This window comes from Magnolia sinica, chromosome 19, assembly GCF_029962835.1.
Source record: "Magnolia sinica isolate HGM2019 chromosome 19, MsV1, whole genome shotgun sequence".
Taxonomy (NCBI): domain Eukaryota; kingdom Viridiplantae; phylum Streptophyta; class Magnoliopsida; order Magnoliales; family Magnoliaceae; genus Magnolia; species Magnolia sinica.
This window is the reverse complement of record NC_080591.1, coordinates 36,976,447-37,048,535: the sequence shown is the minus strand read 5'-3', so window position 1 is coordinate 37,048,535 and position 72,089 is coordinate 36,976,447. Positions and strand designations below refer to the sequence as shown.

The window sequence follows — 72,089 nt, the reverse complement described above, 5'->3', positions numbered from 1 at the left end:
TGTTGAGAAGGCAATCAATGAGAAGACATGCAATGCCCTTCTGCTCAAGGTAGCCTCTTCACTTTCTGCGAGAAATTGTCTTCTCTTATACAAGTTACAACTCTTTTTCTTATCAAGTTCAGGTAGCATTTGGATGTACTTCCAAATCATGGTTTGCAGCACATGCCAAGTGTAGTTAACACATTTCTGGTGTTTTTGCAGCACATGCCAAGTGTAGTTAACACACTTCTGGTGTTTGGGGTGGCACAGAAATTGGAACCTGCATAATGGGGGCTACTGTTTTCCACCCCAAACGATAAGTGAGATAAAAGAGGAAAGCTTGCATTCTCATCTCAACAATGATTTAGCAGTAATAAAATGTGCTCGCCCTTGGAACTGGGTGCATCCAGATTCTTTTTTTCTTTAAGGAAGCAAGAAACAAACAGGAATGGGAATATCAAGGGCCCAAAACACTTATTATAGATCTGTCAAAATATGGCCCAGATCCATCGTTCGGCGCTCTTAAGTTCAACTGTTTTCCCAATCAAATTGCAAAAAAGAAAAAAGAAAAAGTGCATCAGTCTTGTTCTTGTTTGGACAGGTTAATCAAATTGGATCTGTGACTGAGAGCATTGAAGCTGTGAAAATGTCCAAACGTGCCGGATGGGGAGTTATGGCCAGCCATCGCAGGTTTGCATATCTTAAACTGTACTATGCGATAAATGTATGATAAAAATCAAATCAGTTGATTGGTTTTGTCTCTGTTGGTTGCAGTGGTGAGACTGAGGACACTTTCATCGCTGATCTTTCTGTTGGTTTGGCCACGGTAATTTCCATGTGAAAAAAACTTCGGTTAACATTCTTATATAAATATCTAATTATAGAGATTTGCTCACATTTCTCACCCTTGTTCCACTCCCATCTCAGTTTTTCTGCATTGCCCGCCCCCTGTGCCTACTGGCCATGTGTTGATGTAGATCATTCTTCTTGCATGTCCCACCATGCATAGGCTACACATGGCAAAAATTGCTGAGGGCCAGAGATCTTCACCTTCAATTCGAAGATGGAAGCCAGTCCACCTATCAACACCACTGTCTGGACATTAATGATCTCTGACGAACTGGGTTTTCTCCATGTGGTGCACCCATGGTGGGGTGTACTATACGAACGGTTTGAGTTAGTCAAACGCATGCTGAGGCACATGACGTGAGAAGCATTGTGAGCAAAAAATGGGTGCTAGCAAGATCGTCTAGCATACAATATGGTTGTGAACTAATTCTCTTGTATTATTGCATGTAATCAGGGCCAGATTAAGACTGGAGCTCCATGCAGGTCAGAGCGGCTTGCGAAGTATAATCAGGTACTCATTAAATCCCTTTCATTTGCAGCTTGGTACTGCTAATGTTAGTATGATTTCAAATCTTTCCCCTTAGCAGTTTGTGTGAAAGATCTCAGTCGTTCATTTAATCACAAGGCCCACCATTTGTCTGCAATGGTGACGAAGTAGGCTGCTCTAGTCATCCAGTGGTTTATACATGTGCAGAAAATGGACAGTTAAAACAAATCCCCAACAGTCCACACTCAACATGAAATACAGGCTACCTGATAGCTGGACCGACATGATTTTCTATTTTTTGATGCATGGTGGGTCCACCTGACAAGCAACCCATCTCTCATACATGGGGAAAGTACGGTTTAGAATCCTTCTCCATTAATTGGAGATTCTGGAAGCCTATGGAGGACTTGCAGACCACATATACCCACTTTGTTTTGCAGTCCTGGTGGGCCACATGCAAAACACTGAATCCAAAATGCCTTGTGTGATATGTGCACAGCAATATAATCCTTGAATTACATGTTGGACATTGTCTTGTATTTGCAGCTTCTGCGAATCGAAGAGGAGCTGGGCTCTGAAGCAGTTTACGCTGGGGCAAACTTCCGCAAGCCCGTTGAACCATATTAGCCCTTGCGAGATTGGATTGGAGCGAAATGCTTGTGCGTCTTTCTGCATCGATTTCTCGCATGTGAAATTTTGCTTGAGTGTTTTACCATGGATTTTGTCACTTCTTTCAAACAAATCTTCAATTGAGAATAAAAGCTTTGGGTCAAGTTCAAATGCATGTACGCCCCCACCTGAGCACGAGTGGCCCATCATCAAGCAGCTTAGGCTGCATTTTGAGAACCGCTTAATAGGCATTGTCTTTTTATAAAAAGTGTTGTTTGGAAAATGCAGAAAGCGTGTTAATTCTTCATTAGGCAACAATCTTTTTATAAAAAGTGTTGTTTGGAAAATGCAGAAAGCGTGTTAATTCTTCATTAGGCAACAACGGACTGTTCTTCGTTGAACGACAGCCTATAATGGCAGGTGAGCTTATTTCTCCTCCCACAGGAAATTAGTAGAATTGCCATTTATCTCATCAGGAGCTTTGTATTTCCTACAAGTGAATTTATGCTGCGGTTGGCTCAGCCCATGAGCAAAAAAGTTTGCAGTTCGTGGGATTTCTAGCTTTCGTGGAATCCCCAACAATTTCCAAACGATGGTTAGGTTGTCTGAACATGAAACACCTCTTTCTTTCGAGGTTTTGAAATTTCTAATTAGAGTGGAAATTCCAAAATCTAATAACTATCCATTCTCTCAAAAGAATGTCAGTTCAGCTTGCAATTTAGGGTACATCCAAATGTACCATTACTCTTATCAGTTCAAATACTATATTTTTCTTTCCTGCTAATGTGTTACTTGTTTATAACATCTGAGCCGTGGAAATGGTCTGATGCATCATAAAGATCAAACCTATGATGGTCCATTCATCAGGCGGTCTACACTATTGAAATTAATGGACAGTCGACTGGTCCAACTCAATGTACAGTTGTTGCCCACCTAGTAAATGGATTGTTCTTTAAAAAAAATTCTTCAGGTTGGCTCAGACATTCCACCAAGCTAACCCATTAACAGAAAAATGAAAACATTGTATGTTGAAGTTCCTATTAAATGTTTTATGTGAATGTTTCTCGTTATCTTCCCTTTTAATAAATGGGCTGAAAATAAAATGGAGAGCTCGATATATGACTGGGGTCGAAATCACCAGTCCCCACCATGGTTAAAAGAAAAGGCGTCTCCGACTGACTTGTCGAGTCACCACTCGCCTGAGTCAGAAGTATTGAACTGGATTGCATATAACCAAGTCCAAGTTAGATTTGGTTGAATTACATGCCGCTCATCCCCTGTCTAAAAAACCATGGGCCCTACAATTTAGCATGTTGTATTTGAAATTCGGCATGATGGGCCCATGGACATTGACTATGAGTATAAGCTTGGCGGAGCTAAGGAATGAAGGCTATGTCTTAGAGGGTGATTAGGATCAAATAAATTTTTTATCTTTTAAACAAATCGCTTATTTAAACTAATCTCCAATTAAAGATAAGACAATTAATTCTAAGTCTTCCAAACTAACAAAGGGTCCAATCACATTGACCACGCATCATATTCCTAAGAAATAACTAGTTTATAAACATGATAGTGTACATGTGGGATGTGCTACCTATAAACTCCTAGCATTCATCTCATCATGTATACTTATAATTAAACATCCAATCACATAAGCATAATTAAACAAGTGCTCAAAGACAATCTTAAATAGAAGCACATATAATAGTTCAGTTTTCCTACTCTACTTCCGGCAGACACATTCAACCCATGAGTATACTGGATTTCACTATAGGAGGTTTTAAATCAGGTTCACCTCTAATCTTTATAATCCTACACAAGGACTGGCTCCCACAAGAGACATGATTTTCTATAGGCTCACTACAAACTTCGATACTACACAAGAACCTACAAAGCGTACACTCCCATCGGAGACTCCCATAAGAGACTTTAGTCAGTTTTCTATTGGCTAACCAACAACATAGGTCATATTCAAAGGATCTATGTTTACTTCCACCGGAGGCTCCCTTGGAGACTAACACATACACACTGTGTTCGGTAGTCTACACAAGGACTTGGATTTAGGTCATACACAAGAACCTAGTTGAGTTTGGTAATTCAAACTCTTACACTCAATCCTACATAAGGAATGAGTGTTCATGGACTCACTCAATGACACTTATTAAACTGACCCCCGTTCATACGTCATTCTCAAGTTGCTTGATCGATGCTCTCCCATGCTTCAATCATCTCCCCTTGCTTCCCTGATTGTGATGCCAATGCATTACCAATGCTCCAGCTCCAGGATTAAACACTTTGCGTGTGATGCTCCAATACAGTGACTAAGGTGATGGGAGGTTAGGTGAATCTCTTATAATTAATGAGAAGTTGTAATGCCTATGGGATTCACTTAGATGGGTGTCATAGAGGGTTTAGACAAGGATTTAACTATTGGTTCAAGTTTAATATATATAACAAGGTGGAGAATAAGTTCATCTTCATCATTGATGATGAAATTATCTTTTAAGTGATAAATCACAAGGAAGATAACTTAGATCTCATGGATTAAAAAGCTTGGGATGAGGGATATGATTATGGAATCACTTAAGCTTTTATTGCACAAAAAACCTATGTAAATGCCTAAGAATCAAATACGCTTTACAAGGAGTTCGATCTCCAACGATAAAAAAAATGGATAGATAACAGCTCTGTTGACGACATTGAGAAAATCAAGTTTCTAGATGAATTGTTGCTGTACGGTTTACACACTGCTACCTGATACCATCGGGTGGTCGTCGAGGGCATCGAGGTGTCCCTTCAATGTCATTGAAGGTTCCTCGATTCTATGAGAAACTTAGATATAAAAAAATCATATCTTGTTGGACATATCTGAGTTACTTTCTTGATTCCATCAAGTGGTCTTCAATGCCATTGAAGACCCCTCGAGGACTGCTCGATGAGATCGAGCACCATTCGAAAGTCTGCTGTTTGGGCATACGATTTTATAGCAACTTTACACCTCTTATAGCGTTACTTATTATGTTTCAATTCTTCTAAGGTTAAGCGATGATCAACAAGGTTTACCTATAAGTCTAAGGATTATCTAGATGTTAAAGGGGTTGTTTTAGGTCGAGGGTTAGGGTTACCTAAAATTGCGGTAGAATCGCTATTACTGAAGTATGAAGTATGTCTAAATGTCCTAGAGGGGGGTGAATAGGACTTTTCAAAATTATTTTCTACTAAGAACAAATAACTTTAATCGAAAGAGAAAGGCAAAGTAATTCTATGACTTCCAAGCCAATAGAGGGTCCAACTCACATAGGCTTATACAAGATTTTCATATAAAGAACAAGCTTATTAGGGATAGTGTATATGATAGTGTGTGTGATGTGATCATTATCAGTACTTATAAATTAACTAAATCATGCAACATAAAAGACATTAGAATAATGCACAAAAAGTAATCCTAAACACAATCATATATAGTGGTTCGGTTACTTGCCTGCTCCACTCCCGGCGGATATGCTCTCTCCTAAAGTGTACCGGATTTCACTATCCAATGGTTTTAAATCAGGTTAATCATGATCCTTCACAACCTACACAAGGTTAACTAAGGGACCTACACAAGGTTCCCTCAAGTGCTAACACTTAGGCGACGAGTCCTACACAAGGACACAACTGGGAGCCTACCCAAGGCAGCCCATGCCTACATAAGGCAACGCGTCTTACGTAAGGACAACGCATCCTACACAAGGACAACACATCCTATACAAGGATTACATATTCTCCCGTCGGAGGCCTAAAATGAGGTCTTGGCGAGTTTGTCGCTTAAACTCTGAATCCCAGTCCTACACAAGGAAAGGGCTTCAGACTTGATGGATTTTGTATACTTACAAATAAGTGAGTGAGCCCCTTTCTCGCACGATGTGAAGATCTTCAATGATGACGAAGAGCGTTCAGCTCTCTTGAATCGCAACCGCTTCTAATGCGTTGATTAATGCTCCGAGGTTGTGAGGTTTAGGGTTTTATTCTTCTCTATTTATATGATATGATCTTAAACACACATAGAGAATGTTCCCATGAGCTATGCATTCAAGAGTTCCAATACTAGGATTTACCTACGAAGAGGTCAGTTGGAAACTCAATGAATGCTAGAGTTCATAATTCAATCTAAGCACTTAAGATGATGAGTTAATGCTTATGACAAGATTGAATGATGAAATCTAATGGGAAAGAGTGAATGAGGAAGAGGGTATAATCTCTTGAAGCAACTCTCTCAAACTCTCTCAAATTCTAGTTCATCTTGAAAAGAAGCAACTTATGGTTTTCAGAAAAGAAGAATCCTAACAGTAAAAAAAACGGGTTGAAATCTGTCATTGTCGATGCTATCGAGTAGTCATCGATTCCATTGAAATTTGAATTTCGATGTAATCGAGACTATTTCGATTGGATCGATTTTCTACACACATATAATCATTTTTGTGTAAAACAGATTCTGCTCGATTTAATCGATTACCCTTCGATGCTATTGACGTGCACTTCGATGTAATTAAGAGGTAAATCGATCCCTTCGGATTTTCTTTCAAAAAATTACATTTGGTTGCTGAAAGATTTTTTCACGATCTTCGATTCTATCGATCATAATTCGATGCTATCGAATTTTGAAGTTCGATAACATCGAATGGTGTTCGATAACATCGAATGGTATTCGATGTAATCGAAGAGATGTCTTTTCTTAGATTGTTTGCTTGACAAAATGTTCCTCCAGTTCGATGTAATTGAGTATCGTTCGATTCTATCGAGAACTTACTCTTAATGTGATTGAAGGTGGATCAATTATATCGATGAACACTTAGAGAATGTTTTCTGTGTAGAGGGAGTGCCCTGAGTCTATGCCATTGAATAATGTTCGATTCTATCAAAGTTTGAATTTTGATATCATCAAACACTATCGATATAATGGACAATTCTCAGCATTTGGTCATTTTGTTGTTGGACAGAATGAGCATTATCTTCGACGTAATCGAACCATGTTCAATAGAATCGAAAATGTTTTCGATTGCAAATCGATGCAATTGATTTTTTCTGTATAGTTCATGTTTTACTCTAACATTCTAAGTGGTCAATACTTAAGCTTACCAAAGATGATTTTCAATGAATTGTAGGTAAGACTAAGTTAAATGGGAGTCATTTACCTCAAGGGTTTGGTTAGGGAAGTGAGGTTTCATTTACCTGTTTGGAGCACTCGAGCTTCTTCCTGGTTGAGGTCTTGATCTTGTAATCTTCATCTTGAGGCTTACTTGAAGATTGACTCAACACTCACGTAATTTTGACAAACAGGATACTTTCATTACCAAGGCGCCTCATTTACCTATTCTTTGCTCATTGATGTTTATGTCCTCTAACGTCTTTGGTCTTCAGCTTCCAAGGGCTCAACCAACTATATGATACATGGGCTCACGTGATTGACAAACAAGATGCACAAATCAATGCACCAGTAGTATTGACAAGGCTCTTGTCCAAGACATCTAGTGAGTTTGACTGGTCTAAATGCAACCCAAGCAACTTGTTTACTTAAGAGTGGTGTGGCACACTGAGAGCCACATGGGTGGAACTTTCATGAGCCCAAATACACACACACACACACACACACACACACAAAACATCACCATCCAAAACTCGGGTAGGCCACACCCTTGGCAAAAGTTGGTACGGGACACCCACCATTATGTTTGTGTAGGGCCCACCGTGGTGTTTATATCCCATCAAATCCATTCACGTTAAGTTGTTTCCCCCTCAAATGGCCTTCTTCTCTGACCCTAAACCCAATAAATTTAATCCTATCGAGCTTTTAAACAGGTCAGGTTGGTTAGCTCGCATGCAGATCTGACCCATTACCAACCTTATAATCAAGTTGGGTCTTGGTGGACGTCCAATAGCATGAATTACAAGGTATTCATGTGTTTACACAATTCAATCAAACACAAGGATACATGTGTGATCAAGGGCCGCTATTCAATTTACGTGTGTGATTAGAAAGTAAGGGCGTTCAAGAGTCGTACTTGACTCCATGTTTGATTAAACGTTGTGACTCCTACGTTGGAATGACTAAGGCTGAATTCAGAAATTCAACTATCGAATCAGCCACTGATTATGATCAGCGATCATGCGATTTGTGAAAGGGTAGAGGTGAGTTTCTCGATGGATTCTTTTTACCTTATGTCTAAGGACTTGTACTTTCACCAATAATTGCAGCCATAGTATTTCTTAAAGGAATATAGACGAACAAATAAATTAAAGGAAACTAAAATAACGTGGATTTTATTAATATGTGAATGAAGCTTATTACAATCAACAGTATTAAATAAACAAAAAGATAGATAAATACTTGATTCGTCGGTAAGAATAGATGATTGAGGCAGGTGGTGGCGCTAGACAGTAGTGATTTATGCTAGGACTAGGTTGTGCTAAGATAAATGTAAAAGAAGATAGATTGTGTTTGGCGTACACCTCAAGCTCTTTATCGTGCACTCCATTTATAGGTTTTCAAGGTGGCAAAACCTTCGATGGGTTTCTTTGATGGTCTAGGACCCTTCGCATCAACGACTTGCATTCTGAATAGGTAGATCTCCATAAATATGAAACTGTTGGTTTTTGGATCTCCACTTTTACGTAGATAGTATCCTGTTGAACACTATTGCATCAAGATTTTGGTTCAATTAGACCCATCTCCACCCTTGGTCCTAGATCTTAAATTGATCATGTCATTTTGCATCTAAATGACCCGATCAAAGCTATCTCCACCCTTCTACTATCTCGTTCCCTTCTGATCGTGGACTTTGTTAGATCGGATCCACCAAATCCAGATCTTCCATACTCTTGATTCTGATCAATGTATGGATATGGGCTCGATCTATTGGTGTTGATCCTCTCCTGATTTAGGTCCATGTTGCAACCAATCGGCTCGGATACTAGTCCACTCTTCGGATATTCAGAATCTTCGTGATCATGCAAAGCCTCCTAACATCTCTAGGAAGATCTGCAATTTTAGAAGGATTGCGAGAGATGGCCTTACCGAGTGTATTATAGTTAGATCTATGATAGGTTCTTTCCTTCAATATGTCTTTTGTAGACATGTTGGGTACATTGTCTCGTTAAAATGACACGCTAATCACAACCACGTGCTATTCATCATTTCGATCTCCTAAAGGCATGTGTACGGTTCTTTGTCACCTCACTAATAACTAAGGCCCCGTTTGTTAAATCTAAAGTCTAAAGCCTGAATCTGAAATCTGAAGCATGAATATAAAATCTGAACATGAAATCTAAATTTGAAGTTGAAAAACTTGTTTGATAACTATTGTTGAAGTTTGAAAATTAAGTATAGAATTTGAAAAAACCTGTTTGTTAACAAACATCTGAAATGTCTAAAATCTGTTAATTTGACAAATTTGCCCTATCTCCTATTTGGAAATTTTTTACATTATGAAGAAATTATTTTTTATTAAATAAAAATAAAATCATTCCATTTAATTCAAATCAACTGAAGTACTTAATAAAAAAATTAAAATATCATTATCCATACAAAAACGGAGGAAAAAAAAATCTTCTACAAAGAAGCTAACGAAACAACCAATGATGCAAGAGAGAAGTGAATGAAAGGTCATCCAAACCATCCCATGAAACAGTGGGGAAATGAATGCCTCCTGTTAAAACCTTCCTAGGCTCCACCTTGATGTTTATATGCCATCCAAACCATGTATAAGGTCATTTTCATTGAGATGAAGCGAAAACACCAAAAACTAACCGATACAAAATTTTTGTGGCCATATAAATGTTTCTACGGTGGTCACTAAATCCCCACTATTTCCTCTCGTGTGGCCCATTTAAGTTTTGGATACACTTTATTTTTGGTCAAATGTCCTAAAATGAGCTCGAAAAACAAATGGGTGGAGTGGCTTTCTCAAAAACATCGCGCCCCACACAAAATTCTTGCACATGAATTTCCTATGAGAGGCTTTCGTAGGAAATGCTCATCCAGTCACTGGGCAATTTGCATGTTGCATAGGATGTGGATTTAACGCAGAAGCCTTTCGCCGAAAGTTTTTGCACAAGGATTTAATGGGTGGGGCCACTGCGATATTTGTGAGAAATCTAACCTATCCATCCATTTTTCAAGATTATTTTAAGACATGCAACTAAAAATAAGGTGGATCCAAAATTCAAATGGGCCACACGAGAGGAAATAGTGGGGATTTAGTGGCCACCGTTGAAATATTTATATGGCCACAAAAGTTTTGTATCGGTTAAGTTTTTGGTGTTTTTGCTTCATCTCAATGAAAATAACCTTATAAATGGTTTGGATGGCATATAAACATCAAGGTGGAGCCTAGGAAGGTTTCAACGGGAGGCATTCATTTTCCCACTGTTTCATCTCGTATAGCCCACTTGAGTTTTGGATCCTCCTCATTATTTGTTGCATGTCCTAAAATAAGCTGGAAAAATGGATGAACAGGTTGGATTTCTCATAAACATCATGGTGGACCCCACCTTACATCCTAGCGTAGGAACTTCCTGGGAAAGGCTTTAGCATGAAATTCGTGGGCCGATACTGGTGGAAGGAGGCGGCCTGTTAGTGGCTTTGTGCGGCCTACCATAATGTATATGTTTTATCCACATCATCCATCCACTTTTTCATATCATTTGGGGGTATAAGATTAAAAAAAGAGGTAGATATAAGGCTCAAGTGGGCCACACTGTAGGAAATAGTGGAAATTAGGCGCCTACCGTTGAAAACCTCTTAGGGCCAAAGAAGGCCCTGATCAAGCAGATATTTGTGTTTTTCCATTCTCATTCAGGTACTTGTGACCTTATGAAGAGGTTATATATGAAATAAACGTCACATTGGATCTTAGGAAAGTTTCAATAATACTAATTCAATATCTGCTGGTTTCTATGGTGTGATCCACTTGAGTTTTACATGTGCCTCATTTTTGACATCATCCTCTAGAATGATTTGAAAAACTTGATGGATGGTGTGGATCTAACACATAAATCATGGTGGGGCTTAAAGAAGTTCTATATGTTAAAAGTTTGATTTTCTATTACGCAAACTATTCATGAGAGAAAAAAAATCTCTATGAGGATAATTTTGGAAGCAAAAAATTGTTTAATAGAAGAAATCATGGAGCACATTCTGTATTCACCATTACACCATACCTCTATTGCTGAAAAAAATCAATAAAAAATCATGTGGGGCTTTCTGAATTCAACGTTAACAAACAACACTTAACATCGAGCATTTTCTTAATTCCGTGTTAAGTGATATTTTTCAGAGTTAATAAATAGGTCCTAAATTCATATATATTAGTGCATTAATTTGTGCACTTTGTTTGTCAATCATGTGAGCCCGTGTGTCGTGTATTTAGTTGAACCCTTAGAAGCTAAAGATCAAAGACACAATAGGACGTGGAGCATCATGGAGCAAAGAATAGGTACATGAGGTGCCTTAGTGACCCAAACCTTGACACAAAACAATTCTTGAACCTCTAGATAATCCTAACATTAATAAGTAAACCTTGTTTATCATCCCTTATCCTTAGAAGCTTAATTGAAATATGATAAGTAAGGCTAGAAGAAGTGCAAAGCTGTTATGAAATCATATGTCCAAAATAACTGTTTTTGAGTAGTTGTCGATGGGACTTGATGGAATCGAAGGACCACTCGATCCGATCGAAGAATTAGTCCAGCAACCCAACAGATAATTCTTGATGGGATTGACAGACTATTCGATCCAATCGAATGACCTTCGATTCCATTGAAGGGCCTTTCGATCAGATTGACAAAACTGTTAACTAATTGTTTTATAACTATTGCAAATTGGTTCCTTATAAAATGGTATTCAGTTCTTGATAAACTGAGGGTGTTTTGGTGCAATAGAAGGATAATTGATTTCATACTGATATCCTACATCCTAGACCTCTAATCCCATGAGTTTCAAGTCATATTCATGAGTTTTAACACTAATGAGGATTCTAACATCCAATGAAAAGATGAACGTGAGCTTCATCATTTTCTAGAGCTTAGACTTAATTGAATTGGCATATTCTTTGTCTTATTTGTCTAAAAGACCCTTCTAGATAAATCTGAAAATTCACACGTGGTGTAATGGGCTTACCACGACTGCGTTATGGAAGCTATGCAGGGCTACAGAATGAAGGCTATGTCCTGGGAGGGGGGATTACCATGACTGCGTTATGGAAGCTATGCGGGGCTACAGAATGAAGGTTATGTCCGGGGATTAGGACCAATAAAAATTTATGTATTTTAAATCCACTTGCCTACTTAAGATAATATGCAAGTTAAGCTAAGTAAGACAATTAACTCTAAGGCTTCCAAGCTAATAGATTGTCTAATCACATAGATTACAAATGATATGCCAATTAATCAACTAGTCTATAAGCATGATGGTGTACATGTGTGTGTAGGATGTGATAACTATCAACTCCTAGTATTCATCTAATCATTGCATACATATAATTAAACATTTACCATATAAGTATAATTAAATAAGTGCCCAATTATAATCGCAAACACAAGCATGTATATTGATTTCGTTTCCCTACTCCACTCCCGGCGGACGCACTCAACCCATAAGTGTATCAGATTTCACTATTGGAGGTTTTAAATCAGTTTCACCTCTAACCTTTATAATCTTATACAAGGGCTGGCTCGCGCAAGAGATTACGTGGTTTTCCATAGGCTCGCTATGAACCTCGGTCCTACATAAGAACCTACTAATGTACACTCTCGTCAAAGGCTCCCGTACGAGACTTTAGTTAATTTTCTATCGGCTAACCAATAACCTTGGTCTTAATCTAAGGATCTACGTTAACTTCCGCTGGAGTCTCTCGCGGAAACTAACATGTACACATCCATATTCAGTGGATTCAACCTTACACAAGAGCCTAGGATTTAGGTCCTACACAAGAACCTAATTGAGTTTGGTAATTCAAACTCTAAACTCAACTATACACAAGGAATGAGTGTACTCGGACTCTTACAATTGACAACTTCCTTGTCGGATTGAGCTCCTTTTGTAGTACCGTATCAGGATGCTTGATCGATTCTCTCCCATGCTTCAATTAACTCCCCTTTGCTCTCCCGATTGTAAGGCCGATGCCTTTCCAAGGCTTCAACTCCAAGATCAAAACACCTTGTATATAGTACTCCTTTGAGGTGACTAAGGTGATGAGAGGTTGATAAAATCTCTTACAACTAATGAAAAATTGTACTTCCTACGGGATTTACCTAGATTGGTCTTCTAAAGGATTTAGACAATGGTATGTATATAAAGGTTAAGTCTAATCTCTAAAAACTGGTAGATTTCAAGATCATCTTCAAGGTAGAGGTTAGAATCCTCGTGTTAATCTTAAGGAAGATAACTTAGAAATAATTGGTTTAGAGGCTTGGGATGAAGGATATAATCATGGAATCACCTAAGCTTCAATTACACCAAAAACTCATCCTCATAGCCAAGAATCGAATGCCCTTTATAAGGAGTTCGAGCTCCAATGGTAAAAAAATAGGCAGATAAAAGCTCTTTTGATGGTATCAAGCATGGCTTCGATGACATCGAAGAAATCAGATTTCCAGCTGAATTATTGCTAGACAATTACACACTACTATTCGATGCCATCGAGTAATATTCGATGGTATCGAGGATATCCTTTAATGTCATCGAAGGTTTCTCGATTCCATTGAGAAACTCAGATAACTTGTTAGATGTATCTGAGTTACCTAATCGATTCTATCGAGTGGTCTTCGATGCATCGTAGATCCTACGAGGTCTGCTCAATATGATCGAACAACACTCGAAAGTCTATTATTTTGGGTGTATGATTTCACAGTAGCTTTGTACATCTTCCAACATTATTTATTATGTTCGAATTAAGTTTTTAAGGATAAGGGATAATCAACAAGGTTTACCTATTAAGCCGAGATCATTTAGAATTTCAAGGGGTGTTTTGGGTCAAAGGATAAGGACACCAAAGCAACTCATGTACTTGTTCTTACTCCTTGATGCTCTTATCCTCTTATGTCTTTGGTCTTAAGCTTTTAGATGCTCAACTGACTATATGACACAAGAATTCATGTGATTGACAAACAAGATGCATAAATCAGTGCATTAACATAATCTTTTACGATTTCAACTATTCCATTAGTTGTATGAGATTCTACCACCCTCCCACCACCTTGGTCACATCAATAGAGCATTGCATGTATGTTATTTGATCTTAGAGATGAAGCATTGACAAAACATTGACATCAATGATTGGGGGAGCATTTGATGAGCGGATTCAAGCATGGGAGAACTTTGAAGAAGGGACTCAAGAACGATGCATCAATAGAACTCAATTCAAAAAGTGCCGTATATGAGTCCTTACTCTATTTCCTTGTGTAGGATTAAGGGTAAGAGTTTGTAACCCAAACTCAATAGTTTCTTGTGTTGGAACTAGGCTCTTGAATATGGCCATATTCATCGAACACGGGTGTGTATGTGTTAATTTTTGTGAGAGCCTCCAGTAAGGGTAAATATAGGTCCTTGGACTATGACTGAGGTTGTTAGTTAGCTGATAGAATACCAACTAGAGTCTCTTGTGAGAGCCTTTGGTAGGAGTGTACGATAGGTTCTTGTATAGGATCACAGTCCTTGTGTAGGGCTGTAAAGGTTAGAGGTAAACTTGATTTAAAATCTCCAATAGTAAATACCAGTACACTCAGGGAGAGTGTGTCTACCAGGAGTGGAGTAGAAAAATCGAACCATTATACATGCTTGTGTTTGAGATTGTCATTTGAGCACTTTTCTAATTATGCTTATATGATTGATTAGTAAATTATATGTATGCATAATTAGATGAATGTTAGAATTGGAATAGTTAACGCATCTCACAAGCACATGTACATTATCAAATATAGATTAGTCACTTCATGGGCATATCATTTGTAGTCTATGTGATTGGACCCATTATTGGCTTGGAAGAATTAGTGTTAATTTGTCTTACTCAATTTAATTGGTAGATTAGTTTAAGTTATGTAAATGTATTTTGATTGACATATTTTTTATTTGGTCCTAATCACTCCTTTTAGGACATAGTCATTCATTCCATAGCCTCTATAGCGCATAACCATGGTATCTTATCACATAATTTCAATTAATATTAGAGAGGATAGCTCTTCAAGGGCTTAACTGCCTTGAGTTAATCCAAGGAGCTTAAGAATGATGTCTACCCAAGAAGGGTGTGCCATCATACAGCCGCCTTATTTTGACGGGTCTAACTACACCTATTGAAATGCTAGGATGATGGACTTTCTAAGATTCATTGACCCTATGATTTGGACAATTGTTGAACTAGGATGGAATATGCCCATAAAACAAGTCGTGGATGATGGTAGAACTATTAACACTCTTAAAGTTATCCAAATAGAATACAAATGAGAGATTATGGTATACCTATGATGCCAAAGCTCTCAATACTATTTACAATGCGATTTTTCTTGATGAATTTAAATGTATTTGCACATGTGAAATGGGTAAGGAAGCGTGAGACATATTGGAAGTCACCTACGAGGGAACTAGCACAGTAAAGAGATCGAAGATTTAACTCTTAATGACCTAATTCGAAAACATAAGGATAGAAAAGTTTGAAATTTTAATGGAGTTTTATTTTAAACTTAATTATATTTACAACTCTATGTGGGGTGGAGAGAGGATCCTTGATTGTTATATATGTATAAAAATACTTAGATCCTTTCTGGATAAGTTCACTCCTAAGATAACCTCGATAAAAGAGTGTAGGAATATAAACGAGATGAATGTATAAGAACTCTTAAGTTCTCTACAAACCTATGAACTACACTTTAAGGCACCCTTTTATATAAAAAAACTAGCCATCCTTAAAACATCTCATAGGCATTCACATATGCTTAAGATTGTTGAATTTGATATTGACAGTAATGATGTGAATGTGAATGATGATTTCGAAAGAAAATTCAAGAAATTTCTCAAATAAAATAGAGGAAGAATTGTGGCAAGAGAAATATGATGGTTAAGAATCGTAAAGGCAAATCTGTTAAACAACCTAAGCAAGTCTAATGTTATAACTGTGAGGGTTATGTAAATATTAACACCGATTGCCCTACCGAAGTAAGATCTAAAGGCAAGGCAACAAAAGTAACATGTGATGATACAGAGGAGTCTGAATTCGATTCAGGAGACTCTTTTAGTGATGAAGACCTTAGCCACTTACATGTCTTAAGAGCCTCCACCACCGTTTCCCCCCTAGAGAATTGAGAGACCATAACACCTTAGGTAAGTGACCTTAGAAGGTCCATATGAGCTTTAATGGTAAATCAAATGATTCTAGCCTCATTTGTGTGAGCTTAGAGTAAAAACAGATGATTTAGCCTCATCTTGTGCTTAATAGGTATATTCGATGATTTTTAGCTTCATTTCTTTGTGATGGTTTAGCTCTAAAGTTGCTTGAATTTAAAATCATATATTTATTGCTAGACTATCATTAGTCATTCTTAATTTAATTGGTATATCTTTTGAATGATCATAATAAGCACGCTTCATGTTTTAATGTTTATATGCACAATTTATTTCCTTGTTAATATGTGCCTTATGATTGGTAAATCTATGACTTAGGTGTTTCATGTTATATTTTTATTGGTATATATATTGAAATTAACTCTTTTAAAAATATTGACAAAAAGGGAGAAGGAGATCAAGTCCCACCAAAATAATAAATTCTGTTTTGCAGGTTTTATTTATTTTAGGGATTGATGAAGATAGGGGTAACAATTATGAGGGAGCATTGCAAGTTTACATGTCTTAGTGTAAACTTGCATGCTTTAGTGTATTCGAGTTGTAAATCACTTATACTTAACATGTAATAGTTTGAGTTGTTTTGGTATGTCATTAGTATAGACAATGACATTATCTAGGTTAGGTTTTTGTCATGTAATTCATAAAGTGATAGATTGTTAGTGTACCAATTTGTGCACCTTGTTTGTCAATCATGTAAATCCATATGTCATGTAGTTGGTTGAGCTCTTAGAAGCTAAAGACCGAATACAAAAGAGGACCTGAATCATCAATGAGCAAATAACAGGTATATGAGATGCCTTGATGACCATAACCTTGACCCAAATAACCTTTGAACCTCTAGATGATTCTAACCTTAATAAGTAAACATGGTTGATCATCCCTTAGCCTCAGAAGCTTAATTGGAATATGATAAGTAATGCTAAAAGATATGCGAACCTGCTATAAAATCATATGCCTAAAACAACAGTTTTTTTAGTGGTCACCGATTCCATCGATAAGTTGTTGATGGGACTCAATGGAATCGAAAGAATCAGTCCAGCAACCCAATAGATAATTCTTGGATTTTCTCGATCCTATAAAGGACCTTCGATCTCACCAAAGGGCCTTTCGATTGGATCAATAGAGCCGTTAACCAACCATTTTATAGCTGTTGCAAATCGGTTTCTTATAAAAGGGCATTCAGTTCTTTGCAAACTGAGGGGGTTTTGGTACAATAGAAGGCTAGATGATTCCATATTGATATCCTGCATCCCAAACCTCTAATCCCATGAGTTTTTAATAATCTTCCTGAGCTTTAACACTCTAATGAGGATTCCAATCTCCAATGAGAAGATGAACTTAAACTCCATCATTTTTTAGGGCATAGACCTAATTGAATTGGTATATTCTTAGTCTAAATTCTCTAGAAGACCCTTCTAGGTGAATCCTCTAGGATTTCAATTATCCCATTAGTTGTAGGAGATTCTATCACCTTCCCATCACCTTGGTCACCTCAATGAAGCATTGCATGCAAGGTGTTTGATCTTAGAGGTAAAACATTGGCAAAGCATCGGCATCAACGATCGAGGCAATATTTGAGTAGCATATTCAAGCACGGGAGAGCTTTGAAGAAGAGACTTAAGAATGACGCATCAATGAGATTCAATTTGATAAGTATTGTATATGAGTCCATACTATCTTTCCTTATGTAGGATTGAGGGTAAGAATTTTTTATCCAAAGTCAATAGGTTCTTATGTAGGACCTATGATCTTATGTAGGGTTGAATTCACTGAACACAGGTGTGTGTGTGTTAGTATCTGTGTAAGTCCATATGTTATGTAGTTGGTTGAGCTCTTAGAAGCTAAAGACTGAATACATAAGAGGACCTGAATCATCAATGAACAAATAACAGGTATATGAGATGCCTTGATGACCATAACCTTGACCCAAAACAACCTTTGAACCTCTAGATGATTCTAACCTTAATAAGTAAACATAGTTGATCATCCCTTAGCCTCGGAAGCTTAATTGGAACATGATAAGTAATGCTAAAAGATGTGCGAACCTGCTATAAAATCATATGCCCAAAACAATAGTTTTTTTAGTGGTCATCGATCCCATCAACAAGTTGTCGATGAGACTTAATGGAATTGAAAGAATTAGTCCAACAACCCAATAGATAATTCTTGAATTTTCTCGATCCTATGAAGGACCTTCGATCCCACCAAAGGGCCTTTCGATTGGATCAATAGAGTCGTTAACCGACCATTTTATAGCTGTTGCAAATTGGTTTCTTATAAAAGGGCATTCGGTTCTTTGCAAACGAAGGGGGTTTTGGTACAATAGAAGGCTAGATGATTCCATATTGATATCCCGCATCCCAGACCTCTAATCTCATGAGTTTCTAATCATCTTCCTGAGCTTTAACACTCTAATGAGGATTCTAATCTCCAAGGAGAGGATAAACTTAAACTCCATCATTTTTTAAGGCATAGACCTAATCGAATTGGCATATTCTTTGTCTAAATTCCCTAGAAGACCCTTCTAGGTGAATCCTCTAGGATTTCAATTATCCCATTAGTTGTAGGAGATTCTATTACCTTCCCATAACCTTGGTCACCTTAATGAAGTATTGCATGCAAGGTGTTTGTTCTTAGAGGTAAAACATTGGCAAAGCATCGACATCAACGATCGAGGCAATATTTGAGTAGCATATTCAAGCACAGGAGAGCTTTGAAGAAGAGACTTAAGAATGACGCATCAACGAGATTCAATTTGATAGGTATCGTATATGAGTCCATACTATCTTTCCTTGTGTAGGATTGAGGGTAAGAGTTTTTAATCCAAAGTCAATCGGTTCTTATGTAGGACCTGTGATCTTATGTAGGGTTAAATTCATTGAACACAGGTGTGTATGTGTTAGTATCTGTGGGAGCCTCTAACAGGAGTAAACACAGGTCTTTGGATAAGGACTAAGGTCATTGGCTGATAGAAAACCAACTAAATTCTCTTGTGGGATTCTTCGGTAGTATTGTTGGTTAGGTTCCTATGTAGGACCACAGTCCTTGTGTAGGGTTGTATATATTAGTGGTGAACTTGATTTAAAACATCTGATAGTGAATATCGGTACACTCAGGGAGATTGTGTCCGCTGGGAGTGAAGTGGGGAAACCAAACCATCACATATGCTTGTGTTTGGGATTATCATTTGAGCACTTTTCTAATTATGCTTATGTAATTAATTAATGAATTATATATATGCATAATTAAATGAATGCTAGGATTAGAATAGTTAGAACATCCCACAAACACATGTACACTATCAATTATAAAGTAGTTACTTCATTGACATATCATTTGCAGTACATGTGATTGGACTCGCTATTGGCTTAGAAGCCTTAATATTAATTTTTCTTAGTTTAATTGGTAAATTAGTTAAGTTAGTGTAAGTGCTATAATGTTTAAAGCACACTTTAGTTGTCAAATTTCGTTTAGTCAAAACAACTTGTTAAGTGATCTTTAAGTATGGTTTAAGATCAAGGTTCAAGCCTAGTTCAAGATCTAGTAAAAGATCAAGCTCAAAATGAAGTTAAGATCAACTGATGTTCTAGTAGAAGATCAAGCTCTAAATCAAGCTCAAGATCCACTAATGTTCTAATAGAAGATCAAGCTCCAAAGAAAAGTTGAAGTCTCTAATCTACTTTAAGATAAAGAAGTTCAGTCATTTCAGGTATTATAAACCCTAGAAAGACCTAAGGTTTACGTTCTTTCAAAACTTATTTAAATTGGGTTTTTATACTTGTATTTGCTTGAAATTCGACCAGCCTAAAGTTTGGTTCCACTAGCCTAAAGTTTCTCGGCCAGTCCTATTTTCAAATCAAAGTAAACTTGAATTTCTGTTGTAAATTCGACCAGTCGAATGGTCTGTTCGACTAGTTGAAAGAGGATCTTCGACCAGCCCAAGGATTTTAGGCTCGAAGTCCAGCATCTAAATCGGTTTAGATTTTGGCATCTTCGACTAGTCGAAGACCCCATTCGGCTAGTCGAACAGAGCTCTTCGACTAGTCAAACAGGGCCACCGACCAGTCAAAGATTGGATAAATCTTATCCCGCTCAAATTTGAAAATCTGTTGAACAGAATCTGGTGCTCAGGCTAGTCGAAGATTGTTTTAGCTAGTCGAAGATTCAACTTCTTTGCTTATAAATTGAGGTTCTCTCTCAATCCGAAATATCAATTATTATCATCAAAATTCTTCTGCAAAAGATAGAGAAGCTCCAGTTTTTCACATGCTATTGAACGGTATTTATACATTATTTTTATAGCTTTTGTTTAATTCCCTTAATCTCAGACTCTGTCATGCTGATTCTAAAGAGAGTGAATACTCTTCTTTCTTTGAGATTTAAGAGAATTAAGTAGCAATTAGTTTAAACTTAATTAAAATCAATAGAACCCTAGACCTTTTCTATATGACTGAACATTGAACATTGAACATTCGACATTCAATAAAAGCGGTTCTTTGGCTACAGCTTCTTCTACGGTGAAGATAAGTATACATTTAATTCTTATTTTGGTTTTTCTGAGATAGCCAGAAAATCTCAGTGTAGGTTTTGTCTAAGATAGCCTGAAAATCTTAGTAAGGGTTTTTGTTTGTAATAGCCTGGTAAAATCACAACTGTATCAGGTTTTAAGGTGACCCTGAGAAAACCTTATTCATAGTGAAAGCCAAGATTACGTGGAGAGTAATTTTGGGAGTGGAGTAGGTGTGGCTGTTTTAAAACAGTTGTTGATACACCAAACCACTATAATTCTCTGTGTTTGTGGTGAATGCTTTTATCTTTTATGTGGTGAATGATTGTATTTTCATTTCAGTTGAAGTGGTGAATGATTGTAATATTTTATTTTATTTTACTCTTGCAAAGTTTGAAATTTTGATTTTAAAAGTATTTGTGAAATAAGGTTGTCCTGCCTAAACTTTTTAGGTGAAGGTTGTCCTACGAATCAATTGAAATCAATGTTTCAATACTTAGGTAATTGAGATCTCTGATTTATTTATTATTCAACACTTTATTCGATTATTTGGTATAATCCTATTCAACCCCCCCTCTAAGACTTCTTTAGCTTTCCTTTTCAGTTAGGCAATTGTATTTTAATTAGTATAAATTTTATTTAGTCCTAATTACCCCCCTCTAAGACATAACCATTCATTCTATAGCCCTAACAAGTTTCCGCGCATAGCCATGGTATCCCACCATGCAATTTCAGTATCGTTGAAGGAAGATCAATAAGAATATCTTCAAATGTAAGTACGCTTTTATCAACATCGAACCCGTAGTGTTGACATGTTGTAGCTTCTTATTGGTCCACGTCGTTGTGCTGAAAATGGGTGTAAACAATGTCCCATATGTCCCTTCGCATCGGGAGATGTGATGAGGCATTTTACGTTTAAGTTTCAATGACCGTTCTAACGTTTGACACATGGTGGCATGGGGTTCATGCTCGACCGGCGCGCATTAATGTGAGCATAAAAAATCCCCTACCATGATTGCCAACATTTAAGGTGGTTGTGAAACCCGATGGTTCATTTCCCTTTTATATGATTGTGTTTCCGTTTCTGTTGTATTCTCCTTTCACAATCTTTGCCAATTTCCTTCTTACTTCTTTTCTTTAATCACCCATGAATTCTTTATCCTCCAATAACTCTAGCTTTGCTTCTAAGCCAGCTACCATGGAAATCCTAGCTTTGGATATGTTTGAACCTGTCCTTCCTTATCTTGGGGACTTCATTCTTCCTGACACTCTTAACTTCTTTCAACTTGGGGTCTATCACCGATCTCATTCTTGGCCCCTCATTCAATCCGGCCATGACTAAAAGTGTAGAAGTTCTTTCCCCTTTCTTTCCTCTATACCTCGGAGAATAACTCCTTCACAGTCCTTCCCAGTGGTGGTCTTCATGGTCATCTGCTCCAAACCTAGACTATGGCCTCACCCTTCTCCCGAATGGATTCTCTGGTTGAATCGGGTCTAATATGCCTTTGGTCATCACTAGAGGGTAATAGGGATTTTTTTATTGTATCTAACTCTCTCTCTTTGACATAGTCATGCATTCTCATTTGCTAGTTGCAAGCATCTATTTTCTGAGTCAGTTAATTCCCCTTGTGGGTTCATGAGTCCCATTATTTTTTTATGTTTCTGTCCTCACTAGTCTTCGTGCTATGGGAGAGTATGTTCTACCATCGAATTCATGGTCGTTGACCACCTTCAAAAATCAAAGTGCTCATGGTGCTACATATGGTGCCTATATTTATGAGGAAATGGGTGAAAGACTTGTCGCCCACCAAGAGCATTGCACTTTCCTTCTATTTTGGTTCTGTCGCTTTGTCTACTGTGTCAAGGCTGGCCAGATGACTAAGGAGTATAACGCTCTGACTGAGGCATTACCTTCTAGCCGACCACTGGATCTTGCTCCTTTTGTTCTATCTCATTTGTACCGAAGTCTTTTCAGCCTCTCTAATGAAAACCTTCACAATTGTGGTGGTCTGCTTTGGCTTCTCCAATTGTGGCTTTCCAAGTATTTTTACTTCTTCTTGTCAAAGGTTTATACTCTTTGTCACGCTTCAAACCCGGAAATCAGACTCACAGGAATCCCGATTGCTGAATCCGGTGCCGATAGCCTCTGTAGTACCCCATTCTTGACTCCCAGCGCCCATATGCCAGGTTTCGATCCTGGGATCTTACAAGGATGATTTTTCAACGTACATTTATCTCGTAAGAAGCATAACCACAAGTTTACCCAAATCACAAAAGCTACATCATCATCACATATCCACTAATATAAACTTTGAATACAATGCTGAAAGGGAAATACATATGTCAAAATAAAATTAAAGCTCCAGAAGACAGCTGCACGCTCCAAGCTTAACGCCGCTGTGACCAACGCCACCTGCATGCATCTATCGTGTATAAGCTTATAGAAAGCTTAGAGGGTGGTGAAAGTGTGTGCGCAAGATAAGTGTCAAGCACACAAATACAACGTCATAATCATGTAATGTCGAAAATACTGGCGAGATCATGAATCATATGATATCAGAATAAGTGGAAATAATGACAAGTCCATAACTCATACAATATCAGAGTATGCAATACAAATCAACTATGCAAACGAGTAGTCATAAAGAGTCAAGTATCAGATACCAAGGATGCAGTGAAATATGGGGTGTGAATGACCATGTAGGAATGTGAAGTTGGGATGATGATACGTAGTATCGCAAGCTATGGGGTCCATCACAAGGGACTTCTTTCCAAGCCAATCTCATACCTAAATTTGGATAGTCAGATTCAATGTGGTAAACTCCTGATCTCAGGTTGTCGCGCACCCCAACCGAAATCCTGGCCATTGTGAAGGTACACGTAATAAATAGTTGCGCACCACTAGCCTGAGTGGATAGTGAATGAATGAATGAATGAGTATGCAACTCCTACTTCACAAATCAGTACTATACATCTCTGGGATCATCACCATGGTCTAGTATACTCTACGTCACCTGTCGCCCCATCAGGCGCACAACTGGGTAAGTGGAAGAGACCTCACTATCCGCCTGCCAATATCGGGCCTGGCTCATCGATAACGGACCTCTTCCTCAAACTGGTCAGACTCAGCTTAGCATTGCCTATTCCTTCAGGTGGGTAAGGCCACACCCCTCCCAACTGACCATGACACAGTGGGAGATGTGACCTACTGGTATACGGCCCTCATGCGCTCATATATATCCACTCGGTCTCGACGTTGGGGCTTCCTCTGGTACCAAGAGGGTTTAAAAATTTTCACTCAGGGCCATCTATGACAACCTAATGCTAATAACATATTTTCAGTGTCCCATCTAGCCATCCATGATATGCCTGTAGAGGCTACGACCCTGATGTCGTAGGGCGTACAGTAATCACAACACACAATGCAAGATGCATGAGTCATATAATCCAGTCATGCATCAATCCTGCGTATATTGTGCGCTCATGTGGGACAACTTTGCCTATCAGGAAGTCCCATAAACAACCTGCGCTATGACATATGCAATAGTCAATCACATCTCATAATAAACATGCAATGATGCGTATGGGCATGTATCATGATGCTATGCTGTCACGTACTCATAATCAGTATCAATAATTGTCCTTGATAATCGGCATTGACAATCGGCCTCGATAATGTGGACATTTAATCAACATTGCCCCAAGGAGTGGCCCACATAGAGCTTTATATATAGTGGACCCGTGGCCTTATAAAGGGCCTAATATACAACACCATGGGCCTCACTCAAGGGCTTAATACACATCACGATGGGCCTCTCCCATGGGCCTAATATACATCACAATGGACTCCATCGCCTGGCCCTCAAATGCATCGCAATGAGCCTCATCACATAGGCCTAATATACATCACAATGGACTCCATCGCCTAGCCCTCAAATGCATCGCAATGGGCCTCATCACATAGGCCTAATATACATTACAATGAGCCTTCAATACGGGTTTGAATACACATCACAATGGGCCTTAAATACGGGCCACATATACATCACATTGGGTCTCGTCAATCGACCTCGACAATTAGAATCGGCCTCGGTGGTCAGCCTTGACAGTTGGAATCGGTCTCAACAATCGAAATTGACCTTGACAATCAGAATTGGCTTAGATGATCGGCCTCAACAATCGAAATGGGGCTCGACAATCGGATTCGGCCTCGATGATCGGCCTCAACAATCGAAATCGGCCTCGACAATCAGAATTGGCCTTGACAATCGGAATCGGCCTCGATAATCAAAATCAGCCTCGACAATCGAAATAAGCCTGGACAATCGGAATCGACCTCGATAATCAGAATTAGCCTCGATGATCGGCCTCAACAATAGGAATCGGCCTCGACAATCAGAATTGGCCTCGACAATCAGAATCGACTTTGATAATCGAAATCGGCCTCGATGATCGGCCTTGACAATCGGAATCGGCCTCGACAATCGGAATCGACCTTGACAATCGGAATCGGCTTCGATAATCGAAATCGGCCTCGATGATCGGCGTCAACAATCGGAATTGGTTTCGATAATCGAAATCAGCCCCGACAATCAGAATCAGCTTCGACAATTGGAATCGGCCTCGATAATCGAAATCGGCCTCAAAATCAGAATCGACCTCAATAATCAGAATCGGCCTCGATAATTAGAATCGGCCTCGATAATCAGAATCAGCCTTTATAATCAGAATCCACCTCGATGATAGGCCTCAACAATCGGAATCGGCCTCGACAGTCAGAATCGGCCTCAATAATCGGCCTCTACGCAAGGCGGGATCCATGGATGGACAGCCGATGATGGACCAAGCAATATTAATGCGGCCCAATCATTTGCGGTAACCCACTAGAGAATGATGAGAATGGTCTTAACCAGGCCTAAGGAAGGTCACAGTGTGGACATTTATCCATCCTTGCCCATTAATGTGGACCTTTAACTAACATTGCTCCCAAGGAGTGGCCCACATAGGGCCGAATATATAGTGGGCCTATGGCCTCACACAAGGGCCTAACACACATTGCGATGGGTCACATCCATGGGCCTCTCATACATCAGGTGGGTCGCATCATATGGGCCACATATACATCACAATGGGCCTCTAGCACGGGCCTACTATACATCACAAAAGGCCACATCCCATGGTCTCAAATATATCACAATGGGTCTCTACCCATGGGCTCCAAATACATCACAATGGGCCTTAACCCATGGGCCCCAAATACATCACATCGGGCCTTACCAAATGGGTCCCAAATACCTCACATCGGGCCTCACCAAATGGGCCCCAAATACATTACATAGGCCATATCAAATGGGCTACTCCAGCTACACTATTCATCCATCTATAGAGATCATTTTAGAGCATTATCCAGACAAATAAATCATATCAAAAGATCATCTGGACCATACCACAAATAACGGTGGAGATAATGATTTTCACCGATAAAATACAAAGGGCCTGCCACAGAAAACCGTGGGAGCAGCCACACCCACTGTTAAAACATTTATAGGACCCGTTGTGATGTATTTTGAGATCCAACCTATTCATCAGTTAAAATTGATGAAGTGAAAACAAAAATATCAGCTTGCTTAGAACTGCCATGGCCCTTAAGAATGTTTTGAACGGTGGATGTCATTGTCCCCACTATTTCAATTGGTGGGGTCTGCTAGAATTCCAGATCTTACTCATTCTTTTACTTATGCCATAAAACTCTCTCAAATGGTTGGATGGTATAGATATAACACATGCATCATGGTGGGTCCCACCGTCCAAGGTCTGGACGGTGTGGATAAGACCCATACATCACAGTGTGCTCCGCAGATGGATGGACGGGAGGTAAACATCATCAAGGTGGGCCACTGCACGGATGGTGCTAGTGGGGTCGAACATGGCACCGTCCAGATGGACGATGCAGATGAAACACATAGGCTGGAGGGCCTCACTTCCAATTCCTACATGGCACCATCCAGATGGATTGTGCTAGTGTAAGATATCAGGATTAAAGGTGGGTCCCACGTGGGGCCCACCAGATTTTATATTAATATATATATAATATTATATATATATATATATAATACATATGAAAGGTGGGTCCCACGCAGGGCCTACCAGATATTTTATATATATATATATATATATATATATATATATATATATATATATTAGATTATATATATTACCTTACCTAAGCCTTGAGTAGGCCAGCGTCCAGGTGGTATTCCCACCGTGCCAACAGTGGATGGTGCAGATCACCACATGCGTACGGTGGGCCACACCGTCAGATGGATAGAGTAGATATATCACATATTTGGTGGGGTTCACTTCATCATAATAAAGAGAGAGAAAGAGAGAGAGAGGGAGAGAGAAACGTGAAGGGGAGGGACCCCGCCACTATTGGGCCCTCCCTTATACAATGCATACATAAAGTGGGTCCCACAACAAGTGGGCCCTTAAAATAGAAATCGACGGTAGATCACCCACATTTGGCCTCCTTCTTTAGCTTCTTGGACTCCTAGGCTCCATGGCTTTGATCTTGATGGAGGTTGATGAAGAATGGGGGGTTAAGATGGGAGATGAGAGGGGGTAGGAAAGTGGACCACACTTGGCTTTGGGAGAGCTTGGACATTTGGTGCTTGCTCTTAGGAGTTTGGAGAAAGAAGATAGAAATGAGAGAGAGAGAGAGAGCAGTGATGGATAAAAAGAGATGGGGGGATTGGGTGTTGTAAGAAATGGGGATGGGAAGTATGGGCTTGGTTGAAATTTGTGTAAAGGTAGAATGAGTGGGGAGAGAGGAGTTGACTTGGGGAAAAGAGAGAATGGGCGCTTGTACTTGGGATAGGGTGAGGTGGCATTAGGGTATGGAGGATGTACTTGACTTGATTGATGTGATGGATAGTAGAGATTCTCTCAAAATTCACAACGTGCAGCATTTCTTTGGAATGAACGTGGGCCCACATATCCTGGTCTGGGCATTGCATCTGTGTGCAAGACATGGAGTTGGAACCGTGGCGACGGCGCAGTGGCTAGGGTACAAGTTTCGAGTCGAGCTAACTTAGATCTACGGGATGCGACTTAAGGTCGCGCGTAAATACTGATGATAGGTCATGGGTTGCCGAAATTCGACAAGGAGGATCACGGGAGTGTATGGAATGGTATGGACTAGGATACGGGCCTTACACTCCTCTTCCTCCTTCCTCACCTACTTATGGCTTTCGCCGTTTACATCACTATAACCTCTAGGATAGATTGTTTCATGACTATCTGGATTTCTTTCTCTTTGGCTTGAGGAATTTTTCTAACACCAAAATTTTCCCTTTCCACGAGATGGCTCATGGTTCAAGCATATGAGGTTTGACCCTTTTAAATATTAGATTCCTTCATGGGTTGTGGGCCCAATACCTGATTGTCCGTGACCTCCCTAATAGTAGGGCCTTCCCGATCCACAATCTTAACGCCAAGACTGGGATAAAATTCTATCCTTCTTTTCTCTATGCCCAACATTTTGAGTTGATTCAGGGACTTTTGCTTACTCCCTATCATTTCTTGAATAATATTCAACCACTCTCCAGGAGAGTGTTTCTTAGCCCTTAGGATATTGATTCCATCCATTATAATTTTGAAAATTTATTCACCGCCTCATTTTTCCAACCATTTTATCCTTTTGCACTTACTTTGTTCCCAAATTTTGTGAATGGTGGGATGCATATTAGAGGTCATACTCCTTCACGAGTGTGGACGACTACATGCATTTATTTCTGCCTTTGCCTCGAGATCCTTGTGCTCAGGGATCGACCACTCAGCCTTGTCAAGGCCAGACTCCCTGAGCACCTGCTCTCTCACATGGTCCTGCGATAACCATAGCTTACCCTTCTGCTAATACTTCTCCACTTCTGCCTTCAGTTCGACTAACCGCTGTAGACCCAACATTGTTTATCCTTCTAGGGTTTAGAGCTCTACTGGTAGTAATGTCTAGGTCGCTAGATCCTCGGCCAGCCAGGTTGCATGGATCACAGGAGAGAGGATCTATAAAGGTAAACGACCAGTAGAACATTAATGTTGCGTCCAGAAGAGGGCACTAGAATGGATTGTCATTCAACTAGGGAGTTTGCTGGAGGGATGTTTGGTGGCCCCATGATTGGTGCTGGTTACTGAAAAGGCCGAGCGGAATACAAAGATAGATAACACAATCAAATAATAAAATAACACAAGTAAATAGCAACCTCAAATGCACTAGTCTTGAGAGGTTGATACAAACTTAGTTCTAAGGACAACCTAACACCAAAAACCAAAGGCTTATGGCAGGACAATCTTACTAAAACATTTGTAAGTATCAAAAACCCAAACCAATAAAGAGGCAAAGGAAATAAACTAAAGTATTATAACATTCACCACAAGTGTATAAAGCAAATTACACCATTAACTACAAATGCATAAAGTAAATTACAACATTCACTCACAAGTAAATTCAATCATCCACCACAACTCCAGGAATTATAGTGGTTTGTTTGTGTGTACACCAACTGTTTGAAAAACAGCCACACAACTACTTCACTCTTAGTATCCACACCCAAGGGATATTTGCTTTCACTATGAAAAAGTTTTCCAAGGTTCACCTTAAAATCTTCACAATTGTGTCTTTAGATGGGCTTACACAATTGCAAAAACCCCACACTCTGAGATTTTCTAGATTACCTCAGACAAAACTAAAAATGAGATTTTCTGGCACAACCTCACAAACCACAAAAGATACACAAAGATTAAATGGTACTTATTTGAAAAATTCTCCTTCTGAAGAAGCTCGGTAGAACCAATTTGATGTAGATGAAGATATTCAATGTCCAGTCTCACAAATGAAAGGTTCTAGATCTAAATGATTTTTAGATTAATTCAGCCCGGGCTAGCTTGATTTGCTTTTGATCTCAAAGATGGTAAAATCACAATTACCTTCTTTAATGAAATTGAGTTGAATGGAGATCACAAAATCAAATGCAAAAAGCTATTTAAGAGAATTTAAAATGAACACAATATAACTTAAGAAGTGTAGGAACTTATCTCTCAGAGTGATGGTTTGATATAGCTTGGAATGAATGAAAAGCTCTGAGATTCGTCCACTATTTATAGGTGAAAATACTATTCTCTTGACTGGTCTAAGGGTTGGTTCGACTAGTCGAAGGACCAACCAAATTTCAAAATTTCTGGCGCGATAAGATAAGGTCGTTACTTGACTGGTCGAGTGGCCTGCTCGACTGGTTGAGTGGGACCAAAAAACCTTGCTAGACTTTGAGTCGCGCCTGCACGACCGGTCAAGTACTGTTCACTAGACTAGTCGAGCAGTCTCCACGATTGGTCGAGGGTCCAACAGAAAATTTTAAAAATTTACAACAAATCTTGGACTGGTCGAAAAACTCTTGAACTGGTCGAGCCAGAGCTTGGACTAGTTGAACAATGACTAGGACTACTCGAGGAAATGACTTATAAACTTATGAAATGACTCACATATCATATGCAATGAATATGACCTAACCTATGGTCAATCTAGGGTCAACCATACCTTGTTTGTGAGTTTGAATAATTAAAATATCATTCGCTCTGCTAACTCATACACTTGAAATACATGAAGCTTGTCTTCAAATCTTGAACTTGAGCTTGAGTAAAGACTTGAGTTCTTGAGTCTTTAAAGTACTAAACTTGAATATTAAACTTGTACTTGAGCCTTGAACTTGTACTTGTACTTGAGCTTGAAATCTTGAACTTCAACAATGCTTCTTCAACTTGAATATATAGAGAAGTTCGACGAAGACTTAAACAACTTTAAAATGCATGAAGTTGATTTATACATCTCATCAATACATGATACATATTTTAAATGATTTGACAAAACAAAATTTGACAACACTGGGTGTTAGATTTAATATATAGCTTCTACTATCTCCCCCTTTGTCAAATTTGTGACAAAACCAAATAAAGAATCATGTACTAGATATCAAATATAGAATCATGCACAATAAAGAATCATGCACCAAATGTGCAACAATTACTCTCCCCCTTAATCCAATACTCCCCCTTAATCTAGGCGAGGTGATATGTAGAACCTATATAAATCAAATACATGTCCAATCCAAAAAAATACACCATATCTACAATCACACATCCCCAATCATCATAAAGCATTAAAATCATGCCACAATTTCCCCCCCTTTTTGTCACAATATGACAAAGGAAAGAAATACAAACAAATGATATAGCAAAGAGATATGAGAAGTATAAGAAATAAGAGAGTAAATAATAGAAACATGTTCAGTAAAATATATTCAGGAAATATAAAGTCATGTTCACATGCCCAAATACTATCTAAGCGCAAAAAAGATAATAGTTAATACATGTCCAAAATAAACAGAGTCTAATTAAAACTAAAAGAAGGAGCAGGGATAGAAGGATCAATCTGATGTAATTCCTTGTTAATGCACCTAAGGTATTTGCATATATATTTGAATTGAGTCTCTTGGGATACATGTAAACCTTCCACCTTTTCCTCTAGGGTTCTCAATTACTCATCAAAATCAGAAGGCTGAAATTCAAGATCAGCCTCAAAATCAGATTCTAATTCATTAAATAAATCATCCATGTTTACATCATCAGGAGGTAAAACATCTTCCTCTCGAGCTTCTTCAACAGCTCCTACATCATCCCTATCAACTTGGCCGGGTACCAACATCAGATTCATCTTGTTAATGTTGGAATTGTTGAAGGGTAGATGGGAAATAGGAGCTTCTCTAACAGGCATAACCATAAGACTATGAATAGCTAGCGTGGTCATCAGATATGCAAAGGGAATATCACTATGGCAAGGATGGAGATGAAACTGAATAATGATATAACAAATAAGAGACGGAAGACATATTTGAACACCAGAAACAACTAAGTGAAGTATGCGAGCCATGAAAGAAGTTAACTTAGTTTGGTTACCAGATCGAGGATACACATTAGAAATGAAAATACGATGAAGAATCATGTATCTGGGTAATATATTTTTGGAACTGAGCGCAATACTAGAGTTCCATTCCGCATTCGTGTTGCATAACACTCTAGTTAGCATATGTTTTTCAGATTTAGATGGTCTCGTGACTAACGTAGTGATAGGTATTCCTTCATCATTCATAGGAATGTCCATCAAACCAGATATCAAGTGATGGTCTACATCAACTAGACCTTCTCTAGTTGTCACAGTAAAAGTTAAATTTTCAACAGAGAAGTCACTTATACAAGCAAACATGGCCTGTGCAATGGACCAGTATGCAAGATCACACTAATTCAATATTTTAGCCCATCCTACAGTTTCAAGGAAACACATTATTGGAACAAAATGGATTTTCAAAAATAAGTCTGATGAACTTGGCAATATTATAAGAAACAAGGCTAGGCTAGTTATACAAGGGTACACTCAAATTGAAGGCATCGATTATGATGAGGCCTTTGCCCCAGTAGCTCATTTTGAATCAATCAGACTATTTATATCCATTGCGTGCTTTAAAAAATTTAAAATATACCAAATGGATGTAAAGAGTGCATTCTTAAACGGCGATTTGCATGAAGAAGTGTATGTTGAACAAGGGAATAATATTGAAAGGACTCAAATGATTGGAGTTAACTGTCTGCTCAACAGTTACATTGCGAAGATGAATATCCCGCACATATTCGGGGTCCTCTTCGGGTGGTCAAAGAGTATGCACCATAATCGGTGCGGAACGGGAAGAAGAGGGACCACAAGAGGATATCTTCTTGTATCTACTTTCCATTACAGAATGTACAAAAGGATTACAAGAAAGGAATGGAGGGTTTCTCCCAAATCAGATTTTAAGCTAGAAAACTAAAGAAACCTCAAGAAAACTTGAAATAAACTTCAAAATCAAGGAAATAGAAGTGAAAAGATCCTAAATCCAAAAGGAAAATGAAAAAGATGCACTAACCAAGTAGCAATCGAATGTGAGTTCGACCGGTCGTGGAAGGGTTTGTTGGAGAAGATGAGAGAAATGAAGAAAAAGTACTTTTTGCACATTTAAAACCCCTAAACCCGAGCTACTCGACTGGTCGAGTACATACTTGACCAGTCGTGCCACGATTGGTCGAGTGTGTACTCGACTGGTTGTGCAACCTTAAAATTTTTTATTTTTTAGTAATTTTTTGATTTAGTTTTTTTTTTAAATAAAAACATGCAATATAGTACAAGTAAACATAATTAACTTAGATCACATTACACATACCAATATCTAATTTCAATTTAGCAAACCTGTTTCTGTCAAGTGGTTTTGTGAAAATTTCTATAAGTTGATTTTCAGTTTGAATATAATCCAACGAAATAATCTTATCTTCCACTAATTTATGAATATAATGATATCTAATGTCAATATGCTTAGTTCATGAATGCCGGATTGGATTTTTAGAAATGTTAATTGTACTAGAATTATCGCAATACAGAACCATAGAATCTTGCGCAAATCCATAATCATTTAACATCCTCTTCATCCACACAAGCTGAGTGCATGCATTACCGGCTGCAATAAACTTAGCCTCAGCTGTGAAAAGCAATACAAAACTCTGTTTCTTACTATGCCATGAAACTAGACAGTTCCCGACATAAAAACATCTACTGCTGGTAGACTTGCAGTCATCAATATTACTAGCCCAATCAACATCTGTATAACCAGCTAATTGAACATTAGTATCATGGGGATACCAAAGACCAAGATTGGCCATACTTGCGATATATCTCAAAATGCGCTTAACAGTAATTAGGTGGGATTCTTTATGGTCAGATTGATATCTAGTACAGATTCCTACGCTGAATGCAATATCAGGTCAGCTCGCAGTTAAATATAATAAACTACATATCATACTGTGATACAACTTAGGATTATACTTTTACCTGTTGAATCCTTAGAGAGCTTAAGTGTCGTACTCATAGGAGTATCGAAATTTTTACCACTCTCGAATCTAAACTTTTTCACCAAGTTTAGAGCATACTTGGTTTGAAAAATAAAGATCCCGTCTTCAAGTTATTTCACTTGCAGACCTAAGAAATAATTGAGTTCTCTAACCATGCTCATTTCAAGCTTGGATGTCATCAAATCTGCAAACTCAACAAACATGTTAGAACAAGTAGATCCATAGATAATGTCATGAATATATATCTATATTATCAGTATGTGATCATTGTGTTTCTTTACAAACAATGTCTTATCAACACTCCCCATTACAAAGTTATGACTCAGTAGAAACTTAGTCAATTTCTCGTACCATGCCCTGGGAGCTTGTTTTAATCCATAGATTGTCATTTTCAAGTGATAAACATGATTAGTATGTTTAGGGTCTTCAAAACCAGCAGGTTGTTCTACATATACTTCCTCATGTAGATCACCATTCAAGAAAGTACTCTTGACATCCATTTGATAGATTTTGAAAATTTTGTAACAAGCAATGGATATGAACAGTTTGATAGATTCAAGATGAGCTACTGGGGTAAAGGTTTCATCATAATCGATGCCTTCTATCTGAGTGTACCCTTGTACAACCAGTCTAGTCTTGTTTCTTATAATGTTACCTAATTCATCAGACTTATTTTTAAAGATCTATTTAGTTCCAATAATATGTTTATCATTAGGTCTAGGAACTAAGTACTATACATCATTCCTTATGAATTAATTAAGTTCATCTTGCATAGCCACTATCCAGTTTTTATCAACAAGCGCTTCTTTTACGTTGGCCGGCTCAATCTGGGATGTAAAGCACACATAATTACAAATATTTTCTAATTGTCTACATGTACGCACACCAGTGAGAGGGTTCCCAAGAATTTGATTAGTTGGATGGTCTTTAACTGACTGTAGTTCAGTGTCATTTTGACTAGATGAAGAGTCTGGTTTATCAAATAAAGAGACTTCATCATATTCTGAACTTGAGACAGGTGTATTCAGGTGATCATCTATAACCACATTAATGGACTCCTGATTTACACCAGTCCTTGAAAACATGATACACTCTACTATTTAACACATATCTTAGGAAAATACCCTCGTCACTTTTAGTGTTGAATTTTTTCAGATTTTTCCAGTCACGTAGAATATAGCATTTGCTTGTAAAAACTCGAAAGTATTTGACTGTTGGCTTCTTATCGAACCACAGTTCATATGCAATCTTATTATTTGACTTTCTAGTATAAACACGATTAATAATATAACAAGCCGTGTTCACTACTTCAGCCTAAAGATTTTTAGTAAGTGATTTTTTCTTTCAACAACCCCATTTTGTTGAGGTGTCTTAGGAGCAGAAAATTCATGCGATATACCATGATCGCTACAAAACTTCTCAAAACTGCTATTGTCAAATTCAGAACCATGATCACTACAGATTTTAGAGACGTGTGATTCCTTCTCTGTTTAGATACGCTTGAGTACCCTTTTCACTTCATCGAGAGTTTTGGATTTCTTTATCATGAAAACTACCCATGTATACCTGGTAAAATCATCTACTATTACTAGAATATATTTCTTACCACCTCGACTCTCCATTCTAGTAGGTCCAACGAGATCCATGTGGAGGAGTTCAAGGGGTTTGGATGTGGCACTGGAGTTCACTTTCTTGTGAGCACTCTTAGTTTATTTTCCAATCTGACATTCGCCACAAATTTTATCTATTTTCTTAATCTTAGGTAGACCTCTTATTACATTACCTATGCTCAGTCTATAAATATTACGGTAGTGTACATGTCCTAGGCGTTTATGCCATCGATCGGTCTCATTGGTTTAGACCATGTAACACAATAACTTAGACGAGCTTAAATCACTAACTATATAACAGTTCTCAGATGTTCTGCGACTAGTTAATATCCCAAAATCATTCTCATTAGAAATCTTACACCATTGGTTGGTAAATTTGACGCTATGTTTGTTATTAAAAATTTGAGAAATGCTTAAGAGATTATGTTTAAGGCCCTCTACAAACAAAACATTCTCAAATGGAGGAAGATTTAAAGAGTTGAATCGTACCTTGGCCAACAATTCTGCAGTTGCTACCATCACCGAATGTGACTGAGCCATCAGTCATATCTTTAAGATTGGTGAACAAATCTTTGTCACCCGTCATGTGCCTAGAACAACCACTGTCTAGGTACCACTTTGATTGACTCAAAGCCTTGAAAGCGGTGTGGGTAACCAGGCAAGTAACCTTAGGGACTCATTTCATTACTGTTTTGGGTTTTGGAGCATAGTTGGTTTTTCTACGCTTGTAGTTGTTATATATTCTACTATTCAAGTTAGATTTTAGAAGCTCCTTGAGTAAATCTACAATTTTCTCAGCTAAGGGATTATGATTTTGATTTCTATAATTGATATAGTTGCTTTTAGGTTTCATAGCCTGAAAGGTTTTAGGATTTTCGAAACTATTTTGATTCAGACTTTTCCCTTTTGAGTTAGAGGACTCCCCTTTAACAAACTTAGGTGGAGTGGACTTACTTTTATGACTTATCGTAGCCCAGACCAGATCTATCACCACATTTCCTTGATCCGATTAGCGGTCTTTCTAGTTTAGGATCACCCTGGGCATACCTCCAAGTTTCCTTCAAACTCAAGAGAAGGGATTTCTAGTTTTAGTCTTTCATTTTCTGATTTAAGGTTTTCAACTTGGGATGTTTTGAAATCTAAATCACACTTAGCTTTTTCAAAATAATCAGAAAAATGCGATTTTCCTAAAACTAAGTTGTCAAAATCTTCTTTTTTACTTTAAAAATTTTTCTTTTTAAAGCTTTAGTTTTACGACTATCTTGCAACTTTCCCTGTATAGGGCATTATAGGCATCTTATAAATCATCATCATTTTCAGGGTCTCTTCTGATATTTTCATCATAAGTTGAATTACAACAATCTGAGGAAGTGACTCTGGCTAGAGTCATTAAGGCCTTGACCTCATTAGTAGATTCGGGTTTAGAATCATTAGACTCAGAAGAAGCTTCAGAGCAAGATGACTCATCTCATGTGGCCAACATACCTTTCTTCATAGGTTTATCCCTTTTTGGACATTTGTTTGCCAGATGCTCGTATTCATAGTAGTTGAAACATTGGCTATATTTAATAGATTTCCAATTTTTAGATCTAGTCATTTTCTTTTCAGAAGGTTTTTGAAAATCTACTCTCTTTTTGCTTTTGAAAATTTTATAAAATGTCTTGGCTAATAGTACCATATCATCTTCAGAATTTTCACAATCAGAATTACTAGCTTTATCATGAAAAATATTTTTAGAAGACTTAAGGGCTATTGACTTACCTTTAGGAGCCTTAAAATTTAACTAGTAGGTTTGTAAAGAACCAATAAGCTCTTCAACCCTTATATTATCCGTATCACGAAGTTCCTGAATGACAGTGACTTTAGAATTGAACCTATCAGGCAATGAACGCAATATTTTTGCACAAACTTTACTTTCTGGGATACTATCACCAAGACCCCACATAGAGTTGACTATGTGTAATATCCCGAAAAATTTTATTCAAGGACTCGAGCACCACCTCAATCAGGTTTCTCTTGGGACTTAAGCCTTTAGAAGTTAAATGTGAATTAACTAGCTCTAAACTTGATTGCCTGTGAAATTAGCACCAATCACTTTAAATTTGATCTGTAAGACCTAAAACCTGTAGAATCATTAGCGCTATGTTTCCCTGAAATCTAGGATTCAACGCTAAATCTATTTGCTCTCGGGAGTACTTGGAAACTTTGTATCGGACCTGGACCGCGTGTCGAAAGTCTGATAGCGATGATCTTAGACAATTATGATCATCTTGTTGGGCTTGACCATCGCCTCAAAAATCAAGTCCAGATGATGTCCTGAGACGATTTGCTTGAGTCTGGAGTAAAGAGTGTGAGAAATGTGAAATTATTTAGAAATTAAATATGAATTTAAGAAATCTGAGTCGTGTCGCTTGCGCGCCAATTTTAAGCATTCTGACCGTCAAAATCTGACCCAAAGTTACCCTCGGATCAGGGAAGATGGCCTAGACATGTCAAAGTATCGGTGGACCTGATCGAGTTTCGGTGACCGTTGAAGTAAAACTGGTCCGCCACGGCTGATCTGTAAATCTGATCGGTACAAAAACTCAGCCCGACCTAGATCCATGGTCAGTGAGCTTAAGTCCGACCGCACGTGGAAAAGGGATCACCAGAAATGCTCCGTTGGACCGAAATAGACCTGAATTGGTTATACCCTAAGTATACCTTGGCCTTGGGGCTATTTTCATCAATATTAGGCCTATATAAAGACCTTAAACCCTCACTCTCAAATTCCATACGAATTTTCCAAACCCTAGCTAAGAGAGAGTGAGGAAAAGAGAGAGAAAGTGAGAGAGAAGTTGGTGAATCATCTTGAGATTCTTCCCTGTTACTCTGCGTACCTAAGCCATCGCATCTGAATCGTTATTCCGGCGATTCTAAGTTCATTCTTGGATAAGTCAATCAAACCCTAGCATATTTTGGAGCTTAGAATAGTCTAAGTGTTGATGTAGCTTTCATCCATGCCTTAGGTTATCTAGTCGCCGTTGACGAAGACTTATCGTCTGAATCAGATTTATTGCGCACTTTCTGGTTTAAGGTGCGAACTATATTCGTATACGTTATAGTTTTCAAGGCTTTCAATGTCGGTTAATGGTTTATTATTGTTATGGGTGCAATTTCACATGCCAAATGCGATGTTTGTATTGCGTTTCTGATATATATAAACTATATTGAGATTTGTGTATTCCATGTATATGTAGAAAGTATCGTATACATATGCAATATGAGCATGTGGTTGCCATGATTAATTATCGCATGTTTGTGCTAGTTGTATGTGTAATAACTCCTTGGCAAGAGGAATTGTCCTAAGGTGAGCTATCACCAACATACGTCATGTATGTTGGAATATGTAGCCTAAGTGTTTGTAGAAATGTCTGAATGAATAAGTGTGTTATATATTGTACTTTTATGGGCGTTGAGAAGAGATTCTCAACTATCTTAATGACGTGTATGATTTCCTCCATGCAATCTATATTCTTTGTCTGTTTAACTTAGACGTTACTTACGTGTGAATTCATGTTAAGTTGATATTCAACAAATGCTCACATGCTTGTATGATTGGAATTATTGATCCATTACTATTTTGAATTACTGGTATGAATATCTGTTATACTTGAATGTGTTTGGGACTATGAAATAGTCCAGGGAATTGGTAACAAACCTTGAGTTCGTGGTCAAGGTTGTTTTCGCCACGTAGGACGTGTTTGACGAACCCAAGTCATATTAGGGTTGTCGGTAGTGGTTTGGCCATACGGAGTGTTTGCGCACTTTATGTCGTTCAACTCAACATGCGCTGGTGCTAGTCGAGCTCGTCAAGTAACCCGATTGTCCCGGTGGATGTGCACTATGTATGGACGCTATTGTTTGAATCGAGGGTACCAAACTTACCAGTGCAATCCCGTTAACTATGGTACCTCGATCCGCTAAGACTCATGAGCCGGGCATGGTGGTATGGGACACCGTGGTCGAGCTGTCGGCCTACGCTAGGGTGATGAGCCTCCCCGTAGTGACCAGTGAGCAATTTAGACTCGTGAGCCGGTTATGGTGGTATGGGACACTATATTCGTGCTGTCGGCCTACCTTGATTGATGAGGAGCCCTTTGTAGTGACCTCGAGCATACCTTGATAGTGCGTTGAGGCGATGAGCCTTAGGGTAGTAACTAAGGTATGATAGGCATGCATTGCTTGGTGACGAGCCCTTTGTAGTTACCTAGAACCATATGATCGTATGAGATTATCTAGGATTGACGACCCTAGAATGGATCACCATTTGAGAATTGATATGAGGAAGGTACTTTAGCTTCCCAATCCTTCTGTATGAAAAGGACTAATAACAACTTAGTAATCATGTTCATGCACCGCATTGCATGTACTTTGGTGAGGAAGAACACAGTGTTGTCATGCGTAACGTGAGATGAAGACGCTGAGGGAGTGCAGGCGAGAGCATGCATCATTTCTATATACATCCTTGTATTAACAAGAGTAATTAGGATGTGTTTGATTGTATTGCCTTATCATTACTGCTTGATTGAATTGATAATATGTTAACCTTTATTGTATAGTTCCACTGAGTTGATCACTCACTCCCACATTCTGGGACGGTGTTTCAACACCAACTAGACTCTGTCTTAGATGCAGATGATGATGCGACTCCCGAGGCAGAGCAGGAGTATGAGGATGACGAGGACGCATTTTCTTTTATGCAGTTCTTAGGCGGGTTCATGTGAGCCGTGTCCTGAGCTACGGGGATTCTGGGTTTATTTTGTAATGGATGATTTCATTTTGATACTTATATTTTGAAACAAACACTTGTAATTATGACCTGGCAGAGCATACATATCTTAGGGACTAATATAGATATACATATATGTTTCTTCAGTCTTTCGCTTCTAAATTTCACCTATCCCTGGATTATGTTTGTAGTTTGGCGTAATCTACTCCATGTTTTATGCACTCATACAGAAAACATACATCCATCATTGCATATATTGCATAAGTGATGTTTTGAAACTCAGGAGCTGAGTTATGCTTGACCCCCGAATTTTAGGGCGTTACACTATGTCATTTAACTTAGTATAGAAGTCCATGAAAATTTCACTTTCATCCATATGTATCTCCTCAAACCGAGTGGTGAGGATTTGAAGTTTAGATTTCTTTACCATAGTCGCACCCTCGTGTGTCATTTCTAGAATGTCCCAAGCTTACTTTGCAGTATCATAAGATATAATTCTTTTGAATTCATCCGGTGATAGTGTGCAAGTGATTGCATTTAAAGCCTTTGCATTGGCATTACTCTTATTTTTCTAAAGTGTGGTCCATGAATAATAAGGTGTAACTTTAACAAATTTAGTTCCATCAGTGCTTAGAACTTCAATTGTGGGTAGATTCTATCTAGTCACTGTGGCTTGCCACATGCTCTCATTTATGGACCTTAAAAAGATCCTCATTCTAGCTTTCTAATAGGCGTAATTGGAGCCATCAAAAGGTGGAGGCCTAGTAATTGAGAGGCTATCAAAATTTGACATCTTATAAACTTAGATTGGTTAGCTTTGAAAATGAATCCAAATAATAAAAAGGAGCTATTAGGCTTTGATACCACTTGAAATGGCCGAGCTAAACGTCCTTGCGGGGGGGGGGGGGGGGTGATAGGACTATGCCAAATTAAAAATAAATATGGAATACAAAGATAGATAGCAGGATCAAATAATAAAATAGCACAAGTAAATAGCAATCTCAAATGCACTAGTCTTGAGAGGTTGATACAATCTTAGCTCTAAGGACAACCTAACACCAAAAACCAAAGACTTATGGTAGGACAACCTTACTAGAACGTTTGTAAGTATTAAAAACTCAAACCAACAAAGAGGCAAAGGAAATAAACTAAAGTATTATAACATTCACCACAAATGCATAAAGTAAATTACACCATTCACCACAAGTGCATAAAGTAAATTACAACATTCACACACATAAGCAAATTCAATCATCCACCACAACTCCAGGAATTATAGTGGTACGTTTGTGTTTACACCAACTGTTTGAAAAATAGCCACACAATTACTTCACTCCCAATATCCACACCCACGGGATATTGGCTTTCACTAAGAAAAAGGTTTTCCAAGGTTCACCTTAAAACCTTCACAATTGTGTCTTTAGATGAGCTTACACAATTACAAAAACCCCACACTCCGAGATTTTCTGGATTACCTCAGACAAAACTAGAAATGAGATTTTCTAGCACAACCTTACAAACCACAAAAGATACACAAAGATTAAATGGTACTTATCTGGAAAATTCTCATTCTGAAGAAGCCCGGTAGAACCAATCCGATGTAGACGAAGATATTCAATGTCCAGTCTCACTAATGAAAGGTTCTAGATCTAAATGATTTTTAGATTAATTCAGCTTGGGCTAGCTTGATTTGATTTTGATATCAAAGAGGGTAAAATCATAATTCCCTTCTTTAATGAAATTGAGTTGAATAAAGATCACAAAATCAAATACAAAAAGCTTGGACTAGTCAAGGATCCAACAGAAAATTCTAAAAATTCATAACAAATCTTGGACTGGTTGAAAAGCTCTTGGACTAGTCAAGCCAGAGCTTGGACTAGTCGAGAAAATGACCTATAAACTTATGAAATGACCCACATAGTATATGCAATGAATATGACCTAACCTATAGTCAATCTAGGGTCAACCATACCTCGTTTGTGAGTTTGAACAATTGAAAATCATTCGCTCTGCTAACTCATACACTTGAAATACGTGAAACTTGTCTTCAAATCTTTAACTCGAGCTTAAGTAAAGACTTGAGTTCTTAAGTCTTTAAAGTACTGAACTTGAGCCTTGAACTTGTACTTGTACTTGAGCTTGAAATCTTAAACTTTGACAACGCTTCTTCAACTTGAATACATAGAGTAGTTCGACGAAGACTTGGACAACTTTAAAATGCACGAAGTTGATCTATACATCTCATCAATATATGATATAGATTCTAAATGATTTCGCATAACAAAATTTGACAACACTGGGTGTTAGATTTACAATATAGCATTTACAAGGTTACCCAACTTCATTTATGCCTACAAAAGTTAAGACCATCATCCCTACTTCTGTGAGAGGTAATCATTCACTTCCTTCTCTGTCCTCTCTTTTTTTGCTAATTTTATATATAATGTCGTTCAGTAGTCCTCGAGGAGGAAGAAGATCTTCAGTCGTTGATCAAGCAACGTCGTGTCCATCTGATTTCTCCACCCCAAGCCTCTCAAGCATCTCTAGTTGTAGAGGAAATGGAACAGAGTAGGGTTCCTCAAGATTCTAGGGTTCGGTGGAAGAATACTGCCTTTTGACTATCATGTGGTCCATCTGTCATTCTGATCGCTCAAATAGAAGGGGACCATTCTTCTAAGAGGGAATCTATAGCTTCAAAAGGCCATGGCTCTCCTTTTATTTTTGTTAGGGCCGGGATCACAACTCCCTCTTAGGGTCCTTCCAAGGATCGTTTGACAATGGACATATCAATGCCTACGGTGTAGGTGGCATATGAGAATGCTTCAATAGCTGGTTGCTCTGCCATTGTCGAGTTGTCTCATGGTGAGCAACTAAATGGGGATAGGATAGTAGTGCCTCATTCTCCCTCTCACTCTCATGATGCTGGTGGTGATTTGGGCCAGTCTATGGTTGATCAAGCAGTGGAGGCAGTTGCATATGGTTGTGGTATTGGTTAGGATGTTATCATGAGTATTAATCCTGACACATTCCTATCGCAAGGTGATCATTTTGCAGGAACATGATTGGATTTGGTTGTGGCACCCAAAAAGACCCTTATAGTAATTGATCACCCTCTTACACCCGAGGGTACCTCTACTGCTCCTAACGCCTCTTGCTCGACATTGCAGAGACCTAAGGATGATGGAGGTGACTAAGCCCCTAGACCGAGCTTGATGAATGTGGTCGTCAGTAGAGGTCCCAAACCTCATGATGCTGAAATTTTTAAATGTTGGGAGCAACTACTTTATTCTTACCAGATCCCTTATGGTCGACTAGAGAACATCGAGGATTCAAAGGAATTCATAGATGAGTTGCTCAAACTCGACCTCCCAAAGTTATTGTCTTCCAAAGAGCTTCCACTACTCCCTGACATCCTTAAAGAACTTCAGGGAGTGATTAGTGCTGAAGATGAGTGGGCTTAAACAATGAACCGTACAAAAGCCATGGGGTTGGCTATTCTTGACTATCATACTGGAAGAAATGATTATCAAGAAGTGGCCACTCTCTTTGAAGCTCAGAGAAGATTGGTCATCCGTCCCTTAGCGACGAAGGAGAGTCTTAGTGATCAAAGCCATCAACGAGTCGAGCTGACCAATGAGATTGTAGGGATCGAAGACTGCATTCCAACATTAAACACTAGGATATAAGAGTTATTAAATGAGATGATGCTCTTGGAAATAGAGGTCATAGTACTAGGGAAATGCTGGGATCAAGCTCTCGCGGAGAGGGAGGAGATTAAGAGAGAACAAACCAAAGCTTTGGAGAGTGTCTCTAGGGAGATATGAGAGCTAGAGGAGGCAAATAGGTAGGTGCCTCGTGGAATGCGTGGATGAAAGATGCCTTAACAAGGATAAGAAATGCGAGAAAATGTTTCTCGGAACGTCAAGAGGTAGGCTTTAGTCTATGAACGCAACCCTTCCCCTTTTTTTGGGTGAACTTTTTTTTTTCACCGTTTTAATACAAGTAGAAATGGCCATGGGATAATTCTTCGGTTGAACTTTAGTAATGGTTGTTTCATTTGTGTGGTTGTTGTAATTATTAAACAATTAAAATTTCTTATTCTTAATGCTTAATTTTCTTTATTTAGTATTATTCTAACAACTAGATCTTTATAATCAGATCATATTCGGTCAACAGTACATGTTGAATTAAAAAGATAATAACTAATAATATAAGATGTCCTTTAGTTTGTCTTCGGTCATCCCTTCAATCGACCTTATTATTTCTACTTTTAAGTAATAGGAGTGGACGGTGCCTTTGCCTCCATTCATTTCGAATAGTCTTCTTTTGTGATTGTTTTGCTTTAGTTTCTTCACGTTATGGCCATGATTGTCATTCTCTAACTGCTTCTTGGTTCGCAACTATTTCTATAACTAGATTGATTGTGGAGGAGAATAACTTTTCCTTGCTGATTATTTTGAGCCACATCCTATTTCTACCTTTTAACTGCTATCTTCCTCTGTAGGTGTCACTTTTTAGCCTTAGACTACCCCAATGAGGGTGGTCCATCTTGAACATGGGTATGATGTCACTTGGCAAGCCATATTTGATGACCTTTGTGATGCATTAAAGGCATTCAGTGTACTGTTGTTGATCCCATGCTTGCATCAATTGGCCTGATTGTAATTTCCTCTCGGTTCTCCCTGGCCACGATTGGCCTTTGGCACTACTTTGGCCATATTGCTGTTATTCTTAGTAGGACTCCTTCTAATCGCCTGTTGGCCATGCCTCATACTCATTGACTCATTCGTTGAGTATTTGACCAGGTGTTATTATGTATTTCTTGACGGTTTTGTGTGATGATGCCCTTGGACTATGGTCGTCGTCTTGTTAGTGGATGAGACGCTTTTCTCTTAGGCTAACCTGGACTAGTTAGTTGTCTTGGGGTTTGCCTTCTTTGAGACATGTTGCTTTAGTTGCTGTTGGCCCATCTACGATGTAGCATCCCTTCCTCATATTGGTAATGCTTTGGTTTTACTCAAGACTTGCTGATTCGAGTGATTTTTTCCCTGGACTTATCTTTTCCTGACATACATGGCATACGAGGGGTTCAAATTTTTGTGAAAGTTTCCAAACATTCAAATTTTTAGGATCCTGGTATACCATTGACACATTTCCTTGGTCTTTAGGTGAGAATGACTGCTTTGCAGCATTTATGGTCTTTGTAGTGAGTCTTCCCTTTCCAGTCGAGGATGGGCCCTGGTTTACCTTCCGTTCGGTTGTTGTGGTTGATGGCAAGTCATGAGTAGTTTTAGTAAGGGTTAGCTAATTGAGTGTCGGTGATCAGGCAATTCTACAGGCTTTTGCTTAGGTCGGTCAATCATTGTCATGTTTGCTTATACAATGGTAACACAGACCGTTTCAGAGGCAAGAGTGACGTCGATCTCCATTACCTTCTCTTCCATTATGGGGAACTTGAGAAGGCCTTTATTGATGTTCTCTTACACCTTGTTCCTTAATACGATACAATTCTTAGTAAAATGTGTCTTAGTACCGTGCCATTTACAATAAAACCCCTTTTTTGAGTTCTTTAAATGAGAGAATTTTTGGTGCTTGAGGAGCTTGATGAATTTGCTCTCCAACAAGATATCAAATATTTCCTTGGCCTTGGATATATCGAATGTGTACTATCTCAAAGCCTTAGGGCCGCCCTTCCTCGAGTTTACCATGACCGAGGCTCTATACTTAACCTTCTTTAAGGTCGAGCACTCACATGATTGTGTATTGACTATCTCGGTGATGACTGTCTCATAGCAGGCGCCATAATCTTTGCCTGGGCACGTGAGAACTATTTTTGCAACGATGAACTTGTAACTTGTAATTCGGGTCATGATGAAATGTGCCCTTGGATGCGTTCATCTGTTGTTGCTCCTCCCGGAGGATCCGTTCGTATTTAACGACCCTAGTTGATAGTTCGAGCAAGTCCCCAAAGCATATGCCTTTGAACTTCTTGCGAAGCTCAAAGCTTATACCGTCCAAGGTTAGCCTGGTGAACTTGGCCTCTTGGAGAATGATTGGGCAATGATTTCTAATGCCCTTAAACCGGGTGAAAAATATATCGGCCCACTCTTTGGGCAACTGTTGCAACTTGGACAAATTGACCACAAATACTTCCGACTCAATATGGTGGACTGCATATGGAACTTCTCTTCCATCTCTTTCTATGTTTGGCTGGGAGGTTTATGTACCATGTGAATGCGGTCCCTGTCAAGGAGTTTCCGAACATCCTAAGCCTCAAGAAGTGGTTAGGGGACGCCTCGCCACATTGCATGGCGAAGCAACCAACACTTTTGATTGTAGATGTTTTCCCGTCCCCTCAAAAAAGAGTAAACTTAGAAAACTTAAAACCAAAATAAAACTCATAGCGTTGATTGACCCACTTAGGATAGAGTTTTTTTTATAGATCGATCGAGCAATTCATCTGCCATTGCGCATCTAGTAGTTCCTCTCGGTCGGGATACCTTTGTGGCTGATTAGGGTATGACCATTGTACCGCGTGGCCAACGGCTACTTGGTTAGGTGCGGCTGGAGGTTACCCCCCAATCACCTTTGTCTAGTAGTTGTTGTGGACTGGAGGCACAGCCGGAGGTTGCCCCCCGAATGCCTCTATGCTATAGTAGCCATTGTGGACTAGAGGCACAGCCGAAGGTTACCCCCCAAATGCTTTTGTCCTCATGTGTCCTTGATAAATGACCGAACCTGTTGGAAGTTGCCCTTCTTGGAACTTGGTCCTCTAGAAACCACTAAGGACAACCAGACCGGCTAGAGGTTTCCCCCAGAGCTATTCGGTCGCGGGACCATATGGTAAAGGTTGGGCTACTAGTTGCACTCCCCCCTCCCCCTCGCAGTTAGTTGCACCGACTGGGTATTGCCCCCTAGGTGCATAATGATTCTGTCAGTCGAGATATTCTGGACGGTTGTATGATCGACCATCTCGATTGTTCCTCGTCGTTGGTGGTGGTGGTGAAGGTTGACCTTGGGGGTCGATCTAGTTGGTTCTTGTTGGGAGCTTGGTCGGCCATTCTACCTCATGTTCAACTGGGTGAACGGGGGCAGAGCGGAAATCACTGATCTCGAGTCTTAGGAAGAAGCTTTCAACCATTCTCTCGAATATCTCTACTTGTTTCTTGGACCCTTTGGTCATCTGTTGCATGTATTTATCCATTCGAATGAAAAATGCAGCAAGGTCGCCGAAGATTTGTTGGGAAGATGATCATGGATCTACATCGACGACAAGCTCATTTTGTTGGCCCAAGTCTTATAGCTTGTTGGCCCAAGTCTTATAGCTCTTCTATAGCGTTAGTAACAAAACTATTCCTTCTTAATTTAGGAGACATCTTATTCTAATAAGAAATACTAATGGTAGCTTACTGGGTCCCATCGGGCATGACAAAAAATATGTTTGCACAATTCAATCAAACATAAGGCCACATGTGTGATCGAGGGTCTATATTCGGTTTACGTGTGCGATTAGAAAGTGTGAGCGTGTTAGAGTTGTACTCAACTCAATGTTTGATTGAACACTAGTGACTCCCGCGCTGAAACGACTAACTAAAATCAAATTTACAAATCCAATTGTTCAGTTAGCCATCGGTTGTCATTAACAATCAAGCAATTTGTGAAAGGATAGGGGTGAGTCCTTTCTGATGGATTCTTTTTTACTTATGTCTAATGGCTTGTTCTTTCACCAATAATTGCAGCCAACATATTTCTCAAAAGAATAACGGCGAACAGATAAATCAAAAGAGGCTAAAATAATGCCGATTTTATTAATATGTGAATGAAGCTCATTACAATCGACAGAATATCAAATAAACTAAAGAAATAACAAAAAAAAAAAGAAGATATAAATACATGATCTATCTATAAGGATAAATGATATAGGCGAATGGTCAACAAGATTTGACAAGAAATATTGATCTCCTAAGTAAGGACTTAATTGATCGGAATCCAACAACTTAAGGTTGTAGATGTTTAATTTAATCCTACAATACTGTAATGGTGACGCTGGACAATAGTGATCTATGCTATGACTAGACTATGCTAAGATAAACATAAAGATAAATGTAAAAGAAGATAGATTATCTTTGGTGTGGGCTTCAAGCTCTTCATTATGCGCTCCTTTTATAGGTTGTTGAGGTGGTAAAACCTTTGTTGGGTTTCCTCAGTGGTTCAAGATCCTTTGCATTTATAACTTACATTCTGAATAAGGAGATATCCGTAAATCTGAAACTGTTAGTTTTAAGATCTCAACTTTTATGTAGATGGTCCCTTGTTGGACGCTACTACTTCTAGATATTTGGGCTCAATTGGAGCCATCTCCACCCTTGGTCCTGGATCTATCAGATTTTGATTTGTCATTCTCTTGATTCCGATCAATGAAAGGATATGGGCTGTGTTGATCCTCTCCTGATTTTGGTCCATGTTGTAACCAATTGGCTTGGATATTAGTCTGATTTTCGGATGTCAGAATCTTTATGATCGCTGCAAAGCCTTCAAATCAACATATCTAGGAAGATCTCCCATTTTAAAAAGATCGTGAGAGACAGCCTTACCGAGTATATCATAGCCAGATCCGTGATAGGATTCTTTCCCTCAATGAGTTTATGCCACCTTATTAAAATGACACTCTATTCACGACCATGTGTATTCATGGTTTCAATTTCCTAAAGATATGCATACGGTTTTATGCTATCGCATTAATAATGGAATTTGTATCACTAAAGGAAGATCATAATGGATCGCTTGGAGTGGATTGGATAGGGTTTCAAATCCCCTTGGTTGTTTGGCAGCATAAAGTAATTGTGGGTTTCGATCCAGGGGGTTTCTAATCCCCTCTTTGAGAGGGTTTGCAATGCACGGTGAGAGCTTGGATTACACCTAAAATCATTTCAATAGTTGCAGGTGTAACATGTGTCACTATACACTATCATTCCATTGGGCACATGGCCCAGTAATGATGATCAGCACCGTCCAAACATTGTCCATGTAAATCAAAACCGTCTAAACATTGTCCAACACCGTCCAAACATTTTCCATGTTAATCAACGATTTAAAAACGTTGGTTAGTCACTCAAACATGATCTTGTGCTTGTGGCCCATCCGAGACTTGAAATTTCATCATATTCAGGCAAAGCATATATTTCAGCGGGGTTATCACAACCATTGTGTTGAAAATTACGTATCTCACTAATTAGAGATATTAAAGTTAATTTAGTAATTAAATTCAAACCCTGTAAATATACCATGCATAGATGCTCTTGGATTAAAGTTGAATCACACTCTGGGGTGCCAAACACACAGGAAGGATTACAAATCCAGGGGGTTTCCAATCCTGGTGTTCAAAATCCAAGGGTTCCAAATCCACGCTCCCAAACAGGCCCAAGCAAGTTTTTATCAGCATTGAACACGTTCAATCGACACATGGTGGCTTTTTATTGGTCCACGGTAATGTGCCAAAAATGGACATAAACATCATGTACTATGAGACCGTTGATCTGATGAACCCCATCCACGATGGGTGGGGAGTGTTCATAAAATCTAAAGATTGAACTTAGCCATTGATCGCACAAATATTTGGTTGATGAAAGAAATGTAACAGCGCAAGAACATGGATGTCAAGTATTGCGGCATCTGCCATTCACGGTCGGGTCCATCAAACCCATCAAACAAACGAGGGTGGATCCGTTAATAGATGTTAGCCGTTGGATTGAAAGGCTCCATAAAAAAGTGGAATCCTTCCCAACATATTTCTAGCCGTTCGTTTTAGGATGGTGACGTTGCAATTTAATACAAAATCTAAATAAGACTTGTATTTTATATTTGAGGCAAATTCCAACCAGCGTTTGTAGTCCAACGGTTAGGATAATTGCCTTCCAAGCAATAGACCCGGGTTCGACTCCCGGCAAACGCACATATATTTTTATATAAATATTTTAATTTACTTTATTTTTTCAGACGTTCAGATTTCAACGTGCATGTGTGTGGGGTCAATCTCCTACAGTATTGGAAAAGAAGCTGGATGGTTTAGATCTGATTTTCCGACTATCTAATTCCACAAATGTGTGTGGCCCACTCATAGATTTTGGCACCAGGTTATCTGAATGTTGGGGCCTATTTTAAACGGACGGGGATTGAGGACTGCTCCCTCCCGTGCCCTGCATAGACGGCGTGTCCCGGATTTGATTGGCTCGCATGCTTACAGATGGGTCGTGACAGGGGCTCAGATTGCTTCCTGCCGCTGCGAGAACGGACTGAGTCGTGACAGGGGTTCTATGCGGCCACGGCGAGCCACTAATATATATATATATATATATATAGGGAAAAGGCACTGTGCGCTCGACCTCACAAGTCCGTCCCATGAGGTCGAGCTGTGTGGGCCCCACCGTCATGCGTTTCGAACATCTACCCCATCAGTCAGATGCACCATTCCATCGTGGGCCTGGGTCTCAAAAATCAAGTCAATCCGTGACTTGTTGGGCCACACCACATATAGAAGTGGGGAGAGGCCGTGCACCATTAAAACATTCATAATCATTTTTTGGGCCCACTGAGATGTGTTTTGCAAATCCAGCCCATCCATTATGTGTGTCCTACTTGGATGAGGGTTCAGACCAAGTTTCAGCAGCATTCAAAACTCAGGTGGGCCCCACCAAGTGCTTTTATATGTTTTAATGGTGTCTTCACATGATTTTAGATGGTATGGCCCACCTGAGTTCCGTATACGGATGATTTTTGGGATATCCCATAATTTAGAGGAGACCCATCAAATGCATGGTGTTGATGGTCGACACGCATCACGGTGGGGCCCAGACAGCTCAACCTCACGGGAGCTTATCGTGAGGTTGAGCGCATAGTACCTTTTTCCTCTCTCTCTCTCTCTCTCTCTCTCTCTCTCTCTCTCTATATATATATATATATATATATATATATATATATATATACACATACACAAGCCTTCATGTACGCCGTAGGATGTGGAGAGCGGCTAGGATTTCATTGCATTGAGAAAGAGAGTTTTCGGCTCTCTCCTACATTCATTCTACATTCACGCCGAGGGTGGCGGATTAGCTACTGCCAAAGTTGAGTAGCTAGACTTGAAGTGGCGTCACCAAGTTTTGTGGGACCACCTTGATGTATTTGTTGTATCCACACCGTCCATTCAGTTTTAGAGATCATTTTAGGACATGAGAAAAAGAATGAGCATATTGAAAGCTGGAGTGGATCCCACCACAGAAAACAATAAGGAGAGAGACACCCACCGTTAAAACCTTCCTAAGGTCCACTTTGATGTTTATTTAAGATCTAAATCAAGTTGATCTTTGTTTTTTTTCCCTTCATCCAGGTTTGTATGACCTAATCAGCAGATTAGATGTCAAATAAACAGTACAGTGGGCCTTAGTAGGATTTTAATGGTGGATATCCAATCACTATTATTTTCTTATGGTGTGGTCCACCTTAGATTTATATCCGTCTCATTTTTTTTTTGTATGAAGCTCTAAAATGATCTTTAAAAATGGATGAAGGGCATGGATAAAAGACATACTTCATAGTAGAGCCCACATGGCTAGTGACAGGGGTAGCCAATCTATTTCCACTTGTGTGTGGTACAATGTCCGATCCAGACGAAATCGGATTGCGTATTGAGTTACTCAGTACGCTCTTATCGTTGAGCCCACAGTGAATGTATTTGGTTTATCTACACCGTCGATCCGTTTTTCTAGGTCATTACAGTGGTTGAGCCCAAAATTGAAGCATATCCAAAGCTCAAGTGGACCATACCACAGGAAACAGTTAGAATAATGATTTCCACCATTGAAATTTTCTTATGGCCCATAGTGATTTTTATTTGTCATTCAACCCATTCATGAGATCACGAATACATGGATGAAGGGAAAACTAAAATATTAACTTGATCCAAAACTTCTATGGCCTCCCAGAATTTTTCAATGGTAGATGTTCAATTCATACTGTTTCGTATGATGTGGTCCACACAAGATTTTTATAGGCTTAAGTTTTGAACTCATGCAATTAAATTATATGATAAAATTTTAAATGGTAGATGTTCAATTCATACTGTTTCCTATGATGTGGTCCACTCAAGATTTTTATAGGCTTAAGTTTTGAACTCATGCAATAAAATTATATGATAAAATGGACGGATGGAGTGGATAAAATAAATAAATCATGGTGGGACCCACATATTTTACTTGGTACACTTAGGGTACTGAGTTACTCAGCACGCAATCCGCTTCCAATCCAGACTTCTAGACGTGGTTTGGCTAGTACGCTGCCATTAGCCAGGTCACTATTGGTCGGTTCTATGTGGACCCCACAATGATGTATAAGTTTTATCCACGCCATCCATCCATTTTTAAAGATAATTTTATATCTTGATACCAAAAATGAGGTGGATCTAAATCTCAGGTGGACCACATCATGGAAAAGAAATTTGATTAAAAGTCCACCATTAAAAACTTCCCAGGCCTCTGTAATGGTTATTTGACATCTAACCTATTGATTAGGTCATACAAATTTGGAAGAAGTGAAAAAATATATATTAGCTTGATCCAAAACTTTTGTGGCCCCAAGAAGTTTTTAATGGTGGGCGTTCAATCAACACTTTGCAGTCCACTCGAGATTTGGATCAACCTCATTTTTAGGCTCATACCATAAAATGATATAAAGGAATGGGTGGACTGAATGGATGAAACACACATATCATGGTGGGGCTTACGGAGCATCGACCACTAGCCATTGGCTAGCCGGTTACCGGCCAATCCGTTTCCCGATTTCCTGCTAAAGCCTTTCGCATCAAGTTCCTATGCTAGAACATAGGTGGGGTGTACCATTATATTTTTGAGAAATGCATCCCATTCATCCATTTTTTGAGATCATGTTAGGACGTGTGGTAAAAAATGAGTTGGATCCAATACTCAAGTGTACTGAAAATATGAGGATTGAATGTCCACGGTTTAAATATTCATGGGGCCATATAAGTTTTGAATCAAGAAAATATTTTTGTTTTTAGTTATCTCAGTAGAAAAGATGTTATGAACGGTGCGGATGTCATGTAAACATTACTGTTGACCTCGCAGGGTTGCATATGGCATGTAAGCATTATTGTCCACCTCGCAGAGCCCTACGGCCCATCCGGGCGGGGGTAGGACGCAATCCCCGTCCAAAATTGACTGGTTGAGAAGACTTTCTATTGAAGTGACATCACCTAATTATTTGGGCCTCACTATGATGTATGTGTTGTATCCACACCGTCCATCCATTTGTAGAGATCATTTTATGGCATGAGCCAAAGAATGAATCAGATCAAAAGCTTGAGTGGATCCCACCATAGAAAACAGTGGAGATAGTGACGCTCACTATTAAAAGCTTTTAAGGGCCACAAAAGTTTTTTGATCAAGCTGATATTAGTGTTTTCCATTCTTTAATGTTTAAGTTAACTTATGAACAAGTTAGATCTTAAATAAACATCAAAGTGGACCTTAGGAAGGTTTTAACGGTGGGTGTCTCTCTCCCTATTGTTTTCTGTGGTGGGGTCCACTCCAACTTTCGATATGCTCATTCTTTTTCTCATGTCCTAAAATGATTTTTAAAACTGGATGGACGGTGTGGATATAACAAATACATCAAGGTGGGCCCACAAAACTTGGTGACGTCACTTAAGTCTCGCTGCTCAACTTGGCAGTAGCTAATCCGCCTCCCTCGGCGTGAGTGCAGGAGAGAGTCTTTTTTTTGAAGACTCTCTCTTTCGCAATGCAGTGGAATCCCAGCCCCTCTCCTCATCCTACGGCGTACATGAAGGCTCGCACATAAATTCTGTGCGGTATGGTATGGTTCGTAGGAGACTGACACTCTCTCTCTCTCTCTCTCTCTCTCTCTCTATATATATATATATATATATATATATGTTTTCTCCGTTGACGGATCATTTTAAGCATTATCCATTGATAGATCATTTTAAGCATGAGCCCAAAAAGGAAGCAGATTTAAGGCTCAAGTGGATAACACCACAAGAAGGAAGTAGTGGTGATAATGACACCAACCGTGGAAACTTTCTTAGGGTCCACTGTGGTGTTTATTTGCCATTCAACCTGTTCATAATGTCATGTAGACCTGGATGAAGGTAAACCAAAAATACAAGCTTGATCAAAGTTTTGTGGCTTTCAAAAAGTTTTTAATGGTGGGCGTTCAAACCCAACTACGTGGTCCATGTGAGTCTTGGATCAACCTCAATTTTTGGCTCATACCTTAAAATGATATGTTAAAATAGATGCATGGGTATAAAACACAGACATTGGTGAGATGGTTGGGGCATGATGTAATCCATGTGTAACTTTCCAATGTGCTCTACCTAAGCCCCATGCTTGTGGTCTAATTGTGGACATGGGATCGCGGACGGATTGCGTTCACATGGCCTTCGTAGGTTTTTAAGTATACTTGTTACTCGATGTATTGTATATTTGACATGGAGTCGTTACTTGACAATTATTCAGATTTTCACAGTTAGCTAGACCCTATGGAAACCTTAAGTCAAGAAATCGAAAGATTTTCTATTTTAAAATAACTTATGATCTATGACCATAAATTCTAGATAAGGGACTACGGTGATGAAGACGGAAGGTGTTAGGCACCCTCTCTGCCCATATAAGTGCATGGTCTCTACTTTACAGGACAAGATGAAATACAAGGGGTTGGATTAATTCTTGTATACGAATGATGCAATGAAGTATGTGGAATGTAATGTGGCAATGTAGTGCCTACTTTAAGCAATGGACCGAGATAGACTTCTCTACCCGGACTTACCTACTTGGAGAAGTCGTTGAAAGCCTAGTTGATCCTTCTTTTTTATGGGAAAGAACTAGTATATCGGTAAGCCACAAAACATACACTCAAACTGATTAGACAAGCGGGTGGATTGGGAGTGGAGATGATGATGCATAATGCAAATGCAAGAGTGGATGAAATTGAATAGAGTTGGGCGAGTGGGTGAACGGATTGTCGCAAGGATCGATTGAACTGGGTTGGATCAGTCTTTTGAATGGATCAAGTGGCTAAGGGTTGGACTCTGCTAGGCCAACCTAAGGGTAAAGGGCCTCGTCTCTTACACTCTTATTCTCTCTCTGGTGGACGGATGGGCTAGACCCTCTCTCTCTCTCTCTCTCTCTCTCTCTCTCCCCTCTTCTTCTCTTTTTAAGTGAGGATGGGTGAATAAGAGATAAGAGATAATTTGGAAATGAAATTAGATTGGGGGTATTTATAGGTGTTTTGAGTGGCATTATGGTGATTTCTAACAAGTTCGAAGGTTAAATAGGGTTCCAAGGGTTGTAATTGGCCAATGCATGGGTGTGCCACATGGCGCACTATGGTTGGTTAGATCAAATGGCAAGAAGTGTAATTTTGGGCAAAACTAGAGGCAGAGGGGTCATTTCACCCCGATTGGGCTTCCCAAAAAGAGGTTTGCTTTTTCCCCTCCCCACCTAAGTTATGAAAAAATCTCGCGGGAATGCATGTGGTGGGCTGTGCATGCTAGTGGATGGGTCCCATCTTTTGCGGGGGCTCCCCATGGGATGTTAATTCCCCTCTGGTCGACTCATTTCTACTTTATCATGTGAGGGCACCTTTAATATGGGTCATTCATCATGCGGGCCCACCTTTAAAGTCCACCATCCATTATGTGGGTCCCACCTTTTCTATGGACCATCCATCATGTGGGGCCCACTTGATGTGGATAGTCCGTCATGCGGGGCCACATTTTGATGTGAGTCATCCATCATGTGGGTCCCACCTTTGCTATGGACCATCCATCATGTAGAGCCCAACCTTCAATATGGGTTGTTCATCATGTAGGCTCACATTTGATGTTAACCTTCTATTACGTGGTCCCACCTTTAAAGTCCTCCATCCATCATGTGGGTCCCACCTTTGATATGAGTTGTCCAAAATGTGGAGCCACACTTTCATGTAGGGCATCCATCATGTGGGCCCACCTTTGATGTGACTGTGCATCATGTGAGCCCACTTTGATGTGGACCATTCATCACGTGGAGCCCACCTTTGATATGGGTTCCTCATCATGTGGGTCCACCTAGAGAGATTGTAAAGAGAAGAGAGGAGGGTAGGATAGGAATTACTTAAAAAATTTAAGGACAAATTTGTCCAAAAACTAACCAAAAATATTTACCCGCTTAAGACAAATAAACTCTAAAAGAAAAATTATCCTACCTATCACTTATTTTTTAAGAGCTTTTTAGCTAGTTTATAAAAGAATATGATCTAAAATTGAAACTTTACCAAACCGTATAGTTAAAAAATATGAGCTTATTATTTTTTTTAAAGAATAAGCAAATAAGCTCTTATTAGTAGAGATGCCAAACGGGCCCTTAATACTTTTAAGTATTGAAAATTTTGTTTGATAATTTTTCTAAAAAAATCCTGATATCTGAAAATTTTATAAAAAACTATTATAGTAAACACAAACCATAAATGTTTGAACATTAGCAATTTGTCATATTTGCCTATAGTATCTCAATCTTTATTTTTATGTAGAGTATGAGATGAAACCTACTGTTGCAATGCTACTAAATTTGGTGAACCTATGGCTAATCTAATAAAAGTTTAATACTTTCCTCTTGTGCATTGCGGCAAGAGAATATTACTCAATTTATAAATTTTAATCCTTACTATTTTAGGAAGTTCAATGATGACTTGCGGGTAAGGAAAGATTGAAGATCAATTAGACATTCATGCGAGATCTATGTCAAATATCTCATGAATTGCTCAGATATCTAATAGGTGTACCATGCTAATCAAGACTGCCAAGATATTGAGCTTAGATATAGGTTGATTGTGATAGGTCATCCTTTAATCTTGCCATACAACAAGCCTATGCGTTCATGTTAGTAATTCTCACATGCATTTTCCTTGGATTTCCTAGATAAAGTTCTTTATCCTCTTCTTTAAACTATATGTTTACCTCAAGATTTGATTCGGTACACCCTTTTCCTTATTTTCTTGAAATCTAACTTAAATCTTTCATAGCTATTTTCTTTGACTTCTTAGAAATCAAAGATTCATCCCTTATCTTTCTTGAATTTTTTTTTGTTTTAATTATTTTCTTTAAAATCAAGAACTTTTATCTTGTTTCTTTCTTTTAATTCTTGAAAATTAAGATTTTTAGTTTCTTGTATTTTTTATTTAGTTTTTACTTTCTTAGAAAATCAAAGATCCAATTCCTACCTTTCTTCGTTTGTGGCCACTTTTTTTTTTCCCTTGAAAATTAAGATTTGTTTTCTTGGTCTCTCTTTTAATCGAGGTTTGTTTTCTTGTTCTTTCAAAATTTTATATTCAACTACTTGTATTGCATATTCATGATTTTATTAGAATATTTTGATGATGGGAAAAAAGATTTATAATATATGGATGTATGTATGAAAAGGTTAAAAATCTTTCATGACTTTTATGTTATTTTGAAATTATTGAATCATATATAATGTGCATGATTATTATGAAATTGTGAGGATAATTCAATTATCTGGGTTGAAAGACTCATGTTGGAATATTAAAAAAATAGGTAAGGTGATCGAGTCCCATTGGTTGAAAATCTTTAAAAGCATAAGTAGGTGGGGTGATGGAGACCATTGGGTTGAAAAGTTCCTAAAGCCCAATTGGTACCTTTTAAATCCTTTATTGTGAGGTTAGGTAGATGAGTATGGTTGACTTACAAAAGACCATTGCAAGGTCAGGTGTTGTAATTGAGAAAGTATTAGTCGATTGGTGTGAAATGACTCCGGTGTTCGAAAGGTAAACATTACTGATTATTATGGATATTTCATATATGAGTATTGTATTTCTAATGCGTGCCACAATATTTTATTTTGAGAGCTTGTTTATGAAATCCTTGTATCCCATGTTACATAAGAATTCTATTTTATTTTGAAGGTTACATTGAATAATGTATGTTTTATTTCATATGAAATTGCACTTAAATATTTGGTTATTTAGTCTTTGGTTTTTAAAGCATTATATTGGATTGCAGTACTATTTGATAAAGATATTTTATTCAAGTTGAATGTGTTTTCAAACTTGTGTTGAGATTTACCTACTGGGCTTCGTAGCCTATACTTTTGGGATTTTAAATTTCAGGATCAGAATCCCAAGGAGCGTGAGAAGTGGAGTTCTAACCGTTATTGTTCTATTAGAATTAGTAATCCTTTTAAGTTTTAGTTTTATTTATAAAGAACTTGGAATGAGAAGTTCATGTATTACTTTAGTTAAGGGCGATAATAATTTAGTGGATGTTTATTTTTGGAGTTAATGTTAATTTCTTTAGTAAAAACAAATGTTTCTATGTAGTGGTTTATACTATAGAATTATGGTTTGTGAGTGTAAAATATATAAGTCGTGTCCTTAGGTATAAGATTGGGGATGAGCATACCCGGGTGCGGGAATCAAGGCTTAACGGGCCATACTTGGCGACAAAGTCTCTAGAAAATTCACATCCACAGGTGAGATATTTGGGTCGTACAATTCAACTTAATTTTTTAAAACTAATCAGTGACATATACAAAATATGGTGGATCGAGATTTCATTTGAAAGTATCTATGGTGGCCATCATCGTCCTAGTTTACCTCGTTATTTCCTTTAGAGTGGCCTACTTGATTTATGGATTAGGCTGGTTCTTAGGGCTCTCAATGAAGCAGGTCAGATTTGAGATCTGATTCGCTCCGAACCCATATAATGCGGAGTTGGATCTTAAAATAAGTCCTATTAACTAAATAGAGCGGATTTGGGTTCATAAAAATAAATCCGAATCATATTCAGGTTGGATCTAAATCTAGTGGTGAGATCCGATCGGATCCCCATTATTACATGCTTTAAGCTGTCAACCGTTTCGGCTTCCATGGTAGTAAATTCTATGTGGTTATTCGACTTCTGCTCTACAGACTTTAATACTCTTGCATGATTTAAATTGAAAATATTCAAATTGTACTATTTTATTGCTAAATTAAATATTTATCTTATATATTTTTATATTTGTGATGCGGGGGATTTGGATCAGATCCGACCCAAATTCGATGGCTATATGAATTTTTGGGTCAGAAATGGATCTGTCTATTTGTAAGTGGATCGGATATAGATATCACCTTTTCGATCTGAGTTGGATCCGAATCTAGCTACAAATTTTGGACTTGGAGCCAGATCCAATTGGATCTGATCCGGAACCGGCCCATTGAGAGCCGTACTAGTTCTTTGAAAACAGGTTTAACATAAGTGAGTGCACCTAATGTAGGGATTAGATGGCGACCAAGTATCATAGTGGGCCCCACACAATTGGATTGTGTTATTGGGAGTCTATGCTTGTTCAAGCCAATGTTCGCTTTCTTGGCACATATATTGTTCCCCGCTCATATCTACCATTACATCAGTCGGGCCACATTTTGAGGTGGCATTGGCCCGAATTTGGCACATAAATAATATAAGGTACACGCCACATTTCTTGTAGATGTATCTATGTTTGGCATCACCCTCTCCAATTTACCACGTTGTTTACTTAATGTGGCCCACTTGAGCTAGGTATAAAGCTAGGTCTAGGCACATGTGTTTAATATAAGGTCGTTCACCTACTAGATGGATTCGATGGAAGTCACCGATCTCGCTACTGCAGGCTCAATGTAGCTAGAAGCATATGACAGTTATTTGCTGAAGAGAGATGATTGGATGGAAAGAAAATGATGTTGTTGTCGTGACTAACCGTCCAACATGTTTCGTTGCAGAGCCGCATCAAAAGATGATCCGAGGACTTGAATCATTCATTTTCTGTTTACTACTGTGATATTCATTTTATGACTGAAATAATGCTTAATAGTGATTTTATAACTTATTTATGCCTGATCTTACCATGTCAGATTCAACAACATAGAAGAAATCATGTGCCATCAATATCTTAATAAAAGGTAAATAGAATATCTTTTCCACTACTTTGATGGTCGGATTTAATTAGAGTCTAAGGTATTATGAGTAGTCCAAAAAAGATAAGTTAGGTTGATTATTGTCACAGGACGCTTGTCATATATCTTATTTACGTGACTGAGTCGGCTACTTTGGTAACCTCAAGGGTGATGATAAACAATAGCCAAAAAACAGTTAGACTAGTGGCAAATTCGACCAGTGCATTATAATATCATATGAAGGAGACATTTACAACCGAAACTGCTTGGTAGAGATGCACTATGAAGTAGCGTAACAATATGTTAAGTTAGCCAATTTTCACGCACATGATGCACATTCAAGCAAAAAGTAAAGTAACAATTGTCCACACGTGGCTGTATAGGAGAATTCTCACCCACATAGCAGATTGAAGACGTGCACACCATCGATGTTAACCCACAACAAACGATCCATGCACCTGACAACGCATGATAGGCCACGATCGTTTAAGGGCCCAGACAGTTTATATATATATATATAGATAAAAAATTTTGAGTTAGGTTGTTAGTACAAGCCCATGTCAGTACACACACTCCAAGTTAGCCACCCCCGATAGAGATAGATTATAATATCATATGAAGGAGACATTTACAACCGAAACTGCTTAGGGCTCAGACAGTTATTTACTCATCAGTGCACATGAGAAACGGCTACGTATAGATCTCTCCAACAACCACTTAGAAAGTTTATAAATAGAGAAAGTTCAAAGAGCTCCAAGCCTTGCCATCCCAAAGGAATACAATTTTACAACGCAACTCTACATATCCTAATTTAATTTATCATGCTCGTTTACACTAGTGTATGGATTGACCTTAGCTTAGTTTTAATGTTAACCAATCCATCTACGTTGGATCAACCTTAGATTAGTCTTAGTTTAATTATGCTCGTCCACGCTGCTCCGTTGGACAGACATTTAGTGTAGTTCCCTTCATCTATGCTCCAATTGTTCAACTAAGGACAACTGTAGCTTCAAAACCTCGCCTACGCAATAGTCATTTGATCACTAAGGATTTTTTATTTTTTATTTTAATTTGCAAGTGTTTATTTTAAATAAATGTTTTTTTTTTTTTCTTTTGATTACTCTTATGCTGTATTGTTATTTGAAATACAAATAATGCAAGTTAAACTGTCCAAATTATTGAGCCATTTTAGGTGTACCATGAACCACAGCTTAAGAGTTATCTGATCATCACACTATCCGATTGGTTGACATTTATTGGACGGTTAAAATGAAAAATATCCAATGGTCATATTTTTTTAAAAAAATCACAAAACAAAAGTGCCCATCAATCAGAGGTTAGGTTTGTCTAACCAATATGATTTTAGGATTATGATTTAGAGGCAGGATGTTCCGTAATTTTGTTGGTTTAATTTGAGTAAATATATTCAACTTATATGATTTTCTAAGTGGCTGTGTATCAAGGTCATGTGCTGCCTGAGTATCATATGGCTTTCCTGTCAACCCAATATCCATCACCTCTATTATGCACACGTGCTTATGCAAGCGCGTGTAAAACTCACCTATAATTCAAAAATATGGACAGTAGCAAACTTAAAAAACAACGACAGAAAATATAGACGACCATATTTTCATTAGTCTTATTATGATTAACGGGGACGCGGATTAGATACTGACAAGGTCAGTAGCCAAATTCTTACTGAAGTGACGCCACCAAGCTCCATAGACCTCACCATGATGCATGTGTTGTATCTATACCGTCCATCCATATGGAGAGATCACTTTATAGCATGATAAAAAGAATGAGATAGATATAAAGTCCAAGTGGACCCCACAATAGAAAATAGTGGGGACAATGACATCCACTGTTCAAAACTTCTTAAGGGCCACAGAAGTTTCCAATTAAGCTGATATTTGTGTTTTCACTTCATCTATCTCTATGCTAACTTATGAATATGTTCGATCTCAAAAATATATCAGGGTGGGCCGTATAAATATTTCAAAGGTGGGTGTGACTGCTTGCACAGTTTTCTATGATGAGTACACTTCAACTTTACAATTTGGTTACTGACCTTGTCGGTATATAATCTGCGTTCGATTAACATAGCTGCGACTAGGGGTGTACACGAACTGAGCTAGCTCGGTTAGCTCGCTCAACTCGACTTGAAAAGCTTGATTCGATTCGGTTCAAAGCTGAGTTCGAGCCGAGTCGAGCTGATTTTTTTTAGCTCTAAAATGAGTTTGAGACGAGTTCGAGCTGGCCCCAACTCGACTCGACTCAGCACGAACTCAGCTCGAATCAAACTCAGATCGAACCAGTTCGGTGACTCGGTTACTTTGATATTGATGTTGCTCACCAAGCATTTGATGAAATGACTCAACGAAGTGTGGCTGGTGGCAAGGAAGGTATGTATATGAAACAAATACCATTTTTTTCTAGATTTTTATATTGCTTGGAAGGTATTTGATAAAATACCTGAACAACCTTTGCTGTTGTTTTACAAACAATGTGATTTTAAAGGTGCAGTCCACAGGTGTTTGTGGAAATGGTGCACAAAAAAACTCAACTCGATCCTGACTCGAACTCAGCTTGAACTGGCCCGAGCTGCTAACCGAATCGAGCCGAGCTGGCCAGTCAGGCTCGAGAATCAAGCCAAGCCGAGTTCAAGCCGAGGTCAGCTAGTGGCCGGGCCTAGTCGAGCTGAGGCCAGCTCGACTCGGTTCGGCTCGATGTACACCCCTGGCTGCGACGAATGATGGTGGCTCCCACATTACACTGAAAATAGGAAGTGAATCGCTTACTGAGCATACTCTGAGGGGTTTACTGTAATTTATGTATTTTATCCGCTATCTATCCATTTTACTAGATAATTCAAAGCATATCCAAAGCTAAAGCGGACCACAGCATGAGAAACAGTGTGAATTGAACGTCTACCACCGTTTGGAAAATTCTCAGGATCCATAAAAGTTTTAGATGAAGTTGCAATTTGTGTTTTACTTTCATCATATGAACATGCTGGATGACAAATAAGCATCGCTGTACGCACTAGTAATGTTTCAACGGTGGAAATCATTTTTCACGTGGCTCAACTCCTAGACTGATATGGAAAAGGAAGCGGATTGGCTGGTGTACTACACACCACCGACTTAGTCGGTGTGTGTACGTGTTGGTGCGAAGACGAGCGCTGACGCTCCTCGAGCACTAGGTTGTACGAACGGTTGGATATCAAGGTTGCATGGGCCGTACAATGATGTGTTTATTATATCCACACCGTTAATCCATTTGGTTAGATCATTTTAGAAAGTGATATAAAAAATCAGTCATGGACCACACCATAAGTAGCAGTGGAACAATGATTTTCACCGTTAAAACATCCGTGGGTGTTCAATTCCCCACTGATTTTTTCATTGTGGTCAACTTGATCTTTGAATATATCTTATTTTTCCGCTCAACACTTAAAACTACTTTTCCAAATGATCGGATGGTTTGGATATAACACATAACTCACGGTGGGACTCACAGAACTCGGTAACGTCAACACACCAGACAATCCGCTTCTTATGGAAAAACGGATGGACGGCGTGGATAAGCCGCGGTGGCCGAAAATATGGAAAGTTGTAAGCTTAAAAATTAAAAGAAAAAAAAAAAATGCTGGCTATGGGGTTCGAACCCATGCGCACTTATGTGCAGAAGATCTTAAGTCTTCCCCCTTAACCTCTCGGGCAAACCAGCTAGATAAGAAAAATGTTAAATAATTAATTATAATGTAAATCTAACACCATTCTTTTGTTGCGCGTCGACCATTGAAATGTTATTCTGACCATTCATTTTCTGGACAAGTACCGTGTGGTCAGGATCATTTTGCCATTGGCATGTTTATTCATGACTAAATCCTTAGCGAGGCTTGCATTTTGGCCGGTTCACATATGCATGCGTGTAATCGGGTCCCGCAGCTCACGTATGATATAAAATTCGTCTTTGTTCCACTTCGGGGAAGAAATTGCGTATTGCCCCTGCCTGGACGGATTAGGTCCAAGCAGGGTATCTGTGGGGCCCACTGTGATGCATGGGTTTTATCCACGCCTAAGGGTATGAACCTAAAAATGAGAAGGATCCAAGGCTGAAGTAGACCACACAATGGTGATTGAACGCCCACTATTAAAAACTTCTTAGGAACAGCAGAATTCTTGATCACGATCAGGTTGGATGGCAAATAAACATCCGATGGACCCTAGGAAGATTTTATCAGTGGATGATAATTTCCTGTGGTGTGGTCCACTTGACCCTTGGATTTGTCTCATTTTTGGGCTTAAACCCTAAAATGATTTGGAAAAATGGATGGACGGCGTGGATAAAACCTATACATCACGTTGGCCCCACCGAGCCTCTGTCTGGATCAAGGCGACTAGGAGAGATGGTAGAGAGAGCGAAGCTCGATCTTCACGATCCGACGGCGAGCCGTGTCTCATCCCGGCTGCAAATTCCATCAAGTGTATTATTTCAAGGGAGATGGTACTTGGGCCAGGGCATGCCTACCGGTTTCCCCACCTGATGAACAGGCAGGATATCTCGCTTGTAAGTAATATTAGTACCCGTGACACGAACGCCCTCATCCATCTCACGCGAGCGAGTACATTGCATTCCCTCTGTAGACTTGACCTTGGGAGCGGATTGCGTCCTGCCTCTGCCTCGACTATAATCCGTCCATGCAGGGGCTCTGTAGGGCCCAAATTAATGTATTGATTTTATCCACTCGGTTCATCCATTTTTTCAGATCATTTTACCGTATAAAACCAAAAATGAAACAGATCCAAATCTTAAGTGAACCACACCAGTGGCGATAATAACACCCACCATTGAAACCTTCCTAGCGGCCACCTAGGTCATATAAACCTGGATGAAGAGAAAAACAAATATCAGCTTGGTCCAAAACCTCTGCAGATCCCAAACAGTTTTTAACGGTGGGTGTTTAATCCCTACTATATGGTACACTCGAGCCTTGGATCTACCTATCATCGGGCTCACACCCTGCAATGATCTGCAAAATAAATATACGGCGTGGATAAAACCCATACATACTTGGGCGGATTACGGTCCAAGCGGGGGCAGGTTGGACCATAATCCACTTCCCTTAAGCCTGAGGTGTGCTAGCCCCCACAGGCATCCCGCCCGGCGCGGATTCACTGCTATCCGCAACTGCAGGAACTTCCTGCGCTGGGAAGGGAAAGTCGAAATCCGATTGCGTACTGAGTTACTCAGTACGCTCTTATTGGGCTGAGTAAACTCTGTTGGGCTCACCGCGAATGCATGTGGTTTATCCACGCTGCCCATTCGTTTTTTTCGATCGTTTTAGGGTTCAACCCAAAAATGATGCATATACAAAGCTTAAGTGGACCATACCACAGGAAAAGGTAGAAGGATTGATTTCCACCGTTGAAACCTTTCTAAGGCCCCCCCAGTGATGTTTATTTGTCATCCAAGCTGTTCATAAGATCAGGTAGACATGGATGAAGGGAAAACACAAATACCAGCTTGATCTAAAACTTCGGTTGCCCCCAAGAAATTTTCAACTGTAGATGTTCAATTTACACTGTTTCAGATGGTGTGGTCCACTTGAAGATCGGATATGCTCCATTTTTAGGTTAAAGCCCTAAAATTATGTGGTAAAAGAGTTGGACGAAGTGGATACAATTCATGAATCCGCTTCCGGGAAGGTCACCCGTGCACTGAATAATTAGACAAATCAAAAACCGAAGTGAGCAGCACAGAAGGAAAATTTGCGAAAAGAAATAGCTACTGCTGACATCTTCATAAGCTCCACTTTGATGTTTATATGCCATCCAAACCATTTATAAGCTCGTTATCAGGGAGATGAAGTGAAAAAAAAAAAAAAAGGCCTAAAACTGAAAAACTTAGTGTGATATAAAACTTTTGTGGCCATATGAGTGTTTCAACGGTGGTCATTAATTCCCCATTGTTTCCTCTCATATGGCCCTCTCATCTCATGTACTAAAATGAGCTTGAAAATAGATGGACAAGGTGAATTTCACACAAACATAACGGTGGGTCCCACCTAGCATCCCAACATAGAAACTTTCTGCAAAAGGCTTTCACAGGAAATTGTTGAATGTGAAATATTGCATTTATACCTTCAATTATGCATTGGTTTTGTACACATAAATGTGCTAGGTTGATCTAATTACGTACATTTTGCTATGTGAGATGATCTGCAGAGCTAAGATGAAAAGCATTTAAAGTAATGATTTAAAGCTCAAAGATTGATTAAGTGGATGATTAGATACTTAGAAGACAATAGTAAAGAATTCAAGTGACAAAGATCCAAGAAAATCAAGATAAAGATCCAAGAAAATCAAGTGTTAAAGATTAAACAAAGTCTGAAAATTTACACAATCAAATAACATAATTAACAGACTGTTCGGTCCCACCAAAGTATGTTCGGTCCGACTGAAAGTGCTAATAACAATTCAACAACAAATAGTGATTTTCAGAGTTAATTTGGTTCAACTGTTAGGTGTGACCAAAGTAATGTTCGGTGCCACCGTAGATAGGTTCGGTGTGACCAAAAGGAGACAGAGAGTTCAGGCATGTTTTAAGAAATTCGGTTATAACTGAAAGTTAATTCGACTCGACTACAGTGCAACCGAAGGTGATCGTCGGTGCGACCGAAATGTAACAAAAGTATGAAAATTTAAAGTTGGTCTAGAATTTTCTTATTTAAAGGGATGATTTAGGCTATTCTAAACATAAATTAGGGTTTCAGAGAAAGAACAATGGTTGCAGAGCTTATATGTAGCCGTTCTTTTTTTTTAATCTTTCGATTTTAAGTTGTTTTTCATGTTTTTGTTTGAGTTTAGTTTAACTATGACAATGGTTGGTTAAATCTCTTAGTTAAGGCTAATATGTGAAGCTTGTAGTTATTTTTAATATTCTAGTTTATTTTTATTCAAGTTTGATAGTTTGAATATTGAACAATTCATTGATTTTAATTTGAATAAAACTTTAGTTTTAGTTTACTTTGATTCATTGTCAACTCTGAGCATTTTAGATACTTAGAAAGGCTAAGATTATTTGTTTATATATTTTGTAAGGGATTGATCTGTAAAATTTAGGGATTTATCATAGACTACAAGCATAATATTTACAGATTCCATGTGATCAATAACGTCGTGCTTCATGTGGGAACTGAATCAATTAAAGTTCATATCTATATTGGTTTGTGAATATTAAATTAACCACTCTATTATCTGACTGGATAGGATTGGACTTTGATTCCAATTGTATTATTTAATTGCATCAAGTGAATTAGGCATTGAGAATGACTAGAAGTGGATCCTTTGCGCTCTAGTATTTTATTTTATTGATATTCTTTTTACATTACTTAGATTTCCATCATTACTTCTTATAATTTAAATTTCGTAGTTAGTTCTAGTTATAGTTATAAAGTGTTTTGGGAACGTACCAATATATGTTCCTAATGATTCGATATCGGTCTCACCGAGTTAAAACTACATCGTAGCCCTGCACTTGGGGTTGTCAACCCTTGCGTTCGATTAAGTTTTTGGTTCTGTTGTTAGTGACTTCAGTAGCACTTTTATGAAATACTTTAGGGTTAGAGTTTATTTAGGATAGGGAATAGTTTTCATAGGATTTTTAGGTTAGGGCTTTATCACAAATTCAGATACTAACATTGTTTTTCTAATTTACAACATCGAGCTAGAATCATCAATTGGGTACTATCCTTCCAACCCTCTAGCTTGAAATTATTTCTAAATTTTTCTTTTGCTGTAAAAGTTTTTTTTAAAACAAATAGAAGTAGGTTTAGAATTAGATTTAAGTGGTTCATGTCAGAAATAGAAGTAGGTTTAAAATTTAAGTTTGAGTGGTTTATGCCCAAGTGAGTCCATGACCACACTCTTCATCTTCTAAGTGAGGGAGGACTAGTTAAAAGATTGATTATCCATCACCGTATTAGAAAACACTTGAGATCATCTGAATTGGTTGAGAACCAACCTAATCGAGGATTTAAAGAACAAACACAATAAGATGAGAATGATGTGCATAATGGTCCACCAGTTAGAACTTTACATGAGCATTTACAAGTAGCTAGGATGAGTACCCCTTTCTACATGATTTTTCCACATACTGAAGGAAATATGGATTTTAAATCGGGAGTGATCCAAGTACTTCTGAAATTCGATGGACTACACTCTGAAAGTCCATATCTACATCTTAAAGAGATTGATGAGATTGTAACCACTCTACACTTTAATAATATGTTGAATAATACCCTAAGACTGAAATCATTCCATTTTTCTTAAGGTTAAAATTAATTGGGACATGGGCTGAGATGACTTGGGAGTTCCTCAAAAAGTTCTTTCCAATTCATAAGACTAACGCCCTTAGAAGAGCCATAATGATTTTTTCACAAAAAGAGAAAGAAATATTCTTCCAATATTGAGAGAGGTGAAATATTCTTCCAATGTTTGATTTTACAATGTAGTGGTGAAGTAGATGTAATTACCTCTATCAGTGGCTTACGGTCGTTTGAATTTTAAGATGGATTTACTGCAGGATATCTTCCAATACATAGTATGAAGTGATGTCTTCCGATCCTGTAATCGGAAGGAAATCACATATGCAAGAGACTGCCGCACACTTTCTGAACCACCGCGTGAGGTATTTTAAAGCATTGCATGGGGTCCACCATGATCAACACAGGACATCTGCAAAATCCATCCATTTTACCAGCTGATTTAATGGGTTGACCCCAGACGGTTTGGCTGTCCACAGTTGGGTCTATCATAATATCAATGGTGGCAGTGGCATATAATGGTCTATGATGTGATCCACTTGGTCCAGTAGGAAGCTTCATTTTTTGGTTAAACGCCTTAATCTTTATTACGAAACAACTGGTCGGCGTGGATTGTGCTAAAAACATGTATGGTGAGCTAAACTGAGATCACATGGTCCATTTTCTATGTTACATTACCTATCCATCCGTGCCTGGCAATATCATCGTCTATAGTTGCTGTAAGTGTAACGCCCTGAAATTCGGGGGTCGAGCATAACTCAGCTCCCGAGTTCCAAAACATCACTTATGCAACATAATTAATGAATGATGTATGTTGACTGTATTAGCACATAAACATGGGATAGATTAAGCCAAAACGCAGATATGATTCAGGGATAAGTGAATAAAGCAAGCGGAAGACTTATAGTAAAATATGTGTACAAGTGTAAGTCCCTGAATTACATATACAACCAGATCGTGTAAAAGTGTTATTTATCAAATTTATAAGTACAAGTTACATCATTTCAGTTCCCAAAATAGTAATCCCATAGATCCCGCGCAACAGACCGAGGCTCGCTAGAACCCGTCTGAAAACTGCATGAAGGAGAAGGCAGCCTCGTCGTCATCCAGCTCCCGCTCTGCCTCAGACGTCGCATCCACATCTGCAACATCAGGGCCTAAGACAGAGTCTGGTGGGTGTACAACACCGCCCCAGAAACATGGGAGTGAGTGATCAACTCAGTGGAACAATAAGGCACTGGTTAACATGTTATCAGTTCAATCAAACAGTAATGATAAAGCAGGACAATTAAATAAATCCTAAGTACTCTTATTAATGCAAGTATGAATGCGGTATGATGCGTGCCCTCACACGTACACCCTCAGCGTCTTCATCTTACGTTACGCATGACATCGCCTCAAAGTGCGCCACATCTACAAAGCACATGCAAATGCGGTGCATGGATATGATTACCAAGTTGTTATTAGTCCATTTCACACAACAGATTGGAAAGCTAAGATACCTTCCTCATATCACCATCCAAACAGTGATCCATACTAGGGTCGTCAATCCTAGATATCTCATACGGTCATATAGTTGAGGTCGTAGCAAAGGGCTCGTCACCAATCAATGTACGCCTTTCATGCCCTTACTACCACAGTTCGGCTCGTCACCTCCTTGCGGTAGCCGGTATGCTCGAGGTCACTACAAAGGGCTCGTCACCAATCAATGTAGGCCGACAGACGAATATAGTGTCCCATACCACCATAATCGGCTCACGAGTTAAGTTGCTCACTTTGGTCACTACGGGAGGCTCGTCACCCAGCGTAGGCCGCGGCTCGACCACGGTGTCCCATACCACCATGTCCGGCTCATGAGTCTTAGCGGATCAGGTACCATGGTTATTAGGATTTCACTGGTAAGTTCGGTACCCTAGATTCAAGCAGTAGCGTCCATACATGGTTAACATACACTGGACAATCGGGTTACTTGACGAACTCGACTAGCATGAGCGCACGTTGAATTGAACGACATAGAGTGCGCAAACACTCCGCGTGGCCAAACCACTGCCGCCAACTCTAATACGGCTCGGGTTCGTCTAATACGTCCTACGTGGCGAAAGCAATCTCAACCACGAATATAGGGTCAATTACCGATCTCCTGGACTAAGGCATAGTCCCAAATATCCTACACTACTACAGATATTCATATGGAATGTAAAACAGTAATGGAACAATAACTCAAATCATGTTACATACACATCTGAATAATATCAACTTAACATAAATGTAAGCATAGGAGATGCTTGAATTTAAATAACTTGAAAGGTAACTGCATAAAGGAAAACATGCGCATCAATGGGAGTATTGAGAATCACTTCTCAACGCCCACACTTAGTGTAATCAGTTACACTTAGGTCATTCATGCATTTCTACAAACACTTAGCATACATGGAACTACATACATGACGCATGTTGAAATACATGCACTTAGACAATTCCTTTTATCAAGGAGTTGTCATACATGCATCTAGCACACATACATGACCAATAATCATGGCAAGCACAAGTGCATATTTTATACGTATACGGTACTTTATAAATACACTTAGAATACACAAATCTCAATATAACACATGCATATCAGGAAAGCAATGCAAACATAACATTTGACATGTGAAATCTCATCCATAACAAGAATAAATCACTAACTGGGATTGAAAGCCTTGAAAACCATAACCTAGACACTTAAAGTCCGCACCTTAAGCGAAGAAAGAACCGCCACCGATTTAGACGAGTTGTCTTCGTCAACGGCGTTAGAATACCCTAAAATAAGGATAGAAATGAGATACAACAACACCAAGTCTAATCTAAGCTCTAACACAGGTTAGGGTTAGGTTAACTTACCCCAAAAGAACTCAGAATCGTCAGAGGAACGATTCAAAGTGAAGGTTCAAAGGTGAAGAAGAACAAGGAAGAATCAAGATGATTCACCAATCAATCTCTCTCACTAACTCTCTCTTTTCCACTCTCTCTCCAAGCTAGGGTTAGAGAAAATTCGTATGGAAATGAGAGCTAGGGTTTAAGGACTATATATAGGCCTTAAAATGATGGAAATAACCCCAGGGTCAAGGTATACTTAGGTTATAACCAAAGTACGCCTTTCTCGATCCAACGAAGCACTTCTGGTGGGCCTATAACCACGAAAGGTCGGACTTAAGCTCACTGACCATGGATCTAGGTCAGGCAGAGTTTTCGTACCGACCGGCTCTTCAGATCAGCCGTGGCGGACCACACTCAATTCAACGGTCACGGAAACTCGATCAGGTCCACAAGCACTAGGATATGCCTGGGCCAACCATCCTGATCAGAGGGTGAAATTGGGTCAGAATCCAACGGTCAGAATGCTTAAAATCGTCGCGACACGACTCAGATTTCATAAAAAGCTTATTAAATTCCAACCGTTCTCACACTCTTCACTCCGAACTCAACCAAATCGACCCAGAACATCAGATCGACTTGATTTTTGAGGTGAAGACCAAGCCCAACTCAGTGACCGCAACAGCCTAAGATCATCGCTATCGGACTTTCGACGCACGGTCTAGGTCCG

The 72,089-nt window shown here is 38.9% G+C and overlaps 1 protein-coding gene and 2 non-coding genes across 5 annotated transcripts in view; 2 read left to right on the top strand and 1 right to left on the bottom strand.

Annotated features, from left to right (window-relative positions):
• Positions 1 to 2,099, top strand: part of LOC131235723 (enolase) — a 15,623-nt gene extending 13,524 nt beyond the window's left edge. For 2 of the 3 annotated variants that reach the window (XM_058233047.1, XM_058233045.1), the window contains 5 exons: positions 1 to 49; positions 581 to 669; positions 754 to 805; positions 1,283 to 1,339; positions 1,862 to 2,099. The exon at positions 1 to 49 is cut by the window's left edge and continues 2 nt beyond it. In XM_058233047.1, the coding sequence (XP_058089030.1) occupies positions 1 to 49; positions 581 to 669; positions 754 to 805; positions 1,283 to 1,339; positions 1,862 to 1,942 (328 nt within the window). In that variant the 3' untranslated portion in view covers positions 1,943 to 2,099. Of the gene's footprint in view, positions 50 to 580; positions 670 to 753; positions 806 to 1,282; positions 1,340 to 1,415; positions 1,783 to 1,861 lie in introns of those variants that run through there. The other variant, XM_058233046.1, reaches the window with a different exon arrangement.
• A 47,945-nt stretch (positions 2,100 to 50,044) lies between these two features.
• TRNAG-UCC (transfer RNA glycine (anticodon UCC)) lies at positions 50,045 to 50,116 on the top strand. Its single transcript has one exon. It is a non-coding gene; the product is annotated as a tRNA-Gly (tRNA).
• A 13,701-nt stretch (positions 50,117 to 63,817) lies between these two features.
• On the bottom strand, positions 63,818 to 63,900 carry TRNAL-UAA (transfer RNA leucine (anticodon UAA)). Its single transcript has one exon. It is a non-coding gene; the product is annotated as a tRNA-Leu (tRNA).
• Positions 63,901 to 72,089: the final 8,189 nt, after the last annotated feature.